Here is a 72,089-nt window from a genome sequence, read left to right on the forward strand (position 1 = left end):
GCATGCAAGTGGCCCCCTCCCTTTCAGAGCAGGGATGTGCAGTGCAGGGGTGGCAGGTGCGGTACAACTGTCCCATCCATGGGTGGGTGGGTGGGTGGGTGAACACTGTAGTTGCCTGCATTGTCCATTGCACCCATTGTCCATGGGTCCATTACACCCATTGTCCATGGTGAACACTGTAGTTGCCTGCCTGCTTACACCAAAGGAAGCTCTCCTTACACCCAAGAAAGCATGTAAGGAGGCGAGGCAGCTGTGGTGGTTTTCCACAGACAACAATGGGGCAGTTCTGTCTCAGCGGCCACCCCCACACTTTATATCCCTGCTTTGAAGGGGAGGGGGCTGCTTGCATGCCTTTGGTGAGGCTCTGTGCAACATGTAATGCAGCCATTTTCAACCACTGTGCAGTGGCACACTGGTGTGGCACGAATGGTCCCCAGGTGTGCTGTGGGAATTTGGGAGAGTGTCATTTATCAATAGGGCCATTGGGGATGTGAGCCCCCATTGACAGCACAGTGTGCCTGGTCAATTGTCAAAAAGCTGATGGTGTGCTTTGACCAGTTTAGTGCCTTGCCAGTGTGCTGCAAGATGAAAATGGTTGAAAATCACTGATGTAATGTTATGCAAGCTGAGGTGAGGCTCCCTACAAAACTTAGTGCTTTGCACCCTCCTCTGGCTATGCTGCTGGAGCCCACAGGAGCCATGTGGTTGAAAGTGTGATCGCTGTGAACCACCTCCTGCTTGATACAAAAGCCAAACGTTAACCCTTCCCTATCTCCTGGCTGGAACTTCCCTGCTGCTTGCCTGGTCTGAATGATGGCTCCAAGAGGTCTTTCACTCCACAAAAAAAGTAAGCAAGCACACTCAGACAAAGTCCAGTGCACATGCATTGAAATCATTGTGAAGTCAAGTGGCCTCAGACTCGAATCAGTGCCCAAGACATTGGCACAGGTGACACGAGTCTCCACGAGTTAGCAAAAAACACTGATTTTGGTTATTCGAACTCAAGTCACCTGATTCAAGTTCCCATCCCTGGTTATCCAGAACAAATAGCTTTAAATTCCTTCTGAGGTATGCTTTATAAGAAATAGTGGCTGCTATAAACCTTGCTTCACAGGGCATGTTTTCTCATTAAAAACAATGAAATAAAATTTAAATGCACAGATGTTGACATGGCTTCATTTTTAATCTATGCAGAGTTGGACAACCAGCATTTCTGATTAAGGGAAGAATCTCTCCTGGGGTATAGCATTTATCACTGCAGGCAAATGTCGCAAGGGGGGTTTAGATTGGGACTTTGGAGGTGAAATCAGTGCATGATGGGGCTTACTAGTGTGCTCCCCAACGAATTACATGTTAATTATCCAGATGATAATGTCTGCATAGAGCTTTTTATTTATTTATTTTTTTACACTGACACTTTCAAGCTCAATTAGAAATAAAGTGTGCAGTTAGAATGTATGAGGATGTTGGGTAAAAACTGACTTTTACCTGATGTCTGCACTTTTCTAGACATCTGGAATAGTAGTGCTCTTCCATTATGCCTCTGAATTAAGTTTAATGAAGAACTTACTGCCAACAAGTGCAACATGTTTTCTGTTATACACATCTAAAATAAATTCCAGATTGGGCAGATTATGTTAGACTGATACTGAAAAAGTGGTGATTTGAAAAGCTTTCAGCATCAGGCTAAATGGACCTAGAAGTGACTTTGTTTTTCCTTTTTTGGGGGGGACTAGATGAAAAAAATTTCAGGTGCTGCTGTAGTTCCTATGAATAATCTTGTGCCAATGGCTCCATCTAGTGCTCATGGAATTGCAACATGGGTTTCTGCAGCTGTTTGCACAGGAGCTTCACAGCTCAACAAGGATCTGTTGTTGAGAGAGACATTGCTTCAAAAATCTTGGGGAAGATTTGAACGTTCTGCTTTTTATGTGCTAATATTCAGTGCTTAACTGACACATCATGTTCCATAAAATACCCTGCTTAGAGTGTAGCCCCTTTGCTGAGAAGGGCGGCAAAATTGCTAGTACAGATCCAAGGAGACCCATTGCAGAGTGGAAGGCTTACAGAGGTGTAAGGGGATTTAACTCCACTTTCCCTGCTAAAGCCTCCTGATCTGTCCCCTCACCTGCTGGATACAGGGGGCCCATTTTTGGCGCAGCTGCACCAGAGGTGGGGAGGGGGAGGATAGGATTGGGCTTGAAAAATCCCTCACAGATTACAAACCATTATGACTATTTGTAATCTCTGGGTTTTAGAGGTAGCCAACCTCTGAATGCCAGATGAAAGGGGATGGCAACATGATACCTGTGTCTTGTTGTGAGTCTTGTTGTCTTGAGTATTCCCTGAGGCATGAGGTGGGCCACTGTGAGATAGAGAGAGCTGGGCTAGATGGGCCCTTGGCCAGATCCAGTAGGGATCTTCTTATGTTCTAATGTGGTTAAAATCTTTTTTTTTCCCCAAAGCTGATTCAAAGCAATTTCAAACACACAAAAGAACTGTCAGAGAGTACAGAGGCAATGGAACAAGGAGAGCTTTTGAGGGAGGAAGTTCCACAAGCTGGGTACTGTTTACACAGCAGAACTTCTCCTCTTGTCAGATTAATATCAGAGAGCAGCAGGACTTATAGGAGAGGCTCATGACTTAATCATAAAGGATGGGCAGACCATATTGAATGAATCCTTTCAACATTTAGATCACAAGCCATTTATGACTTTAAAGGTGATAATAACCAATTTGAACAGATCATGATGCAGATTCTAACCAGTACAACAAATGAGACACAGGCTGCAATCCTAAAGACACTTTCCTGGGAATAAGTCCCACTGAACACAATGGGGCTTACTTCTAAGTCGACATATATAGGATTATGCTGACAGTGGATGAACCCTGGTCATTCACCCAACTCAATTATCACCCAAACCAGCTCCATAAATCAGTATGCATGGCCTTGGCCCCTCTTCATTTGGGAGAATGTGTGGCTTTTCCTATAAGCAAAAAGGGGTAAGAGGTGGTGGTGTCCAAACCCGCCCTCTATGAGTGATACTAAGGGCACAATCCTAACCAGGTCTATTCAGATGCAAGTCCTATTTTGTTCAATGGGGCTTACTCTCAAGAAAGTGTGGTTAGGATTGTAGTCTAAACCTACTTTAAAGGTTACATTGAGCCCAATCCTATGCATGTTTACTCAGAAGTATGTCCCATTATTATTGATGGGGCTTACTCCCAGGTAAATATGGCTAGGACTGCAGGCAGTTAACTTTAAGCCATTTCTGCCCAACGTTGCATATACGCAAAAGGAACCAAATGTGTACACCTGTTGGCCAGGCAAAAATGGGTTAAAGTATGCTAACCCACCCCCACCCCTTGGTTTTGCTGTTCATATCCTTTCCAGTCTCTTTAGAGTAATAACTGTTCAATGGCAGGATTTCAAACTCCATCTAGTGGGAGAAAAGTAGAGAATGCTGACAAACTTATCTTCCTATTTCCTGCTTTCTCATACATACCAGCATGCATGCTGGGCTCCCAACTTTCCCTTAAACTTTCATGTCTCAATAGATCTGAGGTTTAGGATACAGGTTTTATTTGCATATGTTTGGAAGGCATCCCACTGAATTCCTTTGTTTTGCTGTTATGTTTCTTGAACTAAGCTCTTTAGTCTTTGGTAAATGGATCTTGAATAGGAAACAAAGGCTTTCATTTTCACAATCAAATACCTTTGCTTGGTTAATTTTAGGTATGCATTTAGCCCTTCTTGCCTAGTGAATGTGGCATGATCAAGCAGTAGAACACGTGTAATTCAAGGATCAAATAAACTTGCTTACTGGAGTTTTTATTTCTTCTTGATCCTGGCCTGCTCCTCTGCCTCTATTTCCAGTCTCTATTCAGGCTGGAAATGCAGAGATTGGCAGGTGAAACTTCTCATAATGTGGAGTTAAACATTGTCACCCAGCCCCCCTCTGCATCCTATAATCTGACACTGGAAAACCAGGACAATGCTTTGAACTTTGAACCCAGTAAAGGACTAGATGAAATGCAAAATAATGTATTTTAATATTTGGAAAAAATTTTCTTCCAGAAATAATGTCTTTGCATAATATTATAATACCCTGGAGCTTTTCCTGCCAGCAATAAATTCACTTTACAAACTGTGCCAGATATTTAATAGGCCAGGATAGTGCTGAAGGGAAGTCTTGGAATAATATTTTTCTTTAGTGAACTAGAGTAGTTCTGCCAAGTCAAGATTTTAAGTTCCCCCCCCCACTTTTTTCTATGTTCTTAAAAATTGTATCTATTTACTGCAGTGCAGTTATGCAGATACCGTAACTAGATAGCTATTTGTTAATTTAAAAAAAAGTATTTATGGAACTCAAGAGGAAAAAAAAAAATTAAGACTTCAGTGCCTGCAGAAGATGTAACAATAATTGCAATGTTTGGATGTGCTGAGTAGATGTAGCAGTAACTGCAGCCATTATACGGAAGAGCTACATAATTGTGTATAGTGGTGGTTCCCAAACTACACCAGGGAGCCTCTTATGGCACTGCCATCTTGGACTGCATGACTTTTACAACATCTCATACGATCTAAGATGGTGGTGCTACTGCGATAGGGCACTGTGGAGGAATGACATTTTGACCACAGTAAGTTTGGAGACTGCTGGTGTGTGTAGTAGCTAAGAATGTGGGCTGGGAAGTCCCCGATTCAAATCATACTTCTGCTATGAATTCATGAAGCAAGTCACTATTTCTTAGCCTAACCCTTGTCTGAAATATGGCAGTAATAAAATGTAACTGACCAACCTTACAAGCTTGTTATAAAGGTTATTGAGAAAAGATATGTCATAAACTTTAAATGTTCAGAGGAATTAGGGTAAAGCTATTACTGTGTATCTATGAAGCTGGTACTATGGTTTTGTGTCTGCATGTGTAAAGCCATATATAACTGGCAATTCCTAAGAGTGTCTTATATGAAAAGGTGTTTGAAAATGGCATTATTTATTTTACTCAGAAGTAACCCCTTGTGTTCAGTAAGACTTAGGCTATCATCCTATGCACACTTCCCTGGAAGTAGGCCCCATTAAACCCAATGAGACTTACTTCTGAGTAGACCTGCATAGGATTGGGCTGCCAATTCTATGCTTGGGGTCATTAGAAAAGGTATTGAGAACAAAACAGCTAATATTATAATGTCGTTGTACAAATCGATGGTAAGGCCACACCTGGAGTATTGTGTCCAGTTCTGGTCGCCACATCTCAAAAAGGACATAGTGGAAATGGAAAAGGTGCAAAAGAGAGCGACTAAGATGATTACTGGGCTGGGGCACCTTCCTTATGAGGAAAGGCTACAGCGTTTGGGCCTCTTCAGCCTAGAAAAGAGACGCCTGAGGGGGGACATGATTGAGACATACAAAATTATGCAGGGGATGGACAGAGTGGATAGAGAGATGCTCTTTACACTCTCACATAACACCAGAACCAGGGGACAGCCACTAAAATTGAGTGTTGGGAGGGTTAGGACAGACAAAAGAAAATATTTCTTTACTCAGTGTGTGGTCGGTCTGTGGAACTCCTTGCCGCAGCATGTGGTGGCGGCATCTGGCCTGGATGCTTTTAAAAGGGGATTGGACAAGTTTCTGGAGGAAAAATCCATTATGGATTACAAGCCATGATGTGTATGTGCAACCTCCTGATTTTAGAAATAGGCTATGTCAGAATGCCAATGCAAGGGAGGGCACTAGGATGCAAGTCACTTGTTATCTGGTGTGCTCCCTGGGGCATTTGGTGGGCCGCTGTGAGATACAGGAAGCTGAACTAGATGGGCCTATGGCCTGATCCAGTGGGGCTGTTCTTATGTTCTTAAGTGCTAGATAGCTCTTAAAGGGAATGGAACACCAAACACTTGATGTCACTGTTGCTCTATGAAAATAAATCTCAAACATTTATGTGACACTGGGAAAAAACCAAAACCATTTGCCAGGATGAAGAAGAGAGACTTCCACTGTACCTCTTCATTGTGAGCCCTTTTTCATCTGGGACTCCATCATAGCTTGAGGAGATACACTGGGTTGCAGTTTATCACAGTCACTTGTTGATCCATCATCTCTGTAGCAATAACAAATGTGTCCCCCATGAACTGTGCAGAAGAGCACATCTGGTTTTGCCTATGTGTTATTTATGACAGCTCAGATGTTGACTCAGTGCAACAGCCGAGGGAGGTAGATGTGCCACATGGCGAGTAATATACTGCAGGTTCTGTCAGTGGATACGCCTTTAAAAGCCATTTCTTTTGAATGATCACAGGTAGCCTGTCTCCTTGAATGATGGCCATGAGAGTCAGCCTGAGTTCTTTGCCATATACCACTAGTACAGTGACGACATCAATAGTTACTTAGGTTTTCTAGGCTCTGCTCATCACAGGTAGTATCCTTGATGACTTTGGAGAGTACTTTGCAATTATTTCTTCTCTTTCCTTCCTCACGACAAAAAGAGATGTTAAGCATATACATTTTTCATGTTTCCCTTTGGGTTTCGTTCTGGATTTGCAAAAGTCCCCAGCAGCATTTGTAGAAAGCAGAGAAAAATAGGAAGGATTGCATGGCAGGATATTAATGAATACACTACCGGGACTTTCCTTAGCCACTAAGGTTTCAGCAAGGTTAGGGTAGCTGAAGTGCCAAGGATTAGAGAACACCATTCTTGGCTGGATCTTCAGAACTATTAATTCTGGGGGTGGCAGTGGTTTTTTTTTTTTTTTTACTTACAGGAGGACACAACAGGCTCCAGGAGGTGTGGGAAGCCCTGTGGAGCCCTCTGCAGGGCTCCCCAAGTCTTAGAATACTAAAAATAAGCACTTGGAAACCACTTCTGGTTAGCGATCACAAAACCAGAAGCGGTTTCTGATAGCTTATTTTTACTAAGACTTGGGGAGCCCTGTGGAGGGCTCTGCAGGGCTCCCTGCACCTCCTGGAGCCTGCTGAGTCCCCCTGTAAGTAAAAAAAAAAAAAAAACAACTCTTGGACCCCAGCAGTAGCATGATCTTGGGGATCGAATTGCTGCCTTTGCTCCCTCCCTGCCAAGACTTACCTCGGGAGTAAGTTTGAGAATCCCTGAATTACAACTTAAGTCTTACTAAACACAATGAGCTTACTTCTGAGTAAGGCAAACAATACAATTTTCAAACAACTTTGGCAATTACTGTGGCTGCATCTGCTGACACTGTACCACCTATATCACCTACCTAGTACACTTTTAAAGCAATTATAAATTTATAATGCAAATTTTGAATAAAAACACATAACACCACTTTCTGCACTTCTAGCTTTGGAAAACACAGAACTCCGCAAAACAGTAAAACCAATTTCTCCTACCTCTAGGTATGAGTACTTAAGGTAGCAAACAGCTGGAGAAGATGCAGGAGACTGCAGCGATAGTACTGGGGCATGAGAGACATAGAAGTATTGGGGATGGAAAAGGGGATGTAGCAGAGTAATCAGTGGAAGACTTTCTGCCATGGTGAAAGATAATCTCCCAGCACCTAAGGCTAGCTGCTGTCAATAAAGTGAACACATAAGGAGCAGAGGCTTGGTTTAGGTTTCAAAAACAAAAAACTTCATTTATGGTTCGTAGTAGGTTACATGCATCTTCTGATTAGGATCAGAGGCTTTACTAAACTTGCGGAACAGGGAACCCTAAAAACTGGTCCCTTTGTGTGCAAGTGTAGGGACCCATAAGTGAAGAGCTCCAGGGAAGTATGCCTACTCCCCTTGGAGTCTAGAGAGTATGAGACAGCACATGGAGAAAGGGCAGGAAGGTAACAGAGTAAGGGGCCACACCCTGGCAAGAAAGTAGAGAAGACAGGTAGGTAGTCTCAGGTGACCAAACAGCACGCTGCCGCACAGAATCCTGCAGCAATGTTGCACCAAAACTTCCAGCAGGAAGAAGCAAAGAGCAAATCAAGTTCTTTAGGTAAGAGGCAGGAATGGACTGTCAGTTTTGTTTCATTGACTTTTCAACTTTTTTCCTTTGCCTAATGGCAAACGGATATGCACAACCTTTGCGGGTGACACTTCTTCTAGCATAAAGAAATAGGAAAAACTTCACTTGCTTAATTTCTGCATCATACTCCACTGTTAAAGTTGCAGGAGCAAAGCCAGCAAAAAAAGTTGGAAACACCAGGTTTGCTAGGGTTTGTTGCCATTTTGTCGGTAACAGGGTTCCTGCGCTTTAAAAACTGCCCTTTTCTTCTATAGGAACAAATGAACACAGTAAAGGGCAATAAAATAGAACAAATTGCTCTTCCTAAAAGGGTCATTTGCCAGAAGCTCATGAGAATTTAATTCAAAACTAGTCCAATGATTTTGTAACATTTCCTTATGGGAACCCACCAGTAGAATTTTGCTTCTTCTTTGAACCGCATCACAATTTTCATCCCCTCTCCTGCAAATCTCCTGCACGTCCCTCAGCCTTTGTGGTAACCTTCCTCTGGAGGACATCATGAGAGTGAATGTTTCATTCTGGTTATGTGATACATTTTGGAATAATCACTCTCTCCAGGCTTCTGGGACAGGCACTGAATGGGGCTGCTTGAAATGGCAAAAAATGCACGTGCTGGCAATCCATCAAGCTCCCACTGCTAATTAACATAGCAGGGACACAATTAAGGACCAGAACCCACACATTTCCCTTGGTTTGGATTACCCTACTTTTCTGACAACATCTCCATTGAAGCTACAAAAAGACATCATGAAGAACCCTTTGGAGAGAACACCAAAGAAGACTCTGAACTATTTTTACCACTATTAATTGTTGCATTTCTTTTCCCTAAAGGATGGAATATGCAAGCAGGGGGCCACCAGAAATAACACCCTCAATTGCATGGTTGCCAGGTTGCCTGAATTTAGCCACCATCTCTAATGGACACATAAAACATGGTCATCCAAGCCATCGTAAAACTGCAAAGGAAGCAGAAAGGCCATCTCATCCAAGCTCCCTGCCGCAAAGCAGGATCACTGACCCTACCACCTGTCATCGCCTCATTCATCCAGATCACAGTGTGTCCCAAGAAGAGATGGCAGAAAGAGGCCTTTCAAAGAATCTGCTCTGGTTCATCCATCGCAGACTTGCCAACTCTCTCCCTTCTCAAGAAAGGATCCTCAGTTTGCCCTGAATACATCCAACCAGGCCAGGCCAAAGCCTGAGGCAGCACCCAACCTTGCTGTTCTCCCATGCGCCGCCACCACCACACACGTCTGGCAGTCCTTGTTTTTCTTTTCCCCTTCTTCCAACACTGCTTGTCAGTGTGCCATAAGATGAAAAAAGTTCAAAATCGCTGGGCTAGATGGTTATAAACTGAACCAGCACTGGAGGAATGGGCAAAAGAAAAGAGAAAAGCTTTCACTGCTGTGGCCTCCTCATTCACCAAGACGGGCAAGGCAGGGAGAGGTGATCTGTAGTTCACCTCACCCGCTACCTTGAGCTCCAACACCATTTTGTTTTTCCATGCCAACCTGTTTGAAATAAACAGCATGAATGCTAGTCATAGCTCCCAACATGCTTCACTGATTGAAACAGGAGGGTGCAGAGGAAGGAGGTGGCAGCAAAGCTCAAGGTAAGGGGTTGGGGAGGGAGTCTAGATTGCTGTGCTCCACCTCTCCTTGCTCACCTGCCTGCTTACTCAAACAAGTAGGTGTGTGTGGAGGCAGCAGCAGCAGCAGCAGCAGCAGCTTTTGGGGGGTCTTGCTCCCTCCAGAACTGCTGCTGCCCTGATCCTTTCCTTTCAAATGCCTTCAGTGAGCAGGAAGAGGATTGAAGAGCCAACTGAAGTGAGTGTTAGGCTGGAGGGGAGCAGAGGAGGCAGGTGCTGGCTGTAGGGCACCCCTTAGCTTATCAGTTGGCGTCACGGTGTGCCAGCCCTGCTTACAGCAGAGAGAAACTCTGCCTGCGTTCATCTGGAGATCTACGAAGATTATCCGTGTAGGTCCTGTTTCATTTTTCTTTGTTTTATGAACAGCTCAAGTGAGGAAGAGACATCGCTCTGTGGTTGTGGAATGTCTTTCCGGAAGAAGGTGGCCCTCCTGTTTTGTAAAGAATTTAGCAGTAGGGACAGGTTGGTTTTTAAGACTTTTGACTTAATTGTAGATCCAACCAAGTCACAACTCCCTTCCCCCGCTCCCTGGAGCAGCTCTGCATATGAGATTAATTTAACCTGACTTTATATGAGTAACCTTTGGGCTGGGGAGGAGGGGCTTGGCTGTGTTTCTATGGGATGCATTCTCAGGCCTCATGGTGGAAATTATGACCTTTACCATGTACCCACTCCCAAAGACTTGCCTGGGGAGGGTGGGGAAGGAAAACTGGCTCCACAGAACCCTGTGTTGATCCCCTCCCAGCCAGGCAGTGCCATTCCTGGAGGGATGGAGATGACTGGGCTAGTTAATTTATTAGCATTTTTGCTGCTGACATGTTTCTGAAGACCTAAAATGGTATGACCTGAGAGATTGGTGTTTAATAGATTGATTAAATTTAAAGTTTTAATTTAAAAGCAGACATGATTTGGATCAGACCAGAAGCACTGCAGAGGGGAGGTTAGCTTTTTCTCTCAAGCCAATGCCCTGATTAAAATTGCTCCCCTTAAAGCTGCTATTAACCTAACAGTGGGAAACATAAAAGTACCAAAAACAGATACGGGTATGCACCACATAACAACATGTTAGTCAATGACTGTCAGTGTATACAATGGTGATCCTACAGTGGAGCAGTGGTTCCAAAACTGTGGGCTGCAACCTGCCAGTGGGTCACAACCTGATTTTTGGTGGGTTACAGCAGGTACCAGCTGTGGCTCTGCAAGGCATTCTGGGGTTGCTACCCAGCCACTGTGGATGAAGGTCACACAGTGACAAAATTGCTTAACAAGGCATTTTGGAGAACATGTCCTATCATTACGCAGTACATAAGTTTATATACAGGGATGGATGAATGAGTAGGTGTGTTTGATTAGTTTTGTGATTTGAACTGTAGTAAGCTACTTCTAGCACAAGGAAAGGTGGGATACAATTGTTTTGAATGAATGAATGAATGTTGTACTCTTAAATAGCTCCCATTCATTTTTTTGAGACTAGTACAGAAGAACTTGGTGAATTCCTCCTTACATGTTCTATGTAAGGACTTTGCAATCTTTTTCTCATTCATCCTGAGTTCTAAGGTGGTCACATGTTGAGCAAACTCAGCAGAGTCTCTACAAATATGCTCCACAGAGTTCCTTTTAAAAGCCATATGCTGAAAGTGGCTTTGCAAAAATTTATTGCATCAGAGACTTGCCAAGTTACTTAAAACAGTTGTGGCGATTATGGGGAACTACATTTATTGTTGACTTGACATATTGCTCAGTTCACTGAGCGGATACTGGAGTTTTGATACTCACAATGAGAGGTGACTGGCCTTCGTGAGAGGCTGGCAAAGAATCGGCTGACAGTAAATGGGAGGAAATGAGAAATCACTTTTGTTGATGAAACAATGGAATGGCAACAACAGTAACTATTGGAACAAAGCTATACAACAAGGAGAATTGTGTATTGCAGTTCTTGCAGGACTATGGCTGTGGCTGGAGAGATTGTATGTCTGAATGCTTCTCTATATTTAAAAAAATCCTCCAAACATACAGAAGTAGTAAGTCAGTCAGAAGGCTAGGCTAGACCCCTTCTGCACATGCTCCTTTCCTATATTCAGGGAAGTGTCAAGTTTATAATACAGAGAAGAATTCACACTTGAGACTTCCCCAGTTGGGGTGTGCAGTATAGTAAGAGCTGGGCCATGGGTCCATATAGCTGAGCTTTTAGTGTTCCCATTGGTATCCTAATTTAATCTGGAAAGCCCTGTACTATATCACTGGCAACTTTTTTAGATTCCCTGATCACAAAACAACAGAAATATCTGTGCAAATTTAAAGACACCACAGTGCCCACCATAGCTGCATGGTTGTTTTAGATCTATTTTTTTTCTGATTAGTAAAGTACTTACCTTCCTCATGCTCATGACAATGCTATGCTATGTACTACTATTTTTGCTCCCATTTTACAGACGAGGTACTGAGGCTAAGATACTGACCAGTTTGAACAGGGCTATGAGCTTAGGCTTTCCATGTCCAAATCCTACCAGGTCATGCATATGGTTCTATTTAGTATTTGTAGGCCAGGAGAACATTGCTCTGATCATTACTCTGGCACCACTTCCCACTACTTCTCAGGCCATGTCTGTGAGTTACAGTGCACATGTTCATCTGTGATGTTCACATGAGTTACAATTGCTATTTTCACACTGCATGGTTGAGTCCCTGGTTATCCTAAAAACATTGCATTCAACTTGGTCTTAACTGATTGCGATGTGCATTTAAATTGGAAACACTTATGGTCAGGATATACTATTAGCATATGACCATGTGCAGGGGGCCAGGCACTTGCCCCTCAAAAAGCACAGTCTGGAGTTTATAGAGGAGGCAATCTAGACAGGTTTCTCCTGACAGGCATTCTTTACATTAACTTGAGCCAGTCAGGGCTATTATTCAGATAATTAATGTTAACATGAAACTGCAGGAAGAAGTAATTGGGGGGGGGTTGTCATCCACACTGATACGCAGATGATACCCAGCTTTGTAGCTCCATTCTGTCTAGCACTGGGCAGGTTGTGGCTGTCCTGAATCATTTTCTGGAGTCAGCAGTGGGCTGGATGAGGGTGAATAGGATGAAATGTAATCTGGACAAGACAGAGGTGCTATTAGTGAGGAGACCCACAGCCAGGGGATGGGTTGTCAACCAGTTCTGGGTTGTGGGGGCATTTTGGGGTGGGGGGGAGGAGTGGGCAAAACTGGGTGGGAGAGGGTAGGGAGGAAGGCAGTGCAGGCCCTGGAGGGGGGCCGGGATGGTGAAGAGGCCTCTGCTGGATCCTAACCCACCTCCTGGACTGAGCTCAGTTCCTGGTTGTTTGGGATATTTCTCTGCACTAACGTGGAGATGAGTTCCGAGTTTCACTGTGCAGAGCAAACAGGTGGGTGGCATGCTTTCTCCTGTTCCTGCATTTGCAAAGCTTGTGTGGGCACTATTCTTTGGTCCCACTAATCATACCCTTGCTATAGCAGGCGTAGTCATCCATCAACTGATTTATTTATTAAGTACCTAATTTTACTTGACACTGTACAGTAAATTAATGGCCATTCTGCTCATCCATGCTTTGCAGGCTGACAGTGCTTGTTTTCCTCCACTGTTAGAAACCTAGCAAGCAGCTGCTGCCCTGTGACATATTTCAAATCTAGCGTGCCTTGCTGGACAGCTTGGGAGAACAGACAACATCCACCTTACAAAGGGGAATCAGGGGAGGCCATCTTTGTAGTTTTGATGGACTGGAGAACTGCTAATGGTTCCTATGTATTTGGCACAAGGAAAAGGCCTTGGTGAAGTGACTATCGAAAAGAAGCCCATAAAGAGGGCAGAGAGAGAGAGAGAGAGAGAGAGATGTTGAAAGACATCTTGGCTGTGAGGAACTGGGACAAGTTTGTTTCAGTTTAATGGATAACATCTCTGCCAAAACAAGTGGCAGGCGGGGGGGGGGAACTCCAGCGTTTGGCAATGTCATCTGCTTCCCACCGCGAGAAGAGAGGATGGGATCAAAGCATTCTTCCTCTGGAAATTGCACCCGGGGTTGCCGTTTAGTTAACCTTACTCATAAATTTTCCAGGAAAATGAGGGGGAAGGGAAGGCAGGCCGAAGAAGGGGACAGCAGCAGCAGCTCCTGCACCTGCAGCTCTGCCAGCCTTGCCACATGTTAAATCAATGTGGAGCAGGTCACCTCTCCACCACTCTTTGCAGGTCTCGGCAAGGACATTCCAGGGTCACGGATTTCAAAGCGGAGTTTTCCCACTGGACCTTTTAAAAGGGATGCCGCTCTTTTATCTTTGAAGGATCTCTCGGCTCATCCCTTTCCCAAACAAAGTGCATTGCTACAAACAGAAAACTATAACCGTTTGCTGCTTCTTTGTGTTGAATCCCTTGTGCTTCTTCTACCTCTTCTACAGCAGCCACCAGCATAGGAGTGAAGAGCGGTGGGGATAAGTCCGAGGAGAGTCAGGGGATGTATCAGGCCAGGAAAAGGAGAGTCAGGGGATATATCAGGCTCAGTGTGTTCCTCTGCCGCTGAGATCCTCCCTCATTGGCCGCCAAACTGCCACTGGCCCAGCCAGGTCTCCACCCCTGCACTACCCATGATCCTCCCCTGAACCATTCCTGCTACCAATCTACCTACTCTGGCATGGGTTTGGCAGCCCATCTCTGAGAGCATAGGGCTTCCCTGCTCCCATGCTGTTGTTATTGAGCTGACCACTATTGGACCAACTCATATGATGGTGGCTGAGACCTTACATTGCTGGACTGCGAAATCTCTTAGCGTAAGGCCAGAATAGGCTTGGGCCCTAAGCCTACTAAGTGATACAGGGCGATCCACCCCCTATTTTGCTCCTACTGCCTTAGGTCCATAATGTTACTGTTAAGAATGGAGAAGGGGGGATCTGAGGCCGAGGGCTGGTATAGCATCATTGCTTGCATAACTGAACCAAGTGAGCCCTGGCTGAGGTCACCAAGTGAAATGAGACAGGCCCAAGTAAAGACCTGAAGACAGAGATGCACCAACTTTGCCGAAGCTAAGGAGGTCCCACAGGGCTGGTCAGTGGGAAATATTCTGTGTACATTTCCTAGAGGCAGGGTGCCACTGTCCCACATCCAGGCATTTCACTGGGTCCTGTAGGTAGTCCTTGCTCTGCTTTCCCCTTCTCAGGGGCCATCCATGACTTTCTCCCTCTTTAATTCTTTGCCAGGAGCTGGAGGGAGCGTAACTGAGCTGCAGAACCTGACCACCAATGACAGGGAAGGAGGGGAAGCAAATTATCCCAACAGGCTTTCCTATCGGGCCAGCTTCTTGCTGCTCCCTCCTGATGAGAAAGTAAACAGGGGACACAGTGAGAGAGTGTTTGGTAATTGACTCTGGGGACAGGCCCAAGCCTCTGTGTAATTTGGTGTCGGTTTACCAGGCTGGGGGACTTGTGTTTCCTAAACTAACAGTTCCCCTGACCCTTTTAAGAGGTGGTGGAGGAGGAGGATTGCAAGGGGGGAAAAGTGAAATTCCTGGACTCTTTGAGGCTTTTTAGTCATGCTTAGAAGTCAAACGGTAGCCAAAGTGCTCCTTGGGAGGGTGACTAATATCAGACAGCCTTGGAAAAGCTCCCTCCCCCTCTCCAAAACACTCTTAGTGGATGCAGGGTCAGAGAGGACAAACAGGCCCTGGAGAGCAGGTTTCCTTTGATCTGGTTGCAGGGTGGGGGAGGAGACAGTGGCACCTTCTAGGCTGATGGGCCCAAACTTTGGAGAGCTGAAAAATCCCCCCCCCCAAAATAATATTACAATAAAAGGCAGACTTTGACATCCCAAAGAGTTTCACAGCTCAATCCTACTGGCCTTTAACGCCGGTGGAGTGCAGAGTTGACTGCCTTGTGGCAGATGCAAAAAACACACTGATAGCATGCAGTGGCAAAGTGCTGGTGGAAAGCCCGCAGCCTTGCTGTACAGGACCCACCAAGGCAGGGAAGTTGGTGGGAGAGGCAGGATGTGACAGGGGAGTGAAGAATGAGGCAGTGATGGGGTGGTGGCATGGCGGAATGGGGAAGCAATGGGGCAGGGATGTGTAGATTGGCTATGGGAAGTGGTGGGTTCAGTGGAAGTGGTAGCTGCCAAATCCTAACTTCCTTCCTGGACCTGATCTTGTGCCTTGGGTCCATGTGGACCTGTGCCAACAATTTAACTAGTGTAGGTCCAAGTAGACCCCACAATGCTGTGGGGAGGCTTACCCCCAGCTAAGGAAACAAATGATCCCTTACTCAGAGGAGACCTCTGCAACTGCCCCTTTGCAGGTTGCAATGGTTGCCACTTTGGCATTGCTGGATTGGCGGGGGAGGGAGGGGTAGAAGAACTATAGGATTGGGTTGTCAGTTGCAGAATAAAAGTATGAATTGCCTACCCATGGAGGATCTTCCAGCCTATGTTCCATTTTCTGGGAATGCTCTTGACTGGAAGAAGGACATCCCAGGACAAAGACTCAAGACATGAGATGAGCCGCCTCTTCTGAGAGTCAGTAGTAATGTGGCTCTTCTTGATTAAGAGTGGGTGAATGTTTTGCCACACAGATGCATCTTCCACCCAATAGAGCTAGGGTTCCCAACCTGTGGGCCACGGACCACTGGTGGTCTGCAGCGCCCCCCCCCAAGGTGGTCCATGATGTCTCTGGTGAAAAAAGAAAAAAAATGCCCTTCCAGGAAGAAAAAAAGCCTCTGCAGCTTCAGAGCATAGCCTCTCTGTCTTCTGCCTCCCCCCTCCACCTCCCTTTCCCTCCTTGTCTGTGAGTGCCCAGACAAGCAAAAAAGTGGAACACAGGCGCCTTATAAGGCGCGCACGCTTTTGTGAACCCTGGCAGTCTGGTTTCTCAGGAGTCAGATCAGGACTCCAGCCAGCCTGGGAAGTCCCTTTTTCCAGCGGGCGGGCAGGGGGGGGGGCTGAGGGGGGCCTGAAGGGGGAGGAGGAGGTGGAGAGAGGCCTGAGAAGGGGGAGGAATGGGAGTAATGAGGAGGAGGAGAAGAAGGAGCAGGCTCCCAAAGGCATCCCTGGCTGGCTGGCTGGCTGGGGGGGTTTCCCTGGGAGTGGGTTTCTCTGGATGTGATTTCCCTGGGAGTGCAGACTCCAGCTGGCCAGGGAACACAGAGGAAGGGAGTTGGAGGCAGTGTGGCAGCAGGAGAGGGGAGAAACAATATGCTCAACCCCCAGCCCTGGTACCCCCTCCCCAGTTGGCAGGATTGGGCCCCCTGGATGTGCTCTTCTAATGCCCAGGGGTGGAGCAAGGGATCCAGGCAACCAGGTTTTTCCACCCCTTTTGGAGAGGGAAACAGGCAGCACCTCTGCTGTCTTACTGCAAGCGGCGCACCTGGGGAGAAGCAATTCCAGAAGTTGCAGAACAGGCACCACCGTAGCCAAGTACAACCCCTGACTTTTCCTCCTCAGAGAGCAGCTGCAGCTTTGTCCATGGGGAGCCCTCCTCCACCCCACACTTGGCCAGTTCCCCTATCTCCTCAGATTGCAATCCTATGCATGCTTACCTTGGAGTAAGCCCCATTGACTACAAGGGACTTACTTCTGAGTAGACATGCCTAGAATGGGGCTGTTAGTCACACTGTTGGCTGTGATGGACTTCTCCAGAAATTTCTCCAATCCCCTTTTAAAGGCATCTAGTCTAGACACCATCATCACATCCTGGAGCAAGGAGTTCCACAGACTAATGGCAGAGTAGGCAGCTGTTGTTTTGTGGCTGCAGCCTAACTATATGCTTGCTCACACTCTCATAGCTCCAACCAAAGTAGTCCACAGCTAGAGCATGACAGCAATTAGAACAGGAAGTGAAGAGAGGCTTCCCCCCCCCAAAGACCTTGCAGTGCACACTGTTCTGCCAAATATCTCAACTCCCTTCTAATGCCCACTTTTTGGCTAATTAACACCCCCCTTTTCCAAGAAGCACAGCTGTGGTGTGCAAAGGAATAAACACAGAACTTCTTATCTATAGCAATTAACAAGAATTTATTGCTACAAATACATACACTCCCTGCAAGTCCTCTTGTCCAGAAACTTTCCCTCCCCAAAACTCCACTTAACTTGGTAGGTAGAGGTCTGAAGCCTCCAGTTGAAGTCCAATCCAGTCTCCAAAGCACAGTCCAGTCTTCCCTGTCCAGTATTCCCAGTCCAATCTTCTGCAGTAGAGTTCCTCCTCTCTAGCAGTGTTCTCTCCAGCAGAGTGTCTTCCCAGAGCCCTTCCCAGAGCTGTCAAACAGCTGTCAAAACAGAGAATCATGTCAACACCACATCATCCACCTGATGATCTTCTGATCTTCCATTACACACACCAAAAGGACTTTTCTTCCTGAGACATGCAGCAGACATTCTGAGATGTCTCTGAGCTGGTGCTTCTCCTTCAGGACCAACCTGCCTATTTTGTGCAGAACACTTTCCTAAGAACTCTGGACTCAAAAGTGGGGGGAGCAGGGCCAGGGCTGTGTAAAAAGGAACTGTGGAGGGATGTGTGTGCTTTTTGTGGGTTCATTTAACTACCTTGTATGACTTGTCTATCATCCCCTTGTGCTTACCTTCTCCCTTTTTGAGGTGTTTTTCCACACTTAAAAGAGGCAAGGGCTCTGCGTAATGTGGTCTGGTGTGGGGGAAAAGAGACTGGATTGATTTGGGTGGATATGAAAACCTCTGAGTTGGGGGGGAATTATTTTGTGTTCCATGTATTCCATGTAAACCCAAGACTTTCATAGCTAGTGAAGCAAATGCAAGCACAACCATCACATTAATTCTTAAATAATCTTATGTATTACAAATTTAATTGTATTTTTTGTGTGCGAGGGTGGGGGGGGGTTGCATGTGGTCCCTGTCGTCTCCAAATTTTACCTTAGTGGTCCCTGAGCTCCTAAAGGTTGGGAACTACTGCAATAGAGACTAATTGGATGGAGGCAAGGCCAGACCAGTGAATTCTGCAGAGAAGCAACAGACCACCTGTGATGATCTAAGCACAGGGGAGAGTTCAAGAGAACTGGATGGGTGATGACACAGAGTGAACAAAAGCTGTAGTAGTCTTTAACTTTAAATTTGCTTTTTGTTGATATGATCGTTGGTTACTGTAGTGGTTCTGACGTAGAGAAAAATGGGATATGTGTTTTAAATAAATAATTGTATTTTATTTAACCCCCGTCCCCAAAGCAAGCCAAGAATTTTGTGGAAAGGCCACCTTATTTTATAAGTGATTGTACTATCAAAGTGTTTCTAATAATTCCTGTTTCAGAAGTTACTTTATATAAAAAACAAAACAAAAAAGCAACGCAAAACTTGGTTTAAAAAAAATAAAGCTCTTTTAGCAGCTGTCTTGGATTTGGGATATTTGAGACACCTTTTGGCCCTCTATTCAACAGGCAGAGCCATACGTAAACTTAGCTAATGTGTACAAGCCTGGAAGGCATTTGCAAGTGGAAAGTCCTTCTTGAGGTTCCACTGGGCCTTTGCAGAAAACAAAGCAAAACATGTGCGTGCACACATTTGCACATGTGCTCCCACAGAAAACACCCCACTGCTTATATTTAGAGCTTGATTTGAATTTGAGGCCTCTACCATTATTCAGAGAGCTACATTTAAGAACTTTGCAGGTCATTTCTCACACATGCTGATTCCATAATATCTGAGCTGCCATAGAATCAGAGTGTGGCACTACTGTGAGACTGCGAAGGAGACCTTGAGGATGAGGTGTACAGCTGGAAGGCATCCAACTGTGCTTTGCCCCCCCCCCATACAAGTCCCAACGTATTCTGTCCTTCAATCTCTTCCTCTGAATTCAGTTTAGATGATGGAAGATCTGAGGCAAGGTGGAAACTAAGGCTGCAATCCTAGGTACACTTTCCTGGGAGCAAGCCCCATTGAATTCAGTGGGACTTCTGAGTAGACATGCATAGGATTCTGCTGTCAATATCCTGAGCAGTCACATGTTTGTTGCATTGCACAGTAGCACTGTCTGTCTGTTCATTTGTCTGTGGCTCCTAACTAGTACCCTAAATCTAAATAAATTGGCAGTCTAATCCTAATCATGTTCAATCTGCAGTAAATCTAATTGATTTCAATAGGATTGGCTTCCAAGCAAGCAAGGCCCTACCAAATTCAATGGGGCTTTCTCCTTCCACATGCATAGGTTGCAGCCTTGGGCTTCCTGTACATGGATGTGTTTCTCTTTGAATAATGGGGCTGACTTCAAAGAATGATTGCATTAATTGTATTCACAGGAAGGAAGCCCAATGGTAGGACGTCCGGAAAAACCTGTAAAAACCTGTATGTATAGGTTAGGGCTGCAATTGTTTTTAGGATGGGAGTGAGCATTATGATTTGAATGGATGGATGGATTGAATGGATTTGTGGTGGTGTCCACACACATGAATAATCTGCCTATCATGCCCCCCTGATACACACAAAGTAGCAAGTCTTTTCTTGGCTTGTTCCACTTCATGTTCACATGCTCTCATGCTCCCTGACAGATAAATCTCCTCCCACATGGAAAAAGAGAATTTTAACTCCCTTCCCCTAACACCCTAGTTTTCTGCATGGAGGGAATGATGGTTGGGGAGGTATTGCATTTCACTACAAAAACTTTACCTCTTCATTCATCTGGCCTCCTCATTCTGACTGGAGGGAACACTGCTTGTCTGTTTCAAATGGTACCAAAATTATTAAAATAAACGAGTCTATTCCCCTCCCCCTCCGTCTTAAAGGTGAGGTTTTGGATACGATTTTTAATAGCTTTGGGGCCCAATCAGTGGCGTCACTAGGGTTCGTGACACCCGGTGTGGGAGGCCAGTGCGTCACCCCCCTGCAGTGGGCGGGGCAACACTCTAGGTGGTGGGTATGGTGATCTACCATCGCCCCACCCCCACTGGTTTTTTGACTGTACCTTTTGATAGAATAAAGATATTTCAGCATAGTTTGTTTCATCACATTCTGTATGAAATTACACATTGATTGATATAAACATGATGGTATTATTCCTCCAAACTCTGGTTTTAGTGATTTTGGTCACTAGTGGTGTCACCTCCCCCCAGGGTGTCAACTTACTAACACTTTATTGGAGCAGTTCTCAAACTTTTAGCACTTGGACCCACTTCTTACAATGACAATCTGTCCAGGGGCCATCATAAAGCAAATTAAAATAAATAATTATAAATAAATTAAAGTAAAATCAATAAATAAGGGAAAGCCAGCCCTGTTCCACCAAGCGAATTTTCTCTGTAGCCTGTCTGCAGTAACATCCCCCCCAAAAGAATCAGTAAGATTTTCACCCCTACCCAGTACCCAGTTCAATTTAAGTTCTTATATTTCAAGCATATCACTCTCAGGACCCACCTGGCTTTGCAAGTCTGAGAGCCCAATCCTATGCCTGTCTACTCAAAAGTAAGTCCCATTATAGTCAGTGGGGCTTACTTCCAGGAAAGTGTGGCTAGGACTGCAGCCTAAAACAGAAAAAAATTTCATCTTACCCTGTTTCATTCTTTTTATTGGGGGGGGGGGCTGCTTCTGGAGCATTTGTTGAGCTCCGTGACCATGTGGCTTAGTTTTGCTTTCCTTAGGGCTCAATACATTCGCCAGCTTGGAGGGAGGGACCTCCTTTTCGGGTGTTTTTTGGGGGCTATATTCATTGGATCAGGACCATTCTGGTGTTGTTGGATTCCTCTCAACCTGCCTTTCAGATGGACTAAGGCATGTTCACCTACCCGCGAGTAAACGCGCGATACCCCTTGGTTTCTCTTTCCATTGGGCTTCATGCATTTTTGTTTTCCGGTTTTTTGCCAATAACTTTTGATAGAAAGGAGATATTTCACTCCCGTTTTTTTGCATTGCATTCAGCTCGAAATTCCGCATCCAACGGTGTATAACATGATGGTATTACTCCTAACCACCACGATTTTAGCGCGTCACCCTCCCGGTGCGCATCACCCCCCTCTTGCGCGTCACCCGGTGAGGCCCGCACCCCCCTAGCGACGCCACTTGGCCCAATCCTATCCAAGTTTCCAATGCTGGTACAACCATGCCAATGAGGCACGTGTTGCATCCTGTGGTGGGGAGGCAGTCACAGAAGCCTCCTCAAGGTGTGGAGACATTTGTTCCCTTACCTGGGGGCTGCATTGGGGCTGCATCAGTGCTTGAAAGTTGGAGAGGTTAGGGTCCCCAGAAGCAGCGCTGCTGCCCTAAACTTCAAACCCGAATTTTCCTGCTTTTCAATCTCCTGGCGATTCAAATTCCATCCGGAAAGGAAACCGATTAGTCAGAGGAAGGGATTCGTTTATCGGCTGCAAATCGACACTGTGCTTGCGAGCCTCACGCCACTTGCTCCCGCGTAAGAGCGCTGCAAAGGTGTCAAGCAGCTATCTCCAACCCCACTCGCAGTTCAGAGACTTGGGTCCAGGCTGCTCTCCTGGGAGAGTAAGAGCCTGATACTATTCATGTCTGCTCAGAAGTAAGTCCCATTATAGTCAATGGGGCTTACTCCCAGGAAAGCGTGGATAGGATTGTAACCAGAGGCTGCAACCCCATGCACACTTACCTGGGAGGAAGCCCCATGGACTATAAAGGGACTTAATTCTGAGTAGACATGCCTAGGCTTGGGCTTAAGCCGGGCTGACTTCACTGGGACTTCCTTTCGAGGAGACAAACACTCAGGGGATCGAGATCCCTTTTTTTTGTAGCCCAAAGGAAGAATTAAGGCAGAACCTGAGCAGCTCGGACTGAGGCAATGCAATGGGCAGACCTGACGCGCGAGTCCCGCCCTGCGGAGTTCAGTGGTGCTCACCCCCTAGTCATCAGGGTAGGGTGGCACTTGGAACGTTGAAGAGATTTGGAGCAGCGCCTGCTTCCCTTCTTCCGAGGAGCAGTAAGGAATCAGCTGAGAGAAAAAAGACTTCGCAAGGAGGAAAGCCACTTCAGGTCTCGTTTGAAACCAGAACGAAACCCCCCCTCTCTTTGGGCACGGGGGTGGCTTCAGAATGGTCGGTGTTCTCCAGCATTTGACTTTCCCAGCTGACCCTCACCCCCTCCGCACTTATGGTATAGGGTTCATCAGAACGCAGGGTATGTATGATCTGTCATACAGGGTATATATGTACCCTGTACATACAAGGTATGTATGACCCTGTGGAGACTGGACACTGCAGCGCTAGGCGTGCTTACTCGGAAGAAAGTTCCAGTCTAGGCACTGGGGGCAGGCTGACCAGATGTCATGACCACAAAAGAGGACCAGGCCCCCCAAAATGTAGGGCACCCGAGGAAAATGTCGAACAGGACAAAATACTTGTATATTGTATACTTGTCAGCAGCATATTACTTGTTATTAAATTTAAAATTGTATTGCATATAATTTATTACAGAGAGTTCCAAGAAGGCTCTGCGCTGCCTGCTCACAGGGCAAAGGAGGACATTTCCGTTCTTTTCCAGGACACGAGGCTAAAAAAGAGGACATGTTCTGGGAAAAGAGGACGTCTGGTCACCCCATCGTACCCAACCGTCCACCTCCGATGCAGCCGGGAGGAAGGGGAACACACGTTCTCTTGACGGTCTTTCCATGCAGGTGGAGCGCACACCCCCTTGGCACAGCCACGTGTTGGACAGTTGGACAGGATTGGGCCCCTGGTCCGTGCAGGCAGGAAATTCGCCGCGTCCCATCACTTGGAAGCGCCCAGGTGTGAAGCCTTGGCGGAGCGGGGCGCCCGGGCAGGCTGCAGCCGGCGAGGGAGCGCACGGGGCTGCTCGGGTGGATCTGGCCGGACGGGGCGTTTATAGTACACACAGGCGCCCGCCCGCCGCCCCCGGGAACTGTTTGCACTCCAGATAAACGCCGTCGAAAGTGGCTTTTTACGGCCCGGCGCGTGTGTTTATGGCACAAGCCCGTTGTGGTTTCTCGCCCCCCATCTGGTCTTGCAAGCTCCTTTGGGGCGCCGCAGGATTGGTGCCCCCTGCCCTCTGTTGGTCCCTTGAGTGGTGTACAAAACCAGGGATATGGGAGTGCAATGGGTCTTTTGCGGGGGGGGGGGGGAATGGAGAGGAAAGCCCCATCACATCACAAGCCCCCCCCCACCTTTCCTCTCCTCTTCGCACGCGTGTGGGTTGTCCCAGCCGGGAAGGACTGAGAAGGGCTCTTGAGCCTGCACCCTTCAAGGGCGCTCAGTCCTACACGCCTTGAGTGTAGAGCCCACTGCAATCCATGGTCCTTCCAAGCGAGGAGGTTGAGGCACTCAGTGAAGGGGGAAATCCAGCGACCACACTCCCTCTAGGAGAACTGCACAGTTCCCACAACGAGGCATGGCTAAAAATCTTCCGTTGTGCCGGAAAAGGCAAACGATCTGTATTATGGGCACCTTTTCTATCTAGAGAAAGAATCAAGGGGAAGGGAATTGGGGTCACCCACACCCTGGGGGTTATGACATCATTCCCAACGTCAAGTGCCTTCACTGCGACGTTCCACGTAACACAGTCATCAAAGGGAGGGCACCAGGGCGCAGGTCTCTGGTGTCTTGTGTTTTCCCGGAGGCATCTGGTGGGCCACTGTGAGATACAGGAAACTGAACCAGGCGGGTCCTTGGGCCTGATCCAGCAGGGCTCTTCTTATGTTCTTATGAACATCCATCCACATCTGCCCAGCAGCTCTGCGTTTGTTGTTGTTGTGTGTGAAAAATCCTACAATCCGTTCTTTTCACGGTTGCACGCTTCTCTCTCAACATATCTGGCCGTTTTGTATCCGCAGTGCCCTGCTGTCTTGTCTTTGTTAGCCCTCCCGAAAAGATGCCACTCTTAAAGCCACGAAACGAAAGGCCAAGTTGATCAGGTGTAGATGATAAGGGCATCTTTTTTGGTTAATTGGCTGCTACTCTGCTTGCCTTCCATGGCGGCAGTATCTGAAGATTTCACGCAGCAAAGGTGACTTGGGTGTATTTTGGAGCGAGCACGTGTAGGATCACCGCTACCTCGGTGACCCTTTTCACACGAAACTTCTCTCGCGCCCTTTCGAAGACGACCAAAGCCAGAGAACAAGCGAAAGGGAACTGGAAAAAGGAATGTCGACGGCGGTTTAAATGTGCACGATTTCTGCCCGCCCACCCTCTCCTTATTCACACGCACTTGTGTCTGAATATGTATCGTGTTAGGTTATCTGGAGTTGGGTTATAAGTTTTTCGCCCGGGCCTGTTCTGTGAATGCCAAGATCAGCCATCCCCCCCCCCCTCCCGCTCCGACCCCTAGGAATTGCAGGTTGGTGGAAGAACTCTGCCGGAAGGGCCAAGGCAGTCCCCACGGAAAACAGGGGATTTCTGGTGCTCTTCAGGTTTTTCCAAGACCGGTTTTCGTCGGCCTGGTATTACCATATCCAGAGAGCGGATGGTGACAAAAGAATATAGGCACAGTTTCCGTTGGGGGGGGGGGGGAGGAAACACTCCCAGAGACCTTGCCTTTCTGTTGACAGTGTGCACAAAAGAAGTTTGAAAAAGCTCCATGCAGAGCCCCACGCGGGGATAAGCGGCACCATAAAATCACGATTGATTGGAGAGTCTTTGTTCCGCAAGTCAAACAGGCGCGATCAAGCGGTGGTGATGAGGCGGAATGTTCCTGGCGCGTGTTTATGTGTATATATATATATGTATATTAAAGATATAGATAAAGCGGTGCAAACAGGCTGCGGGTGTTGTGGGTACAAAGCCGTCTCCGCAAAGAGGCCATCGCCTGCTGATAGGAAACAATCGCTCTATTTCGTTATAACATTTTTGTATATACTGTAGAACTGGATAAGGTGACTGAGTGCTTCTGGCAAGGAGGATTGCAGTTCCCTGTCATCTTTCTTTCTTTCTTTCTTTCTTTCTTGCTTGCTTGCTTGCTTGCTTGCTTGCTTGCTTGCTTCCTGCCTGCCTGCCTGCCTGCCTGCTAGGGAAATGCCTTCCTGGATAATCCGAATCCATAGATCGCCTTTTCTTTGGTACCCTTTCCATGCCATTGGCAACCTTCAGTCCCGAAAGACTATGGTATCACGCTCTGAATGGTGGTTCTGAAACAGTGTCTAGTGTGGCTGAAAAGGCCAATTCCGGAGTGACAATCCCTTCCACACTGGGAGCAAGTGCAGTCTGCTCCTGGTCTGTCTCCCTGGCTATGGGCCTTCCTTCTTCGCCTCTTTGCCTCAGTCTGTTGGCCAAGTGTCTCTTCAAACTGGGAAAGGCCATGCTACACAGCCTGCCTCCAAGCGGGCCGCTCAGAGGCCAGGGTTTCCCACTTGTTGAGGTCCACTCCTAAGGCCTTCAGATCCCTCTTGCAGATGTCCTTGTATCGCAGCTGTGGTCTACCTGTAGGGTGCTTTCCTTGCACGAGTTCTCCATAGAGGAGATCCTTTGGGATCCGGCCCTTTCCATAGATAGAAGTGAATTAGGGCCCAATCCTATCTAACTTGCCGGCGCCAATACGGTCATGCCAATGTGGCAATGCGCTGTTTCCTGTGGTGTTGGTGGTGGGGACAGTCACGGAGGCCTCCTCCAGGTCAAGGAACATTTGTTCTCTTATCTTGAGACTGCATTGAGACTGCATCGCACTGGAAAGTTAGATAGGATTGGGCCCTTACACTCTTTGAAAGTCTAGCTAACGGAAGGGAAACCCCAAACGATTCAGCGTGTCTTGTTTTAAAGGAGACTAGAAAGGAACCAATCAAGCTGGCTCTATTTTTTCATCGCGTCAAATCTTTCAAAATTAAATTACCTTCACGTTTAGGGACATCGCAAATGGGTGGAGCAGCGCCTAAGGCTACAATCCTATCCACACTTTCCTGGGAGTAAGCCCCATTGCCAATAATGGGACTCACTTTTGAGTAGACATGCCTAGGTAGGATCGGGCTCTCATTCTTTGTGTTGACGCTCCATTTTGCATGGCAAAAGTGCTGGGAGCTTTTCCCGTGGAAATCCACGCTCGCTACCCAGATCGGAAACTGGTTTCGATTTCATTGGATTTCTTTTCATCTTTGTGACGTCAGGACAGTTTTAAGGCGGGTTTGATTCGTGTCTCCTGTGGATTTCAGGGCGACTGAGAATAGCGCTTTCTTTCTTTTTTGGGTAGCCCAAGGCTGCAATCCTATCCACATTTACCTGGGAGTAAGCGCCTTTACTTCCAGGTAAGTGTGCGTGGGATTGCAGCCTCACAGCCCAATCCTATGCATGGCTACTTAGAAGTAAGTCCCATTATAGTCATTATAGTACAGGACTTACTTCTGAATAGACGTGACTGGCTGGGATTGGGCCCCAAGACAAGAACGCTCCTCACCGTGCCCCTGTTTCCCAGAAGGCAGGCTTCTTCCGTCACCTCTTGGAACTCTCTTGTTCCAGGCCGGAGTGGCAAACAAGGCCTTTCACACAGAGCCCATTTGCAGCTGATGCTGGTAAATAAAAGGTGACCCTGTAGAACAGCTGCCTGCAAGCTGGCAGAGGGGCGGGGATGGGCGAGGACGGGCCATGGGGGGGGGGGGCTCCCGAGAGCCAATCATGAAGCCCAGGGCCTGACAACTCGCCAGTGGGTTGGCCCTGCGTCCTCGACCTGGGACTGGTAATATAGGGGAAGGCGGCCGGACGGTGCGCAGCCAGCGAACAGGCTCTCCATCACCTTCCTCCTCCTGCGGCTGTTGGCCAGCGCCTCCCCGAGCTCTCCCTCCTTCCAGGCCTCGCCCATTCCCCCACTCCAGCTCCGCGACTCTTCTGCAGCCAAGCGCGGCATGGTTGGTGGCGGCGATCCGGCCGGGCCTGTGCCGCGTCTTTCCACCTGGCGACTTCTTTGACCGGTGGGATTGGATGCCGTGGCCGAGCGCCTTTGCCACCAGCAGGGGACCCATCGCTTTGGTGAGTGTGCAGCCCGGGGAGAGGGGTGATGGGGAGCCAGGGGAAGGAACGAAGACGCGTGTCTGGTGAGTGAGCATGGAGCGGGGTGCGTGTGAGATGCGGGGTTTCAGGGCACTGCAGGTTGAGACACTGCCCACCTGGTTTGGACACTGACCAGGTGACGCCCTTTTCCCTCCTGATCTCTGCTTATTCACTTGCACTGAGCAGGGTTATGACATCTCCAGGCGCGCGTTTGGAAAGGGGGAACATAGAAAACGCTGCTGAGGACTGTTGCTGCCCAAACCTATGCGTGTCTACTCAGGAGTCAGTCCTGTTAGAGTCAATGGAGCTGCACTGCAGGGCTTCTGGGAAGGAAGGCACTCGGCGTTCAGTGGGACTGACTCACTGGCAAGCGGGAGAGGGACCGCAGTCTCCGTGGCCCCACGCCCCAAAGTGCAGGTGCTGCACATACTGACCCCAAGGAGGAGTTTGTCCCAGGCGATGCCTGCCTGCCTGTCGCCTTCCTTCCTTCCTTCCTTCCTTCCTTCCTTCCCAGGGTGACCAGATGCAATGGAGGACAGAGTACCTGTACCTTCAAGCACTGTTTCGAAGAGGGAATTTGGGTAGGTGCAGCTCAACATGGAAGAAGCTGCACCTACCAAAATCGCCTCTCCTACACAAAGGCTAAAGGTAGAGGCGTGTCCTCCGTTGCATCTGGTCACCCTGTTCCTTCCTTCCTTCCTTCCGGGCCCAGGCGTTTCCATTCGCAGTGCAGGCAGCAGATGAGGCCCCTTTTGGGAGATTCAGCAGTTATTGAGGTATTCAGCAGCACCCGGACATTTCCACCCCCCACCTGAGCAGCACTCTGCGGGCAGCAGCAATGGAGGCTACAGTCCTATGCACACTTTCCTGGGAGCAAGCCCCATTGAACATTATGGGATTTACTTTTGAGTTGACCCGCTTAGGGTTGGGCTGGGTGTCACTGGATCCTCTATGCGGGATCAGAGAGGGACTGGTTCCAGGAATGGGGACGATCTTAAACGATCCCCAGCCAACCCGCAGGGATTCAAGCCACCGAAGAGGACCGCAAAGCCCACTTTCAGGGCGCAGGTTCTTGGCTTAAAGGGGTGTGTGTGTGTGACTGAGGAACTAGCCAGAGAACTGTAATTCTGGTTACGGTCCAAAGTCCTTGACCATGGAGAGCATCCCGCGTAGCTGGCAATGCAGCGGGTCTCCAAGCCTCCAAACACGGGTTGGAGCAGCAGCAGCGCCCGTGCTGGGGAGGAGACGTCAGTGGGCGCTGGGCATGAACGGGCTGGTCTGCTGCCCCGTGGCTGCAGCGGAGCCCAGGCTTCCTTCTCCCCGCTCTTCCAAAGCGAGCTCTCCAGCACGGGGCAGCAGCGAGTCCAGCACAGCCGGGAGGAAGGCGGCCGCAGAGGCCCCGCTCAAAGGGCGTCGCTCCAATGCAGCTCCCTGCTCCCTGAGCGTGCCCTCCTGCGCGCCGAAGGGGCTGAGCAAGGGAGCCCTCCAGCCTTTGCGCAGCGTCCCGCCTGCGTCCTCTTTGCAGGGCCTTTCGGGACCAGCGCCCATCGAGGAAAGTGACCGGCCGGGCTTGGCCTCCTGCACCAGCTCGCGAAGGGCTGTTCTGGAAAGGGCAGCCAAGCCAGACGCCGTGCGCAGCAGGCAGAGCTTCTCCAGCGCGGACACTGCCGCCGGGCACCCGAAGGCGGCCAACAGCCCAAGCCTACGCATGTCTGCTCAGAAATGTCCCGTTATAGTCCATGGGGCTTAGGAAAGTGTGGCTAGGATAGCAGCCTCTGGGCTTTGGGAGAGGGGGCTGGGGCCGGCTGCTGGGTTGCGTAACTAGGGTGCAGCCTGAGGGGCACCTGCCCCAGGCACTAAGCTGGGGGGGGGGCGCAACGTGCAAGGCAGTCACTTCTGGGTTCTCCCCCAGGAGGGGGGGCTGGTGGTTTCGCACCCCCCTTCCTTCTCCTGTGGAGGCGCCCTCCACAGCACCTCCTCCTCAGGGGAGAACCCAGAAGTGGCTGCCTTGCTCGTTGCGCCCCCCAGCTTAGTGCTTGGGGCAGGTGCCCCTCAGGCTGCACCCGAGTTACACCTCTGGCTATGGGGGTGTCATGGGCCTGCTGAGGTGGAGCCCTGCGCGGCGACGGTGTGTGTGGACGGCTGTCACCTCCCTTTGCCCTTGCAAAGGGTGTGTGTGTGTGTGTGTGTGTGTGTGTGTGTGTGAGAGAGAGAGAGAGAGAGAGAGCGCACGAGAGAGCGAGCGAGTGTGTGTATGTATGTGTGAGAGTGTCTGTGTGTGAGAGAGACAGTGTGTGTGTGTGTGGGGGGTAGTTGTTTGTTTGTTCTGACACCTGAGAGATCTCCTGTGCACGAGGATTCTGGAGAGTTTCCACCCCCAGGGCCCCGTTCACTCATGCAGCAGCAGAACCCAGAGTGGGTCGCAGTACTGCCCCTCGGAACGCTCTCCTGGGTGGAAAAGAAGGCAAAGCGGCCACCTGTTGCAAATGGAATGAAAACACCACACAAGCCACCAGCCAGGCACGCGAAGGGAGTCCAGTCCAGCCCCCTCCAGCCTGGCCCAGTTTTGCCCTTGCAGGGAAAACAATACTTTAAAAAAACCCCAACGAATCCATGCGCGCGTTCAGCGCACAAGCCTATGCGTGGCTCCTCCGTTGCATCGCGCTCAGTGAGACTTACTCCCAGGAAAGCGTGTGCAGGATTGCAGCCTCAGTCCTCCTGCTGCAGTCTCCTTCTGACCTCCTGACTCGCCTCTACCCCCTCGGCAGCGCGTGCAGAGCAGCCGGGCAGGGGCAGGAGGCAGAACGAGCGGAGCTTGGGAAGCCAGGCTGGCTGGAGGGAGGGAGCCCTTCGGCCCGGCCCCAAAAGGGGTTTCCATCGAGGCGCATCCGGGGAGTACCGGTGGCGAAGGGAGCGCCCGCTCAGGCAGAAAGAGAACGGAGGCGGGCATCGGGGCGCCCGCGTGGAGGCGGCACTTGCGGGGGACTCCTTGTCCGGGCACAGCGGGCGACCTCTCCCCCTTCCCTTGCTGGTGCGGGGACGGGAGGCGACTGTTCGGCTTGCAGAGGCGCTGAAACTCCGCACTCTGTGAGCGCTGCGTGGGCGAGTTCGCAGGCTGGGGAGCTGGCAGTCCTGCCTTGTGCGCTCGGGCAGCCAGCCAGCCAGCCGGCCTTCTTTCTGCAGGGCTGCTGCAGCCTCTGGCGACTGAGGACACAATCCTGTGCTCACTGCCCGGGGAGCAAGCCCCATTGACTATGATGGGACTTACCCCTGAGTAGACATGCCTTGGAGTGTGCTCTGAGTGAGGCTGCAATCCTATGCACGCTTTCCTGGGAGTAAGCCCCGCTGAACACAATGGGACACGCACAGGATTGTGTCGTGAGAGCGCCGTCCTCTGCATAGGTCTACTCAGCAGTGAGCCCCACTGCGCCAAACGGGACCCACTTCCAGGAAAGTGTCTGCAGGCGCTGCCTGCCGTCCAGAGCGCGGCGCGCGAGGCGAGCGACTCTCGCTGGAGCGCCTATGCGAGGCGCCTCGTTAACCGAGGGCGGCTCGCGCTGTCCCCCCCTTTCCCTGTGCCTTGCAGTGAGCGCGGTGGAGGAGAAGGAGCCATGGCTGAAGGGCAGCAGCAGGTAGCCCGCGCTGGAGACCTCTGGGAGATCGACGTGGAGAGCCTGGAGGAGCTGGACGGGGCGCAGCAGCAGCAGCCCAGCAAGGAGGCTGCAGAGGACGACGAAGAGGAAGAGGAGGAGGAGGAAGAAGATGGGGAGGAAGACGGAGACTGCGAGGAGGACGTGCTGGCTGGCAGCGGGGCTCTCCAGGCGGGACGGCGGCAGCAGCAGCAGCAGCCTCCGCCCTCCCCCCAGTCCCTGGAGCCGCAGACCCGCAAGCTGAGCCGCACCCCCAAGTGCGCGCGCTGCCGCAACCACGGGGTGGTGTCCTGCCTGAAGGGCCACAAGCGCTTCTGCCGCTGGCGGGACTGCCAGTGCGCCAACTGCCTGCTGGTGGTGGAGAGGCAGCGCGTCATGGCCGCCCAGGTGGCGCTCCGCAGGCAGCAGGCCACCGAGGTGAGCGCCAGCGCCGGGCCCCTTCTCCCCCCTCCCCCTTGCAGCCCGAGGTGGGCTTGCAAGCAGCAGCGCCGCCAAGACGCCTTCCCTTCCCGGCTAAGGATGCTCTCCCCCCAGCACAGTCAGGTCTGCCCACACCCCGGCAGCAGTGACTCAGTCCCAGTTCTCTTCCTGAATCTTTCCACCAAGGGCTTCACCCCCTCAAAAGCTCTGGAGGGTAAATGAGGCTTAGATCCTCCTCGACAGAGTCCAGGACAGTGATTTTCAACTACAGTGCTGTGGCCTGTTGGTGTGCAGCGAATGGTCCGCAGGTGTGCTGCAAGAGTTTGGGGAGAGTCAGGGCCCAATTCTATCCAACTCTCCTGCAGCCTTGGGGTGTAAGGGAACAAACATTCCCATATCTTGAGGAGACCTCTTTGACTGTTACCCCTCCACAGGATGCAGCACATGCCCCACTGGCGTGGCTTCAGTGGCACTGGAAAATTGGATAGGGCCCTCATTTATTAATCGGGCCATTGGGGGATGTGAGCCCCCCACCAGCAGTGTGCTGTGCCTTGTCAGTTGTCCAAAAGCTGATGTTGTGCGTTGACCATCTCAGCGCCTTGTCAGTGTGCCATGAGATGAAAAAGTCTGAAAATCACTGGTATAGGAGCACATCACTAGCAATGATCCACTCTTAGGAGTTGGGTTTTGGCAGCTGCTGGAATATTTCCATGTAAGCTGCGGCTGTTTTCCAGTAATGTGGCTGGACTGAGATAGCAGTGGATGGTTTCCAAAGGGCTGGTTTGGCTTCAGTCCAAGTATTACGACTTGGGACTTTGGGAGGTGTCTGGAGTGGGGGACTTAACCGTCAGAATGCTTCAGGGACAGGTAGAATGCTTTCCAGTGGTTCCAGAGGGCATCCTGAAAGCCAGGAGAAACAAAATAAACCTTTGCTCCTTACATGCTTTCATTTGTGGGTCAGTTGCGAAATCAATTCAGACTGAAACAAATGCTCTGGTTTCAGCAATCGTTTTCCTAGAACCCCATAGTATAGGTATGAGAATCTTCTTCTGTTTTGATGACATCGATTCTATCCCAGCATGTCATGTATGCATGCTATAGCCTATCCTAAAATATATACACATTTTAAACTATGATCGAGGGATGAGAAAGTTAAACGCATGGTCAAAGGAAAAGTGATAACATGTGCTTACATGTGCTTAATTTTTGCTGGAACTATCCTTGCATTATTTGGAAATTAAGCCCTTTCTATGTGTTTGACACATGGATGTGCCAAACACATTTCATTTACTAAAAGGGAGTTCCCAGAAAGGTTTGATCTGAGACTGTCCATAAAGACCAGGACAAATTCTTATTTTCATAAAAGCTTTTAATTTAAGAACTAAGAAAAGTATTGCCTCATTATTTGCATATTGCAATTTTGAAAATAGCAGATCAGGACATAATTTGTTTGGGACAGAAATGACCTGTGAATCTTTCTCTGACTTTTTTTTTAAAAAATTTGATTTTCTTTGCTAGGATAAGAAGGGGCTTACAGGGAAACAAGCTAACTTTGAGCGGAAGACAGTGTACCAGAGGCATGTTCGGACACCCAGTTTGCTGGCTAAAAGCATTTTAGAAGGTAATCACTTTGGTGCTTTGAACTTTTAAACCTCTAGGTATTTTGCAGTGGTAGCTGTTGTTGCATAGTGAAATGCTCATTGCTGCCACTTCTCTGTAATACTTTGGTAACAGATTGCAGAATGCTGGATAAACAAATCTAATTGTAAATGGGCCTTGATCAAACAGAGTTGTGCCTTTTGCTTTCAGAGGCTTTAAACGCATCTTAACTCTGTGCTGGATTGTGGTTATGCCTGTTATCTCTGCTTGGTAAGGTGCTTGCATGGACATTGGTTGGTGTTGGCCAAAGTGTGTAATTGCTTTATGGCTAGGTGCTGTATTGGAATCCACTAGGAATCTACAAAGTTTAAGATGTTTTGTTACACACTTAAGAAATGTATTATATTCTAACAGAAAGGAGCATGGAGTTTACTTATATAAGGACCGAAAACATGGTTAATATCAACATGAAAATGCAGAAAATATTGAACTGCATACAGTTCTACTTCAGGGTAATGATTAGAATAAAATAGGAAAAAAGATTTAGAGGAAATCAATATCGGGAACTAACAACACCATAGAAGTTGGAGTTAGCCTAAGAAAGAATGAAGACTCCATTAGCAAAACCCTCAAAAGTCACTCTCTGGCAATGAATGCAATAAAGTACATTTTATTTTTTATTCGTAAAATAGGTAATTCTGCTTTGATTTTATGAGATTAAAATCTCATTAACCGATTAACATTACATCTTCTCAATATGGCTGCAATCCTATACTCATTTTCCTGGGAGTAAGTCCTATAACACACAATGGGACTTACTTCTGAGTAGAAATGCATAGGCTTGCACCCACAGGTAATAGTTTGAGGATGTTAAATAAAAATAGTATTCTCTTGACAAAGATCAGAAACAAAGAATGCATTCTATCAGAGAAATAAATATACTGTCTGGATCAACAGCCATACAAGCAGTTTGAAACAATTCCATGTGTACAGTATCTCTTTTATTTGACATAGTCTTGATTGAAATCTGGAATTAATTATACTTTTAGATCTAATTTTCTGATTGGTATGTTAAAAATTAGAGGCACAAACTGCCAACAACCAGATAGTGGTTTGGAGGATAGTTTAATTTTAATTGCCTTCAATTACACCAGAAAACAGATACACAAACAATCCTGTGCCTTTACATCAGAATGGATATTAATGTTTACAACAGAGCGGTAAAATAAGGACACTACTATGCTCTTTGAAATATACTCTAATGTTTTCCAAGTCACTGCCAGTTACTGAAAATGGTTGGAAGGGCTCATTGTAATTTCTCCAGTGTTGGAATCTCATTTTTTCTGAATAACTACTGGGGTTAGTTACAAAACCTTTAGATGAAGGAGTGTAGGATAAAATGATCAAGACCAGGACTGTAAGGCTGATGGTGTAAACATATTTCCGTGAGAGTGAATTCTATTGAACTCTGTGAAACTTACTTCTGAGTAGATGTGGATAGGATTGTGTTGTAAATTTCTGCACACTAGGTGGAGAGTAGATGATGTTGACCTTACCTGAAAATAAAGCTCTTATTAAGAGTTGTTTTGGATTGTCGTCTAACTGTACAAAATTCTCTCTCATGTTGATTCATTTTTTTTTTGGGTCCAATATTTATACTCTTTCTTAGGCTACCATCATCATCTATAATTTATTCTGAAAAGATTATTTTTTCCTCTTTCACCTTCCTTTCCTTGATTTAACTTAACTTTCTTTCTCTTTCCTCCTAGTACTCCTTGGATTTTTCCCCCAAATCTCTGTACATAGTGCTTCATCTTTAGAGATATAATGCATCAGTTATAGGTATATCTTTGGCAATGATATTTTAAGTACCTCAACAAAGAAAGAGAATCAAAAGAGTAAAAGGGGAATGTTTTAATCCTGTTTTATGGGGTTGTTGTGAGGTTAGTTGTGCTTTGTCTAGTTGTGCTAGACATTGCAAAAAGTCGTAGGGTGGAAACAGGAAGCATGCATGACTTGCGTTATGACTTCCTTTGTAATGTCAGGAGGACAACTTGCACATCTCCTCCAATGGCATGGCGTATGAATCTTCATGCTGAGATGGCTCATGAATCTGAAGGGAGACGTACAGGCTCCTTTGAATATTACTTGGGAAGAGTGGCAAGTACTAAAAGTCACTCATGCTGACTCTAGCCACAATTTTTCATAATGTTTGAAACCACCAATTGATCATAAAGCATGTTGAATGCTTCAAAGTGCTGTGCGAATAAAAATAAAGATGGGAATTGAGAGCACCCATGATCATGCAGCAGATATTAAATTCTATGCACTTGAAGCTATTTTAGCATTTTCCTTTCTGCTTTTACTATAAGACAATCCAGATGTTTGTGTTCTAATCATCAATTTTTTTTTTTAGGTTATCGTCCCATTCCAACAGATCCCTACCTTGGGGGGAATTCTTCTTTGCCACCTCCTGTGAGTGACAGGATGAGAAAAAGACGGGCCTTTGCTGACAAAGAGTTGGAGAACATCATGCTTGAGAGAGAGTATAAAGAAAGAGAAATGATGGAGGCCACCCAAGCCACTGCCTTTTTCCTGCCCAACCGCATGGTGCATGGGAATGAATATAATTCCTACAAAACTACCTTCAGCCCTAATCAAGTTGAGCCTTCAAATAAAGAGTTTTGCAGCTTCTTGCCAACCTGCCTGGATCTAACTATGCAGTATTCAGGTTCAGGGAACATGGAACTGATCTCCTCAAATGTGAGCGTAGCCACAACCTACAGGCAGTACCCTTTGCCTTCCAGGTTCCTGGTGTGGCCAAAGTGTGGCCCCCTTAATGATGCTCTTCTCTACCAGCAGTGTCTTCTCAATGCTACTGCTGTCCAGTCCCTCAAGCCCGGGGTAGTCTGGGATTCCAAGGCTTCACAAGGGCAGGAGTGTTCTCATGTTGAACATGACACAGTGCCATCAAAGACTGAAAACTCATTCCTGCTTCCTCATGTTCGAGAAATTCAACCACCTCTAAATGAACTCCAGCACATTCCTCAGGAGGCTCGTGAGAGGTCAGCCTTCTCACCTCCTAAAAGGACTTTCTCACAGATCTCCCACAAGGATTCTCTGGCTCCTCAAGAAACCTCCCTCTGCAAGATCAGCAAAGAAAACACCAAGCAGCATCTCCCGCCATCGCTCAGCTACAGTCCATTCCATTCATTATTCCAACAGACACTACACAACAAATCGGGGACAGAGTTAAAAACAACTTTTGATGAGGCATCCAAGAAGTACAAAGAGTGTACCATCAAAGAGAACCAAAAATACAAATTCACCATAGACAAATATGCAAAAGACTTTTTGGGGGCTAAACAAGTTGTAACAAAATTGTCGGCAAGTGAGCCCCTATCATTTTCTGTTGAATCTATTCTTAAACGACCTTCGTCAATGGTCAGCAATGTGTCTCAATAAGTATCACGACCTTTGAACGACTTATGCTAGTGTATTTGCACTAAAGGTTGCAATCCTAAAGATGTTTACTAGGAAGTAACAGCCCAATCCTGTGCTTTCCGGTACCCACTAGAGCAGCAGTGCCAAAGCGGCACTTCTTTGTCCCCTTCCCCCAAGGAAAGCCCCAGGCCTGGCAATGGGTCTCCTCGTGGCGCAGATGCGAGAGCCTCCATGTCAGACCTTCTGGTCTGACACAGAGTTCAGGATCCGGTGGAACTGGGCTCTGCTGGTCTCACCCCTCTCCTGCCCTGGTTTCACTAACCCCTGAGTTAGGTTTATAACTTCTGTTCCACTGACATCAGCTGACCTCAACAGGGCTAATGCAGTTTAAGTGCAGATATCCTTTCTTAAATGACTGGTGGCTTGGGTGTTCCTACAGTCTTCCATGTAAAGATGATAGCCATGCTTTCTGCAAACTTGATGTGCCTTGCCTTATCTCACCAGAGTTTTGTATATATGGATTTGGGGTGTAAATTTTGATTTTAAAGTGTACATAAATATGCATGTTTTTCTTATGGAAATAAATATATTTAATTGTTTTTCAACTAAAGCTGAGTTGTCATCTGTAATGTGCTCTACTTTAAAACAGTGCATCATTATGAAGGCTAAACCTCTTAACAAATTTATCTGTTAACCATACCAAGAGCAGTGTTTTGCCTAACTTCCATTTTCCTTCCAAGCATCTCAACTATTTATGAGCGCTATTTTTTGCTTTGTTTTTTGAGCAGCAAAGACTGACCACAATTCAACATAGAGTTAAGTCCATTGAAATGCTGTAAATTCTGTTGGATTGCTTCTATATGCAGTTTCACACATTTGATGTTACTGTTCAGCCTACACAAATTTTTTCTCAGTGTAAAGCAAATAGATTTGTAGTCTTTGTGTCTTTGTCTGTCTCTTCAATGTATTGTTTCCCCTAGATGTCTTGTTGGCAGTTTAGAAAAGCTCAAATTAGACTCAAAGGTTTTATGAACACTATTTTTTGCTTTGTTCTTTAAAGCTTATGCTATATTACATGGTAGTCTTTAAGGTACTACACAATTTCTTGTTATTTTAGCCTGAAGCAACTTACAACTTTTGTCTACTATAAAAGCCCTGTTCAGATGCTTAACTTCCACTAGAGATAAATGAGTGAGGACCACGTGGAAGTGTGTGAATGATGAGTGTATATTGTACATGCATTTGCCCCCCTCCCATTCTCCCCAGGATCAACATACATTTGCAGCATCAAATACTGAACATAGGGGGAGACATTCCCCATCCAGGAGATATACCATTGCAATTCAGGTAGCAATCATCTGGAGCAGTGGTTCTCACACATTCAGCACCAGGACCCACTTTTTAGAATGAGAATCTGTCAGGACCCACCTGAAGTGATGTCATGACTGGAAGTGACATCATCAAGCAAGAAAATTTGTAACAATTCTAGGCAGCAATCCTACCCACACTTACCTAGGAGTAAGACCTATTTACTGTCATTGTTAAAAGACTATACAGAGTAGCTTATTAAAAGTACAGGTCTGTAACATCTCCCAAATGCAGTCACATACCATGGTAGCATCAAGTCTAATGTATTAAAAATAAAATATTGAAATGAATGGGGACCCACCTGAAATTGGCTCGTGACCCACCTAGTGGGTCCTGACACACAGTTTGAGAAACACTGATCTGGAGGATCTCTCTCTGTGTTCAGTGATTGTTTCTGCAGACAAACACTGATCATGCGAAGGGAGGGGAGCTGTTGATGGAGCTAAGTGTACAAGTGATTGGTGTGCTCCCAGAAAGCCCCCCCTCTCCAAAAGGAGACAAACACCTGAATAGGACTATGGCAGGGGTCGGTAACCTTAGACAGGAAAAGAGCCATTTGGACCCATTTTCCAGAAAAAAGCAAACCTCGGGAGCCACAAAACCCTTTTGACATCTAAAATGAAGATAACACTGCATATATAGTTTGTGCTCCCCTCTTATAGGTCCCAGTTATATAATACACTCCCCTCTTAGAGGTCCCACTAAAAATCAGGTCCAGACCCACAGTTGGAGAACAACAGTTTTAGATTGTGCACAGGTGAACTGCTTGTGAAGGATACTGTCATTCTTTACTGTCATTTACTTCTGTACTTCTGTAAATGCCTTTCCACACAATACTACCTCTGAACAAGACCACTTAGTACTACTTAACACTGTTCACAAAAGTGCTCCTGAACAAACAAGCTAAGAGTTCAAAACTGCATAAAATAAAAGGCATACTAACAGTGATTACTTCACAACCATGAAATATGCTTTGGTGCTACATATACAGTATGTTACACATACAGTATACAAACATATACAGCAGGGGTGCTCACCCTATTTTGGCTCGAGAGCTACTTTGAAACCCAGCAAGGCCCAGAGATCTACCAGAGTTTTTTTTTTACAATGTTCGCGCCATCATAACATATAACATTTATGTGTACAATGTATGTTAGTGGGGCTCAAGGTACACCGAGTATAACAGGACTTACTCCAGAGTAGACATGCCTAGGATTAGGCTGTGAGGCTGCAATCCTAGCCACACTTACCTGGGAGTAAGCCCCATTGAGTACAATGGCCTTACTCCTGGCATTTCCTCCCAGAGGCACCTGAAGGGGGGGGGGTCGGCACTCCGCAATCTACTCATTTTGCCTCGCGATCTACCGGTAGATCGCGATCCACCTATTGAGCACTCCTGATATACAGAATACCATCTGGTGCAGGGGTCTCCAAACCCCTTTCAAGTTTCCAAGTGAAGGAAATGGAGCAGTGAGAGTGTGAGTGAGTGACGGGGTGCTGAGTGGGGAGTTTGAAGGCTGTAATCCTGTGCACACTTTCCTGGGAGCAAGCACAATGGGACTTACTTCTGAGGAGACACGCACAGGATTGTGCTCTGAGCTTGGAGGAGGAGAGAGCAGCTGCATTCAATTGCTTGCTTTTGCCTTGGATCCCTGGGGTCAGGGCTGCTTTTGGGAAGGCGGGATCATCAAGGTGTTCAATGGGACTTACATCTGAGGAGACATGCACAGGATTGTGCTCTGAGCTTGGAAGGAGGAGACAGCAGCTGCATTCAACTGCTTGCTTTTGCCTTGGCTCCCTGGGGTCAGGGCTGCTTGTGGGAAGGGGTGTTCAATCATCAGGGTGTTCAATGGGACTTACATCTGAGGAGACATGCACAGGCTCGGGCTGTGGCTCCGGCAGGAGGGAACGTGCAGCGGCGGGGGCGGGGGCTCGCTCCGCCAGTCATTTGCGCCCTCTCCAATGGGGTGCAGCTGCAGCCCGTGTGCTCGGGCTGTGGCTCGGGAACGTGCGGCGGTGGGGGCTCACTCTCGGCAGAGGAGCGCAGCCGTAGCCCGTATGCTCAGACTGGTGAGCGGCGGCTGCATCGCAGGAGGGGCGAGCCCCTCCCCCGTTATGGGTTGGCCCCACACAGAGCCGCAGCCGAAGGCTCAAAGAGCCGCTTGCGGCTCCAGAATGGCAGGTTGCCGACCCCAGGACTATGGGAAGAGACCGATCTACCACTTCATATCAGGTTTCTCAAACTTTTTCATAGTGACTATATCAAGACATAGTTTTAAAATGCTGGCCATAGTCAATGGATGATAAATAGGTGGATAGTCTCCTTCAGCCAGGTAGTTCCTTCCTTTTGCATCGAATTCTGGAAATGTTATAAGCCTTCCATCCTCGTATAGTTCCAGTACAGACTTGAAATGACAGGCATCCTTTGTTGCTTGTCAACCTGCAGTTTACATTCCCCCTCCCCCAAAGCCTGTAGACACAGCTTGTTCTACAGAAGGTTCTGTTCAAGAAAGATCTTGTGCCTCTTCTAAAAACTGCAGTCCCTTTTTGAATATAATGTTTATATCCTGTCACGAAAAAAGTGACTGCATTTTCATGGGTGTGCGTGAACACTCTGGTATTACTAGGGCTGATTCAAGATCTTCCAGCACTTGAGGTGGTGAGCCAAATGCTGCTCTCCCCCCCCACCACCTAGATGTGTGCCAGTCTCTGTTCTTCCTGGTCTCTGAGACAGAAAACAGAGATGGAGCAGAAGAGAGAGTGTGGAGCAGAGGAGAATGGTGAACTAGAGTGTCAATGGTCTAGCCTAGTAGTTTCCAAACTGTGAGCGATGGCTCCCCGGGAAGCTGCGGAAACCAACCAGGAGAGTTGTGGAATCCTTGCAAAAAACCTACCACTCTATACAATGTATAGGATTGTAGCCTTAATAAGAAGCTGCAGCCAATGGCCCAGCAGAAAAAGTTGGGGAACCATTGGTCTAGTCAACCACACGCTTCCATGCTTCCTCTTCCACTCTGTCCACCCTTTTCCAACCCAGGGTGTAGTAGTAGCCAGAGAAAAAGGAGCAGTGAAAGTGAGTGGGCAGAAGGAGGTAGGAACCACTCCCACCAACCTACTGCCTAAGGTACTCACCTCAGCTGGTCTCATGTATTGACCACATGGCCCTGGATATTTGACTGTAGTGTGTGTGTACAAGGAGGGTGTTACAGTGCACAAACAATCCTATTTGTGCCAAGAAAATCCAAGTGCTGCAGCAAAATATGCTACAAACATCATTATACCAATAACTGAAAGTCATACCAATTGCACGACCTGCACTTAGATAATATTTGACTCTGTCAAAGCAGCAGCAGTAGTGAAAAGGATGTGTAGAGGATAAGAGGATTTGAAAGTGCTCCTGCTGGGAGCTTGGAAGGCATATCCAGATGTGATGACCACTCTGTGAAGGATTCCATCTGGAAGAAAAGGGTTCTGCAAGCTTCCCGCAGAACAATTATTGTAAAAACTCATTTCTACTCCACTATGGAGCTTTGTAAGCCTCCTTGTGCATTTGCTTCAGCTTGGGAAAGGTGGGATATAAATTTCTCAAATAAAATAAGTGTTAAAGGGAAACACTGCACTTGGAATGGAAGACCACTGAAGTGAACATTACAGGGAATAAATATTTTAAGCAAACAAGGCCAAGAGCAGGATGTGCAAAACGGTGCGTTCTGCATGTGGGTTTTCCAGTTATGCACCCACGTTCAAAGAGTAAGGATCTGGCCAAGTGAGAATTGGCTAACCAGCTTCTGGAGTGCCATTGAATGGGCCTGTCAGCAATAAAGTACACGTGTGTCGAGTCATTTTAAAATGACATTTGCACTCAGTTTACAACATGGGCCTTAAGCTGTGTGCGTATAAAAAGTAATACCGGATCCTCCAGGGATCTACGGGGCATGTTAACATTCCACAGGGGATGACTTTCTCCAGAAATACTAACTTACTAAAGCAAATGAAAATTCTGAAGCAATTCCTGAATCACTTTTCAGGTTGTCCCATCTCCTACCCTAAGAGAGTGGCAACTGAAAGCTGAATATTTCTGATTGGTAGCCAGCGCGGTAATCCCAGAGAAAGAGATGTACTGGGGCTTAGTCAGATTAATACATAAAGGATTCCAATGGAGTTGAGACTTGGCCTTCTGGCTTTTATTGTCTTGCTAATTTATTGCTCCAGGCTTTATGGATATATTGTCTTGATACACACATACCATGGGTGTTCAACACTTGTATGCAAAACATATGTTACATACTTTGTCCAGGGTGCACTTAATCCAATAATAGTTTTCTCCAGGACCCATACAAAGTACTTCTTGCGTCTTTGATACATTCATTTTCCAAATGGAGGGAGATGTTCGGCAATGGGATGCAAATAAACTCGTACATCATTTCTACAAGGATAGGTGCAGGGGCCCTGGGTGAAGCCTGACTGAAAGGTATGGGCCTCGGACCTAGGCACTTGTTCATTTATTCAAGATGAATGGTTGAAACCTTTTCGGTTAACCAATAGAATAGAGCAACCAGTTCTTCAAGAAGTAGGAGACTGTTTTATCACCTTGGTCTCAGTGCCATTTCTCTTCTTCTTCTGGTTCCATTTGCACAGAAACGTATCTCACTTCCATTTTAGATTTAGTGCCATACTGTAAATTTAGGGGAGGTCTCCCTTGTAGAAGGTATGATGTGGTGTAGGACAGCTCCCCAGTGATGTTGCATTTTGCATATAGCAGGATGTGCTACTACCCAGGCCTGTTGGGGACCACCTGACGTTGAAGACCCAAGCACATGTAACCTGAGTGGGTTGCCATAATGTGGTGTAGGATAGCTTCCCACTTCCAATGTTTCCCAGATGCAGCAAAACTGTGTCCCCCTATAGCCTTCTAATTGCTACTGGGAGGAGGTGCAAATCGTTAGGGCCAGGTAGGCTTTTGGTTGCATTGGATAGGAAGAGAGAAAGCTGGAGGAAAAATGACACGTGGCTGAGTGCCATGCCTAGTCTGAACCCAAGAAGGAATTATTCAGGCATTTTGTGCCGTCAGGTAGACTCATAGATGCCTTTTAATTCCAGAGGAATTTAATAAGGAAATAGCCATCTCATTTAAGCAATTTACAATGCGATTTTATGCATGTCTACTCAGAAATAAGACCCATTGTGCTCATGGGGCGTACTCCCAGGAAAGTCTGTATAGGATTCCAGCCTCAGGGCCCAGTCCTATCCCCTGTCAGCTCATAGCACACCTTCCTACTCGCATAGCTACAGTGAATAGCTACCACAGTTTGAGCTGGGACTCCGGCATGGCTTTTGCGCCATCGGTCCAGGCCCTACATATGGTGGCAGACTGTGAGATCTGCCACCTGTAAGTCCTGGATAAGATTGGGCTGTTAGTCTTTGGATGTAATTAAAGCTGAAATAAAACTTTTGGGGGGCATAATGATGGTATTTGTTTTCATCATATTATATATAACAGAGGAATTCATTTCTCAGCACATACCTTGCTGGGAAAAAAAATGGTCAAATGCCACTGGTGCCGTGCCTCTCCTCCCACCCCTTGTGGTCCCCCAGATTCCAGTGAAACTGTTTTAAGCCACTTTCATGTGACTTCAAAATTCCCAACTCCTAATTCCGTTCTTTTCTTAAAGCAGTTTGCGAGTCCATTTATTGCTCATGAAAAGGAAGATTAATAGCGTGAGTCAGGCATAATGCAGGAAAACACCAGATAGGTTTCCTCAGGCAACTCAGCTTGACCTGCTACATCCCCTCCAATTTCAGCGCTGGGCCTCTTTGCGAGAAGGAGCTGCCAATGGCATCCTACTGTGTGATCGTTTGGACATGTGAACTCCTGGAGAAGAAAGAGGAAGCGCTGCCAACCTCGTGCATTGAAAAGTCATGACTCAGACCAACCCCCTACCTCTATGAAATGGGCCTGTTAACGATCATGGGGTTTTAAACAAACCCATACTTCCCACAATTGCTTTCTTCTGCTTGTCTAGTTGCAGCCTCTCAATTTTCTTTATGTTTCAGAAAATTCTTGGTCCCAAATACCTCCCTGCTCTCTTGCACTGTGTAAACTTGCTTAAGAACCCAGAAGAATGCAATTTACCTATCTAGCAATGACATGTCTGTCATTATGATGGACAAGATGTGTTTGAAGAGCAAGGGCCTATATTGTGCATGCCACACCCTCCCCAAAGGGACCCTGTCAATGGAGGGCAGACCATTCACTGGCAAGCACACTGGGCGACTCTTGTTCCCAAGTCTTGCCATATGAATGAATGGCAGCCAGAATGCAACAAGGCAAAGAGCATGCTCGTTACTGGAATGGAAAACTAAATTTGCTCTCCCTTTGGGTGATCTGAGATGAGGGTCAGGTTACACTCCCCCCACTCCACTCCATCCAAGTTGTAGTGTGCTTATTATATCCAATAGTACTGAATAATAATTAAAGACCGATTAATAATAACAACAACAACAACAACAACAACAACAACAACAATAATAATTCAAGACAATTAAAATAATTAAAAATTAAATTAATTAAAAATAATTAATAATTAAAGATTGATTAGCCCTAATCTGCATAGTTCCCCCTTTCATCTCTATCCTCAGTTCAATGCTTTGATGCCACAACACATGTTTGATGGAACTTGTCTTTCAAACATATTGATGTATAAAACCTGACATGCTGTTCACATAGACAGCTTGGTTCTGCTATTTGACAGGACAGAAATGAGTTCAAGAATCAGTACTTGCTTCTTTATAGAGAGGCAAAATAAAATATAGTGCATTATGAAACTGCCTCCTGGTGTATGTAGTCGACAGATGCCGCAGTTTGTTTTTTAAAGGGTTTGAAATTGCAGTTTTTATTATTATTATTATTATTATTATTATTATTATTATTATTATTATTATTATTATTTATATACCGCTTTTCAACTAAAAGTTCCCAAAGCGGTTTACAGAGAAAAATCAAATAACTAAATGGCTCCCTGTCCCAAAAGGGCTCACAATCGAAAAAGATGCAAAAGAATACCAGCAGACAGCCACTAGAACAGACAGAACTGGGGTGAGGTGGGCCAGTTACTCTCCCCCTGCTAAAAAAGGAGCGCCCACTTGAAAAAGTGCCTCTTACCCAATTAGCAGGGTTTTTAAAATACAGTGGTGCCTCGCAAGACGAAATTAATTCCTTCTGCAAGTCGTTTCGTATTGCGAAAATTTCGTCTTGCGAAGCGCGGTTTCCCATAGGAATGCATTGAAATTTAATTAATGCGTTCCTATGGGCAAAAAAAGTCAGAACAAAGTCAAATTTGGTTTACAAAGTGTTTATTAAGTGCTCTTTAAAGGCATACATACTGTACAGAGGATTTCAAAAATTTCAAGCACAAAACTTCAACTTTTTAATTTTAAAAATTCGTCTTGCGAAGCACGGCATAGAAAAATTCGTCTTGCGAGTCACCAGAAAAAATCGCAAAAATGCTTTCGTCTTGCAAGTTTTTCGGTGTGCGAGGCATTCGTCTTGCGAGGCACCACTGTATGTTTAAATCAATGTATCTTTTTATGACTTGCTGCTTTATAGAGTCATATCTTCCATTAAGGCTGCTTTCTAAATATTACAGGATAAATAAGAACTAAATACTACGGGATAAACCTAACCAGATCCAAACACGCAACACATGTTCATAGGAAGAAAAAGAGGAAATGACCTGTATGTGTACTGCATGTTGGAAGGAACACAGAACAAGAAAGATAGGAGAGCAAAGGACAATGGCCAAGATTCACCTATCTGTATCTGCCGAGGTAAAATTCTGGAACATTGTTGCTAAAACCAGGAGATAAATGTTCAACAATATCTCTGAAGCAATTAGAAGAAATGAGAGGAAGTGGGATGAGGGTTCTGTGTTCAGAGGAGATCTCAGTTGGTGCTGGGCTTCAGCTTGTCCTGTCCTAGGAAGGAGGAGAGGGGGAAAACAAATAGAAAGAACAAGAAAAAAAGCTTATTACCTGTCCTAGGTGCCTGATAGCATATCTATTCCAAAATTGTAGAGGGGGCTGATGAGACGTTGTAGTACTAGCAGGTCACTTTCAAATGTACCAGAGATAGATGGAGAGAGAATCCACACTCTTAAGCTTTTTGGCCATACTCTTTTTTGGGATGTTTTGGGGCCATAGGATAGCATAAGAACTATTGTGGGATGGGATCATCCAGGACAACCCTTTTGTCCTAAAGGTGGTTCTTGATGGGTTCCTATTGTCTATCCCCAGTGGAGATAGTCTGTTTCCTATTGTGCCATAGCTTGAGAAGAGTGTGACTATGTACAATTTAATTATCCAGGAGACTTGGGTCTCCATTAGAGTAGGACTGTGACGGAATTGGCACTTCTTGCATGACCACAAATGGTTCTGTTTATTTTAAAGCCAGGACACACCCAGACCTTTAGCACTATGTAGGTCTGCGGTCTGAATATCGCAGGTTCCCAACTTACATAAATTTGTCTTTGCATTGGCTGTAAGTTTGCTTGGACATCAAGGCAAACCAAGCTACTTTACACCAAGCCACATCAGCCCGGCACAGGCCTTTGCCTCCTCCATAACTCTGCATAATTCATGTCATATTGAGAAGGCAAGAGGACAGATTACTGCACTCTGAGATTTAGCACCTGCGTGAATGAAGGAGTGAGAGAAGATAAGGAAGCCTGTTTGCCACTCCTCCCTCCTCAGTCTGTTGCCAATCCTGGCTGTGTTTCCAGGGATGAGGAGGATTCCAACTTACATAAAAACCAACTTCCATAAGGTTTTTCGGAATGGAACCCTTATGCAAATTGGGAATGTGCTATAGGATTGATGGGCGGAACGTGACCACTTATGGAAATTCTCAAGGAAGTTTCTTCAAGCCACTATAAGAACATAAGAACACAAGAACAGCCCCACTGGATCAGGCCATAGGCCCATCTAGTCCAGCTTCCTGTATCTCACAGCGGCCCAACAAATGCCCCAGGGAGCACACCAGATAACAAGAGACCTCATCCTGGTGCCCTCCCTTGCATCACACTATGTTTGTGTGTATGTGTGCTCCAGTGAATCAAAATTTGCTTTTTGCTCAAAGGCTTGTGGGCCTGATGCTTCCTGGGCACCAAAGCAATTTGTGTCTGGCCTGGGTCATGTTTGCCTAGTGTGTACCCAGCATCTTGTACACATGTGCACATAGGCAACAGTTGGCTCTGCATAACAGCCCAATCCTATGCATGTCTACTCAGAAGTTAGTCCCATTAAAGTTAATGGGGCTTACTCCCAGGAAAGTGTGGATAGGATTGGGCTGTCAATCTCTTATTGCAGTTCAGGGCTTCTTGTATCCAAATCAGATGCAGGGTTTCATCTTGAGATCTTATATGGGCTTTGAACCAATGTTTCTCTTTAATTGTCTTCTCTCTCCAAATGGACCACTGTTTATGATTTTCCTCACCCCAATGCATTTCTTCTACCCCATAATTCCTATTTATGGAATTAACAGTCCACAATCTTGCATCCAAATTATTTCTCTTTCATGATGGAAACTACTTTGGATTTTTCTATGATAGCGATTGTGTCTAGGAATGTGAAAGAGATGTGCTCCCATTCTTCTCCAGTTTTTTCAAACAAATCGACTAACATAAAACAGAAACAGGAGTGAAAATAGTGGTCCCCACCCAGTCCTGTTCATTTGAGGAGAACCTGACAGTAGCATCTGAAATAAACTGAATATATAAGAAAGGAAGTAGAAGTTCTTTCTTATGGCACTTATTATGACTATCATATGGTAGCAACTCAAACATTGGCAAGGTGAAACCAGGTTTCTGTTGAAATGTTCCGCTATTACTTTTTAATTCAGACAACAATCGACAGTAATGTGTCCGCAAGTCTCAAATTCTCTTGCTATCTTTGAAGTTACAGAGTAATTACTCAAACTGGAAAGCCTTTGAATTAGAAATGGGGGTGGGGGGGTGGGGTTTCTTTTTGTTTTTTTATGAAAGCTGTTTCCCTACAAACACAAACACACATCCTCCCTTCTGTTTTCTTCATCAGCCTCCTAATGTTTTAAAGCTGAGAGTTGTTGTTACTCTTTGTAGGTGTGATGAACATCAGCACTGTATGCTGGAATTTATCTGTCCTCTTCTCCTTGCTTTCCTTTCACTTGCTGAGTGATCCCAGCTGTCACTCAGCAAGCTTCTACCAGACTCATCAGCTAGGCTGGAAATGGCAAGGCTCCCATGGGTCACAGACTTGGCAGGAGTAATGAGCTCATCCATTTTCAGGGTAGGGAAAAAGGAATGCCCCCAAATACCGAAAGGATCGAACACCAATATCTAGCACAGCAATTTTCAACCAGTTTGCTGTGGCCCATTGGTGTGCTGCGAGTGGTTCACAGGTGTGCCTTGGGTATTTGAGGGATGATCACTTATTAGAAGGGCCAGTGGGTGATGTGAGTCCTCACCAGCAGCATGGTGTGCCTTGCCAATTGTAAACGGTGTGCCTTGACAATTTTAGCACCTTGTCAGTATGCCTTGAGATGAAAAAGATTGAAAATTATTGATTTAGCAAGTCTGGACCAGTGTGGTTAAGGTAGCAGGAATCCATTATGGGCATCCTTTGCAACATCCTTTGCCGCAAATGAGAGCAAAGAAGCTCCAAAGCTTGTCATTTCACCCATGTGTGATACATTCAGTGACTAACGGCCTGCTGCGCCAGGCATGCTGTGCCACCGGAATTTGTGTTCAGGTGGTGCGGTGTGATTTACATGATTTACATGCAGCATGACATTTCTCACAGTTGGGCTGCCACTGCAAGTGATGAGCAGCTGCGGCCACATGCCAGGGGCTTTCCAATGAGCCCTGGTGCTGGTATGTCAGTGAGGAAGGCAGACTAGAGGCGGCGTTGGGTGGAACAGGGAAGGGAGAGTGTTGAATGGAGTGGAGACTGGGACAGGAAGTGGGTGGATTGAGGCCTGGACTTTGTGGCCATCCCTCCAAGTCCAGGCATCGTTTACCAGCCTACTTGTTGTACTTCTCGCCATCCCCTCCCCCTGCCCGCCACGTTTCTTCCCCTGGGCTCAAAATGCCTTCATTCTGCCCCTTCTTGCCCTTCCAAACCTCCCACACTGACTACCCTTGGCCGGAGCAACCTTGCCTCTTTTGGGTGGCATGGACACTGGATGTAGCCTCTGTGGGTCGGCGCATGTCCTTGCACTGGCCCAGCCAACTGTGGAGGAGGTGCAAGCAGTACTGGGACAATGCAAACAGTACTGGGCTGACACAAGGGACTTGCGCTGGCCCAGAGAGCACTCAGGATTGTGCCCTAAAAGGATCAATTAATTAATTAATATATCCATGAAGAGAAAGTTGGGTTTTTATTTGATATGCAATTGAGGGATAATATAAGAAAGGTTCTAGGGTTACTTAGGTATTTGATATGAAGATTTAAAAGGTCTAACAATATTTCTGAAGATAGAAAAGGCCTTTGTTAGACTATAGTGGAGTTGTTTGAAACCGCAAAGATATTTAATTGTGGGGAAAGTGTCTTAATATGGATCAAAGCTACTTAGGATGCGATCCTAACCCCTTATGTCAGTGCTTTCCAGCACTGACATAAAGGCAGTGCAGTTCTGAGTTAAGGGAACAAACATTCCCTTACTTTGAGGAGGCCTCCGTGAGAGACACCCAACCGCAGGATGCAGCACATGTCCCATTGGCACCGCTATGTCAGTGCTGGAAAGCACTGACATAAGGGGTTAGGATTGTGCCTTTATAAGCATATAATTTGGCACATGGATTACAATAGAATGAAATAATTGTAGGTGAAGTAACTAGGTAAGAGTGTCTTCTGTCTGTTCTGAATTTCTTATTACACTGGAACCCATGTTAAACATAACAAAAGCAAGTGATGATTATTATGAGGCGAAAGGAGCCAGCATTTCAGACTAGTATTTATGCTGCCAATTATATAGTGATGTCAGTTACTAATCCATACGAGACAATGAAAAAAATAGATAAGAGGAGTATAAGTTTGGCAGGATTGAAAATCAACAAAAATACAACAGAGTTGTTGGGGATACAAGTCCAGCAGGAAACAAAATACGTCCCTGGAAAAGAACTAGAGTATAAATTATTGAAAAAGCCTATTACATACCGAGGCATTTATCTATACACTATGGAAATTCATTGATGAGGAAATTATGCAAGATTAGAAAAGGAAGTACAGTAATTGAACAATGACAAAGGTGGAATAACTTGGGGCTATTTTTTGTGGGACATATAGTGGTTTTTAAATTGTCAGTACTGCCACAATATACCTGTTGTTTCAAATGTTTCTACTTAAGTTGGAAGTAATACTGTAATGATGGCAAAGAATAATATCAAAATTTGTTTGGAAAAATAAGAACCATCAAGTTAAGGTTATGGTAACTAGGCATAAATGCAGCATTAAGGATGCTGAACCATCAACTATATTATTTTGCAAATCGTATATCATGGTTAGTGGAATGGGTCAATAATTATTTTAAAAAGCTGAGTAGAGTTTTACTGCAAGCACTGTTATGAAGCAACAAGAAAGTGCGGGTTTAATCAGGAGGTAGTTATCACATGGTAATACAGTTAGTAAGAATTTGAGAAGTATAAAAAGGGATTGAGGCCCCAATCCCATCCAACTGTCCAGTCGCAATGCAACCCTGAGGCCAGGGAACAAATGTTATCTTGCCTTGGAGGCTTCCATGACTACCCCTTTCCCCCCAGGATGTAGTATGTGCCCTTTTGGAACTGATGCATCGGTACTGGAAAGTTGGGTAGGATTGGGTCTTGAGGTTGCAATCCTATACACACTTACCTGGAAGTAGGTCCTATCGAACTCAATGGAACTTAATTCTTAGTAGACATGCATCCATTGGGCTGTGAATTCATTAGCGTTCACCTATTGCAGCAGTTATTTTTGATGTTTTACTTTTTAACAGGATTTTACTCCTGCTGGAAAACTGGGAGATTTTCTACAGTGGAGGTGGTGTGAAATATATAGATATATGGACTTTTTTCCCCTGAAAATGAGGACTGTCAGTTATATAAAGAAACATTGTAAATGAAGAATAATAAACCATTTTATTTATTTCATCTTACGGGTAATCATTGCAATGAATACTTCTGCCATCAGGAATTCCCTCCATGAATGGAAGGAGCGTTCTGATCACTCAAGGATTTCTACTATTCAGGCATGGACCACTTGCATGAACAGAACATTACTTTTGTTCATAGGAGGGAGGTCCTACTGGTGGAAGCACCATTGGGGATACTAGTCATGATGAATAAGTTATAACAACATGAGTTTTAATAAAAGGAGGTGACTGAAGTAATGAAGTAATGCACATTGGGGCAAAAAATCAAAACTCCACATATAGGCTAATGGGTTCTGAGCTGTCTGAGACAGATCAGGAGAGAGATCCTGGGGTGGTGGTGGACAGCTCAATGAGTGTGTTGACCCAATGTGCGGTGGCAGTGAAGAAGGTCAATTCTATGCTTGGGATCATTAGAAAAGGTATTGAGAACAAAACGGCTAATATTATAATGCCGTTGTACAAATCTATGGTAAGGCCACACCTGGAGTATTGTGTCCAGTTCTGGTCGCCACATCTCAAAAAGGATATAGTGGAAATGGAAAAGGTGCAAAAGAGAGCGACTAATTACTGGGGTGGGGCACCTTCCTTATGAGGAAAGGCTGCAGCGTTTGGGCCTCTTCAGCCTAGAAAAGAGGCACCTGAGGGGGGACCTGATTGAGACATACAAAATTATGCAGGGGATGGACAGAGTGGATAGAGAGACACTCTTTACACTCTCACATAACACCAGAACCAGGGGACATCCACTAAAATTGAGTGTTGGGAGGGTTAGGACAGACAAAAGAAAATATTTCTTTACTCAGCGTGTGGTCGGTCTGTGGAACTCCTTGCCGCAGGATGTGGTAATGGCATCTGGCCTAGATGCCTTTAAAAGGTGATTGGACAAGTTTCTGGAGAAAAAATCCATTACAGGTTACAAGCCATGATGTGTATGTGCAACCTCCTGATTTTAGAAATAGGCTATGTCAGAATGCCAGATGCAGGGATGGGCACCAGGATGAGGTCTCTTCTTATCTGGTGTGCTCCCTGGGCATTTGGTGGGCCGCTGTGAGATACAGGAAGTTGGACTAGGTGGGCCTTTGGTCTGATCCAGCAGGGCTCTTCTTATGACTGAGTTTGAATTGAAAGTAATACAAGAATGACAGAATGGCAGTAATGGCAAAAATATCTGATTTTAAGAACTAGGGGCGCAATTCTGAGTTTGCGTTTGAGTTTGTGACCCAGGAGGGTCGCAACATGCCATAAAGCACTTTTGCCTCTCCTGTAGAGTCAGCTGGGCTGGCACAGGGACGTGTGCTGGCCTGCGGAGGCTGAATCCAGCCTCTGTGTTGTCTCTGCTGGGGTGCCTTGTGTTGGCCAAGCTTGGCCAACACAAGGCTCTGGGCAGGGAGGAGGCAGGAGGGAGGCATTCTGGGGCAGGGGGAGAGCAGGTGGAGTGCGGACCTGGAGGCAGGCAGGGAGTGGGAGGAGGGACTGGGACCCGACTCTAATGTCGGATCCCAATCCCAGTTCCTGAGCAGTGCGGAGTGGCTGCAAGTCACTCCACTCTCCTCTGACTTATTCCACCTCTGGAGGTGGCGCAAGTCCAAGGAGACTCATTGGGGCTGCAGTGACTTACCAGGGGTAAGGGGAAGATTTCCCCTTATCTCTGGCTGAGCTATTTTGGGGTCCTATCTTGCACTGGATACAGCTCAGGCTTCCTGGCCTGTCTGTTCCAGCACAAGATAGGATTGGAACATTGGAAGGATGGCATGAATTTTACCATCAGCACAAACTTAGAAGAAAATAGTTTTAAAAAGAGTCACTGATACATTGCACTACAAGTGTTATTTAGGACAACTGGGACATCATTATGTTGCATGAAGTTCTAGGCATTCCTACTCAGAAGTAAGTCCCATTGTGTTCGATAGGCTTCTTCCCCAGGAAAATATGTTTAGGATTGCAGCCTTCGAAATAAAAGTTGGAAGTAGGAACTTTTTAACATTTTTAGTGGATTTTTTAACATGCAAAACAAAACTGGATGGAACTTAAAGATTGAATTTTTAGGATAACAGACTTTTGATGTGCAGCTAGATGCAGGATCCTTTTTATTGACTTATATGAAAATCATTGATGGTAATTTTAGAGAGATGGTCATTTTTGCCTGTGTTTCATTTGCAAAGTACTGCATGAGAAATTATTTACCTGTTGATGAATTGTCAGGAAAGTTGCATGAGAATGAAGTTCTGTCAGAATTAATGGCAGATGTGAAAACAAAGAAAGGAAGAACGGGAAAAAAACACTTTTAAGGAAAGATGGAATTTATTTATTAAGTACTGGACTGAGGGTGCAATTCAGAAGGCGTACTTGGCTGGTGCAAGTCCTTTGTGCCTACTGAAGAGTGTAGCTTCTGCAACGATTCTGGAGGAATACCAGATCCTAACTTGTGCCAGATCCTAACCCCAGTCCCGGGCAGCCTGGAGCAGCTCCGGGCTGCTCAGATCTGCGCCACCTCTTAAGGTAGTATAGATCTGAGCAGCCCCATTGCGTCTGCTGCGGCGTTTCCCAGGGTAAGGGGAAGGAATTCTTCTTGCCTCAGGTTGAGCTGCAGCTGGCCCCAACCCCACTCTGGATGGGGGCAGCCCAGCCAGCCTCCCCATGTCAGCATGGGTTAGAATTGGGGCTTGTTGGCCACTGAGTGACTTGTTGACCATTAATTTCCAGTCATTTGATTCCTGTTTTTGCTTTTCCTGGAGAGTCAGCTACTTCTGTGCTGGAGAAAACAAACTTCGCCAATTGGCATGGAAGAGATTTAAATCATGCGCATAGAAGGGACAGGCAGAAGTGGAGCTGGGGGTGGTGGTGCAGTAAGTACAGCTTGCTCCACAATGCGCCATTAAGCAGCCCCTCCTCCTTGGTGTTGGAGCCATTCAGAGCAGTAGTGGTATGTTGCTGTTGCTGCCCCGAATGGCTCCAACGTCAAGGGGGAGGGACTGCTTACATGGTGTGTCCTGTGGAGCATGCTATATTTACCATGCTGCCCCCCCCCCCAGCTCCACTTCTGGTGACAGGACCACTGTATCCTGGACAACTGCCTCCTGGTCAAATGTGTCTTGGTATTGGATATTTCTGTTAATTCTTTTTGCGTTCCGGACATTTGTACCCCAATATATGTATATTTATATCAGGGGTGCTCACACTTTTTTTGGCTCGAGAGCTACTTTGAAACCCAGCAAGGTCCGGAGATCTACCAGAGTTTTTTTTTACAATGTTTGCGCCATCATAACATATAACATTTATGTGTACAATGTATGTTGGTGTACCTTGAGCCCCACTGAGTATAACAGGACTTACTCCTGTCTAGACATGCCTAGGATTAGGCTGTGAGGCTGCAATCCTAGCCACACTTACCTGGGAGTAAGCCCCATTGAGTACAATGGGGCTTACTCCCGGCGTTTCCTCCCAGAGGCACCTGAAGGGGGGGTCAGCACTCCGCGATCTACTCATTTTGCCTCGCGATCTACCGGTAGATCGTGATCCACCTATTGAGCACCCCTGATTTATATTATATTTGCAATACTTTCTATTTTTTAAATGCAAAGTTAGGGTTAAGGCTAGGATCAGAGGCTTAGGATATATAGTATAACATAGGGTTTGTTGCCCAGTTATACTGGGATGCAAATGACCAACAACAAAAACAACAACCCGGACACAAATTTTCAGGGATATCAATGACCAGGATGCATTTGACCAGGATGCAAATACCTGGCACAACCTTCCATTTAAATCAGTGGTACTTAAATGTGCTTAAGTTTGATGGGATATTGTCCAATACCTTCCAAAGTCTTGCTCTGTACCCAAAAATTCTCTTTCTGAATATTTACTCTTTTCTATTCTGATATAACTGAATGGCTGGGATAAAACACAGAACAAAAACCCAAACCTGAGTGTGATCAGATCACTCCTGTGAAAACCTGCTGTATGATATCAAGAGGGGACTCCTTTCATAAATCTACACACTATGGTTTGAAATCCAGATCCTGAAGCAGTTGAATCGTACATCTGTTCTCCTGACTTTTTAACCATGGAGTGCTAGTTTATTGCTGAGCTTAAGGATAAAAGAAGTAAGAAATGAAAGTTGGGGGAGGGAAGTTTCCTTCTTTCTAAGTACATTCAGATGTTTGCCTCCTAAAGTTCTAAGCTGGGCTTTGTTCCTAGCTTATTTCGCTTTCCTGATGTGATTCAGGCTATCTTGTTAAACAAAAAAGGTAACTTATGAAGGCCAGAAGTAATGTCACAAAACAAAAAAAGCACAAGGAGGTCAAAGGCTACACATAACAATTAAAGGAACGCCCCTTGGAAAGACTTTTGGTGTCTTAATAGCTTTCTTATATACCATAACAGTACTTCATACACTACCCAATATAACTTCTATGGTGATTGCTTTATGGCATGTCAGGTCATATCATTGTTGGTGCTCCTGGGATTTTTAACTATGATTGTGCAGGGTGAGAGGATGCACATGTAGAGATGTTTAGGCTTTTTTTTTTTTTGACACTATATCTATGGTATGTCCTCTTCCCTGGTGATGAAGGTAAAGAGGGTATATAAGTACTAGTTAAAAATGTGTGGATGGTTTAGTGCACCCTTATCAACCCAGTTCCCTCTGTCCATAGAGCAGTAAGCATCTGCCAGACAGATTATTGACTCTGATACTAGTGGTCATTTGTTGTATGAGCAGGAAGGCCATGCTTGCCTGTATTGAATGTGGAGAAAAAGGTGAGCAATCTTTTGTGACACCCTGGATCAAGGCTGGCACTTTATATTCTTCTCCCATATCTCACAGCAGCCATGTGTGTGTGTGTGCATGTGTGTGCCTGCACACACAGAGGAGGAGATTATTAAAACACAGATGAGAGGTCTATTTTGGCAGTAGGCACAAAGAAACAATAGATCTTGCATCTGTTGAATAGGAAAAAGACTGTGTTCATCCTGGCACTAGTGGCAGAAGTGCAAAAGGGGCACTGCAATGGTTCAATTTTTCATTCATTCTGAAAAGAATGCACACCTCCACTCATGTACCTGGCATTGGTATCTGATCTGACCCTTGGAGGCAGAATGGAACATAATTAGTGCCACTTCCATTCAAAGCAAAGGTTTTCTTAGAACTCTTGAGTGAACCCCAATTCATAATTGATGCAAGGATGGGTGTGAAGCACATTGGACCTGGAAAAATTGAGTATACAAACGCTGTTAGCAAGAACTAATACCAAGAGTAGAATATGTGTGTATGTTGATGAGTGGGTTATTAGTGTAGAAGGACACAGTACCTCTTTGAAATATCAAAGTTGTGTGTCAAGGAAAGCATAGGCATTCTCTCCCCATCTCCATTTCTGTGTTTATTGGCTCTAATTGATCATATAAGCAGTGAAAAGAAAAGAAAAATAAAATTTAACTATCTGGAAAGAGATCACTAATGAACTAGTTAATCCCCCCCTCCTATTTTTGGAATAAAACTGAACATTCAGAGTTCATTTTTGTCCAGAAGGATGGTTATTATACTTGAGTCAGGGTTTACAGACTCAGGGCACAATCCTATGGCTGTCTACTCAGAACTAAGTCCTATTTTGTTCAATGGGGCTTACTTTCAGGAAAGTGTGGATAGGATTGCAGCCTGACAGCCCAATCCTATCCACATTTTCCTGGGAGTAAGCCCCATTGACTCTAATGGGACTTACTTCTGAATAGATGTGCATAGGCTTGGCCTATCAGTCCTGGGTTCACACATACATTTTACCTAAGTAATATTTGCATGTATGAATGGGCCATGAGAGCTCTCCCATCACAAAGCAAATGTTCCTATTGCCCCATGTCACCTTAGACAATGGCAAAAATTCACACATTGTGTGCCAGTCATGAAATGTATGTACAGTGTAGAAATCACTGATGGAAGACAATTGAAGAGAGAACAAATGATGTACATATAAACGTGAATTTCGTTACTGGGTGATTTTGTCCAAGTCACTGCACCTGTCTCCTCCCCATATAACAAAGGAGTAAAAGGAGATAGCACCAGCAGTGCAAGGGTGTTGTGAAGAAATGTGATAAGGAAATGTTGTTATAACTGCTGCACCTGCAGAATAAAGTATGTTATAATTATTTGCCAATAGAACTACCCCCAGTTAAGCAGTCTTTCAAGCGGTCATTATAATCAGCTGCCATTTGTAGGGATCCAAGGGTCAAGTTAGATGTTCACTCAGTTGTGGGCTTTAGAGGTTAGCTTTGGACTGGAAGTGCTTTCCTTTCATCAGAAACAGTTGTGGGATGTCCAGTCCTGACTGGGACTGCAGCATGCTGGGAGGAGGAAGATTCATCTTTCCCTCTTTCTTCTAGTGAAAAATATCTTCTGCAGCAGCTCTTTATCCCCAAAGTGACTCTTTGTAGAAAAGCATTTTAATAGTCAGAATGTGTGAGTATTAATTTAGGCCTCTTTGTATATGTGTGTATGTTCTTGCTTTTCCTCCATCAACCCAGCAGCACTGAGCCTGATAAATATAAAAATATATTTTAAGTTATTGAGGAGTACTGACATTTTCAATCTTAAATCAATAATCAACTCTTGCTAACTGGGCAAAGAGGCACCTTTCAAAGTGGTGTCCTCTTATGTTTAGCAGGGAAAGAGCAAATGTCCCTCATCACCCCAGCATGCCATCTTTTCCAGTGGTTGTTGCCGGTGTCTCTTCTGTATTTTTTTTTAGATTGTGAGCCCTTTGGGAACAGGGAACCATTGATTGAGTTGTGTAAACTGCTTTGTGAACTACTCCTGCGAAAAAGCCGCAGTAAAAATAATAATAAATTTTACAAAATAGTTACAATTGATTCAGCTACTGAAGTCATTCCAAATAACTTTAAGAAAAAGCTGCTACTGTCTTCAATGAAACATATGAAACCCACTAATTCTCCATGTGTAGCATTATGAAAAATAAGCCAATGGAAAATAACCAAAATGAGACATTTTTTAAAATCCATTTTGTACATATTTATTCAGGCAGCACTTCTATTGCTATCCATGAGTTTACACAAGATTCTATTGCTTGTTTACTTGGCTTGTTTACTTCTATTGCTTTTGAGTTTACACAAGATTCCACATCAGGATGAATGAAAAATTAGCTATAGCTCATGAAAGCAAAGCTGCTTAATGAGAAATGTGCATACAGATGTTGGCTTGTCCAGTCAAAGACATCTCCTTTCCCTTTTTAATCTCTGCATTTTGTCAAAGAATTACATGAAACTATTCTGTTCAACCCAGTTTATAATGTGAAAATATAGCAAAGGTTGGCTGAAGTTTTCAGCTGATCTCTGTGGAATATGACTGAACTGCCATACAGCTGTGAAGCTGGCCTGTATAGTTCTGCCCTCTTTAGTTCCTTGCAAAGGGTAATTATTTGCATCTGTGTACAGCTCTCAATGGTCAAGTTCACCAGTCTGCATACTGGTCTGAGTTGCACACAGTGCCCACTAGGGGGTGCCTGTGATTTTAGCAGTATCTTTTAGTTCTAAATAGTAAAGATTCTGTATATTCATTTCTCAGGTTTATATTTCAGTATAAGTTTCCTTCTTTTTCACAAATAGCAGAATACCTTGGTTTTAATCATACAGTAGAAACAATAAATACAAATATATGATTATATTGTAGCTGAAAATCAGGATGATATGATAGAAAGAACATAACCAGAACTTAGGATGATCAAAATTACATCTGACCAAGTAAATTATACATTAATTTGTGAAGACAATCAGATCCCCTATCCTGGTTTGTCCTCCTTAGCTGAAATGGCATAAACTAGCCTAATGCAGTGTTAATATAAACATTGCATAGATGTCAACAAGCTGCTATGGTACCTTTTAGAACAGGGGTGCTCACACTTTTTTGGCTCGAGAGCTACTTTGAAACTCAGCAAGGCCCGGAGATCTACCAGAGTTTTTTTTACAATGTTCACACCATCATAACATATAACATTTATGTGTACAATGTATGTTGGTGTACCTTGAGCCCCACTGAGTATAACAGGACTTACTCCTGTCTAGACATGCCTAGGATTAGGCTGTGAGGCTGCAATCCTAGCCACACTTACCTGGGAGTAAGCCCCATTGAGTACAATGGGCCTTACTCCCGGCGTTTCCTCCCAGAGGCACCTGAAGGGGGGGGTCGGCACTCTGCGATCTACTCATTTTGCCTCGCGATCTACCGGTAGATCGTGATCCACCTATTGAGCACCCCTGTTTTAGAAACTATGGCTGCAGTCTTCTGAATATTTACCTGGAAGTAAGCCCCTATGAACACAGCATTCAAGCTTGTGATGCCAATCAGTAAATACAGTATCTTGCCTTTAACCAATTAATTACATCATAGCACATCATAGTTACATACTGCACCTGTAATTGTAACACAATTATCAGGATGTCTGCTAACAGAACTTCCTTCCAATCTAAGTTAGCACACAAATACACACAAAATTGGGTACATCACACATACAACTTTATTATTTGGAAAATTACATTATTTTTACATGGCTGTGTCTTCTCACAGATAATTTCAACATGTTATTTGTAGTGTTAGAATGATGTAGTGCATGGGCTATTGGTAGGGGTATTTGATAATGATTCTTTTTCAGATTTTGTGATTTGATTTGATATGTGTTTTTTAATACCAAATTCTCACTGCTGTTAATTTTAAGCATTTTAAAAGTGTACTAAGGAGGGGTGATATGGGTGATATAGTGTCAACAAATGAAGCCACTGTATTTCTAACTGGAAAAGCATTCTATTTTAATTTCAGGAAAATATCTTAAACACCAAAATGCAGTTTTGTGATTTGTGTTTTTATTCTGTTGTTTTAAACACAAAATGCAGTGTTTTCTATTTTATGTGTTTTTAACAAAAAAACACATAAGAACATAAGAACAGCCCCACTGGATCAGGCCATAGGCCCATCTAGTCCAGCTTCCTGTATCTCACAGCGGCCCACCAAATGCCCCAGGGAGCACACCAGATAACAAGAGACCTCATCCTGGTGCCCTCCCTTGCATCTGGCATTCTGACATAACCCATTTCTAAAATCAGGAGGTTGCGCATACACATCATGGCTTGTACCCCATAATGGATTTTTCCTCCAGAAACTTGTCCAATCCCCTTTTAAAGGCGTCTAGGCTAGACGCCAGCACCACATCCTGTGGCAAGGAGTTCCACAGACCATGCGCTGAGTAAAGAAATATTTTCTTTTGTCTGTCCTAACCCGCCCAACACTCAATTTTAGTGGATGTCCCCTGGTTCTGGTATTATGTGAGAGTGTAAAGAGCATCTCCCTATCCACTCTGTCCATCCCCTGCATAATTTTGTATGTCTCAATCATGTCCCCCCTCAAGCGTCTCTTTTCTAGGCTGAAGAGGCCCAAACGCCATAGCCTTTCCTCATAAGGAAGGTGCCCCAGCCCCGTAATCATCTTAGTCGCTCTCTTTTGCGACTAAGATGCGACTAACACACACCTCTAACTATTGGTTTAAGTTTGTTTCAAATTTCTGTTTTGCTATGAAGCTTAGCCCAATCTACCTTGCAGGGTTGTGGTGAGGCTAAAATGAAGTGGGGGAGACATGTACTTGAGCTACCTGGAGAAAAGGAAGGGAATACACATTTATCACTGAAACCTATTCTCAAGGAGCCAGCTCTGGTTAAAAGTTATACCTGAAATCTGCAGTAATCACATTAGTGATGTGGAAAAATGAAGTGTTTTTTTTTGTTTTTTTGTTTTTTTTGCTGCATGGTGTCAGTTCAGCAAACTTTCAGGTTATAAAATGAACTTCAAAAATTGAAATGTAGGTCCTACTATTATTTAACTACATTAAAAAAAATCAAAATATTTATTTAGGAAGTATGCTAAATTGAGAAAAACATAGAATTTCAAAAATGAATCCTAAAAGATAATAAAGCCTTGCTTGGTAAATAGTATTACAAGTGAACAAGTTTGGAGCAATAACAAACAATACTGTATGAGGGGGAAAAAATGGAGCAGAGGTTGAGGTTATGGGACATCAAAGGTTAGTTGCATCCCCAAACTGAGTTTTTAACCATATGGCCAGGTGATGTGACACAAGACTGCTAACTCTCGACATATGGGTGGGTGGAGAGCTACTACTGAAATACTGACTGCACAATCCTATGTATGTTTACTCAGAAGTAAACTCCATTGAGTTCAATGTGACTTGCTTCCAGGTAAGATTGCAGTCGGTGGTGGTGCAGTCGAAGTGGTGATCCTAGCAGTGTGCTAGGATCATATCCGCTCTTTTCAAACCTTTTCACTCCTTCAACAGATTGGCAGGGGAACCCTTCTCTGTCCCCTCCACTTGCCAACACTGGGAGGAGCAGAGGCTGGTGATTCAGCTGATAAGGGCAGAGGGATCATTTGCTACACTGCCTCAGGAGTCAGGAGGTCTCCTGCCAGCCCTAGAAAGACATGTCTCTACCCCCAAGAGTTGGCAAGTCAGGTTCAGACAATGAGGCAGAGAACTGAGCAAAGGGAAGAAAAGGAGAGGCAGGGCCACCAGGGAATGAGTGTGAGCAGAAGTGATTATAATTGGTGAGATCTGGCTTTTTGTGCACATATATCCCTTTCTAGCTCCCAAGTATGTTGCTCTCAAGTATCCCCCATTCCCAAGTGGGGATAGTGTGCATGTGTGTTGGAGAGGGCCCTGCAAGTACTTATGTTCCTGCATGTCTGAATCAGGGTGAATATGCGCACATTGCATGTGAAGGTAGTCAAGCTACTTTCTGAAAAGGCCCTCAAGGGAAGACAGAGCAATTTGCAAGCAGCAAGAGTCTAATGTAATAAGAATTAGCGTAGCTTAAAAGTTTTCAAAAGTTAGCTATGGATGCCAATAAGAGGCTTTGTATACTTCAGTTGTGTCTGCTTCAGTGGGGGAAAAAGCCTAGGTTTGGAAAAAGTTGTTTAAAAGGTATTTCCTGTTTTCTTTCCAGTTTTCATCAGTTGAAATGTACCGTGAAATCTTGAACTATAGGCCAGTCAGTAAAATTTACGAAAACCCGCACACATTTTTCAGCATTATGAATAATATGAAAACAATTCTGTTTCAAGACGTGTGAAACAAAAATATCATTTATACTTTAGGAAAATTTGTTTTCCTTAAAAGAATGGGCTGGTTTGATGCGCATTACAAGCTCTGCCACTGGACAAATGGGACAATTGTTCTCCAAGTCTCCTGAGGCAAACAAGAGGCCCAGCTGTAGGGCGGAGATCAAATTCGGGGCCAGTTATGATGCATTATCTTTTATGATGGAAGTGTTTGGGATGACAGCCTGCAATTATGCACAATGGATGTCATTCTGTCATATCACTCAGCACCTGCAAGTTGTCCACATAGCCTTCCCTTGATTTTGATTGTTCAGCTTCCCTACAGAAGTCCATTTCTCTGCTTGGATAGAATGGCTCATAATCCATAAGCACAAGAAAATGACACTGTTTTCCATCTCAGCTGGGGTCACAATTGCTGTCAAGTTGTTGTGTTTAATGAATAGAATGTGGTTGGACCACTCTTGAATACTAGAGTGACAAGGCCAACAGGATGAGAGGATAAGGTTGTTAGGGAGATGCATTAATTTCAGAACAAATGAAAAATTGATCTCATTCAGACCCATTTCAGTATGAATTTACTGTAGAGAGATTTCCAAATGGAATGAATGGTATATATGGTCATTCATTCTATTTGGGACCTCCATTTGTTTTCAGAATGGAGAGACTTATCTTGTAATGTGGCAGAGTAGTGACTTCCCTCTAACCAATTAAAGCTGAAAAGAACTGTGAAATCTTGTTTTTTACCACCTCTGGTGGTAGTGGTTCTCTCCCCCCCCCCCCATCAGTTCATAGAGGCTGAGTTTCTACACCTGCCACTCCAGGGATGCACTCTATGGAGTGCCTGAGAACAAATGTTGCTTTGGACTTGAAACAAGCTGGGAAATGTTGCTGCACATGGTCTGACCACTTTATTGTCACAACATGACACATCTTAAAAAGTTTTGACTATGATTTTTATTGCTTCTTATAAGAAATGGGTGTGAGTGTGTTGGAAACACTCAAACAAAACCAGCCATTCCCTTAATGTGTTTGTTTTGTTTTAAATCTCATTCTCTAATTACCCTTTAACAGAATGTTCTTATTTATTTTGCTACACCAGGGTGCCCACATCCCTACATCTCATCAAGGGTTGCAATCATTCTTCCACTAGGGCTTCTTTAGTGAAAACATCCTGGCCAATACCTACTCAGTCTGTGGGCTTACTGAGTGCACAGTGAGCTGCATTCAGTGCATTTTCCATTTTGTGCCACATTTGGGCAACACAAATGTTCCAGACCTGACAATTGTTTCTTTGTGACACTCAAAGGAATCCCAGATTTTGGAAAGATGCCAGTCCTCAGACCCGACTAGAAACTGTGCTATCTCACCTCAGAGTCCTGCATTCTTCTATCAGAAGTGTTGGTGTTTGACTGTGGGCTCTCAATAGTGAAGAAAAGTCAGCTCATACACCCTCAGACGCCTTCTCTTCGGGAATATTTCAAATGTTCCAGAACTGAGGTAAGGTACCGTAAATAGGTTTAGGGCCCATTGCCACCAAACTTTCTAGCACAGATGCAGCTGCAATGAGCCCCGCAGTAGGGAAACAAATGTTCCCTTACTTTGAGGAGGCCTCTGTAACTGCTCCCCGCACTGCAGTATGTAGCACACACATCCCATTGGCACGGCTGCATTGGTGCTGGGAAGTTGGATAGGATTTGGCCCTCAGGGAATTGGCTCTGTGCACAAGCCCACACTGGATTTATTGCTAGGGTTGCCAGGTCAGAGGTGACAGACTCCAAACCTGAGTTTCAGAAGATGGGGTCTGGTGATGCCACATATTAAACTATTAAAAAAATAAATCCAGGGCCAGGTTGGAACCCTGCAGCAAAAGGATGGGAAAAAGGAAGCAGAATTTGTGGTAAAGTCTCTAATTTATTTATATTTATTTTTTATTTATACAGGTATTTATATACCACCTTTCTTTGGTCGTCAGATTTCTCCTCAGACTTTAATCCAAGGCGGTTTACATAGGCAGGCTGTTCTAAACCCCGTAGGGATTTTTACAATTGAATAGTTCTAGTCTTTCATAGAACTCCCAGTTCCAGCTGGATTCCTTCCCGGTCTGGCCTTCTCTCTGGCCCTTTGCCTCCCACGCTCCACTTGACGGCAACTCCTCTCTGCCACCGAGGGTCAGCTCATCAGTATATCAGCGTGTCCTCAGTTCTCGGGTACTTCCGGTTGTTTCGAACTGGCAGCCTCAGATCTTCAGGCATACAAGGCGCAGCTCTACCAACTGAGCCAGACCTCCTGCCCATTTATTTGAGAGGAATTTTTCTTGGTTTTTCCAATGGAAACTTGGAATGTTTTCATTTTCAAACTTGCAAGTGAAATACAGTATGTTTTAAAGCAGTGTTTTAAAAGAATATTGTTATAGTTAATTGCACTGTAATGGTAATCCCTAAGCTGCTACTATTACCACCCCCACCACCACCTTGCATGCCAGTTGGGGGAAGGTGAGGCAACTTGCCAGTAACACACACTGCATTTTGAATGGAAACCATGGGGAAAACAGTGAAGTGCCCCTTCCCCCAAATGGAAATCTCAGGCCCTCCAGAACCCACGATTTGGGAGTCTAGCTGGACAACCTGAGATAGCCCTCCAAAGTTTGAATCTCAGGCCACACACCTGAGATCTACATTTACAATTGGGCAATAAAATGTAGGGTGTGGCATGCTTTCCTTCTGCACCCAGTGCAGTCACATTTTCTCCAAAATTCAAAACATTCTTTCCAGTTCTGCAGTAAAAAGAAGTAGGAGAACATTGCTCTACAGCTCCCAAAATCAGTCATGCTCTTGGTTGGTCAGTATTCAGATTTCTGGTTGCAGTTGGATTTTAGCTGCATTGTTACTGGGAATGTTACTGATATGAAAGTCACAGTCTGCAGATGAACAAGAGGAAGGAGTGGAAGGCCACCAAAGCCTAGAAAGGCTATTAGAATCACCACTCTCACTACGCTCAGATAGTAGATGGACACAAGCAAGCTGTCAGCTTCTTGCATTTGTTGTTGAGCGTTCCTCATGCCGGCAACATATTGTGATTGTACAGATGAATTTTTACTGGCTCAGTAGAAATATTTGCTTGAATAAACGTGCTTAATAATCCCCAGTGTTACATGCTTACTGCTGAACAGGAAGTACAACCCATTTTTTAAAAATTTAAATTGTTCCATTATGGTAAATGGATGGAGTCACAATCAGGTGTAGGGCTAGGATCAGAGTTCGGCATTGTTGGGTAGCTGGTGAGGATCCAGGATCCTTGGAAGGGCCCACTGCGGATCCCTGAGACCTACAGTGTTCATGTCATGGTGGTGGAGCCACTCTTTCAGGGAGCTTCCAGGCAAGGCTGCCAGTCTTAGGGTTTTGACTGGAGAGAGGTTTTTGAGGGCTAGCTCAGGCTGTCCACCTAGGCACCCATATCTCAAGTTTTTAGTCCAAGACTCAGGCTTTGGAGGGCCACCTCACAGTTTTTCCTTCCCTTCTATACAAAATTTAGTGTGCACTGCTGGACTGCCATTTCCCTCCTCCCATTGGCCTGGAAGGAGAGGAGGTGAAATGGTGTGGCAACAGGGGTTCTGCTGCAGAATAACTGGCAGTACCAATATTATTTAAAACTGAACCTTAAACATATTCTGAAAAAGAAAATATTGCCATTTTCCCTTTGGAAGTTAGGGTTTTTAGTATATATAGGCTTGGACTTTGACTAGCACCCAGAAGCAGAGAAGCCTTTATATAGAGACCCAGAAAACACCAGTTAATTTAACTCTAAATTGACCCAAGGAGTGGCGGCAGGACCAGAGTGTCTAGCTGTGATGCTTGGTGGCTGTCATCTGAAAGGTACAATTTTTACATACCTTCTGACAAGAGGCTGTGCAAGAGGTGGGAAAGGCTGCACAAACCCTTTGACTAGACTCCTGCCATTATATATAAAATGGGAATTGTTCTGAGGGCATGTGTGTATGTGTGGAAAGAGTTATTTTTCGCACCTCATGGTACGGTAAGGTAACAAGTCATGCAGCCTCTTGCTGTAGTATCTAGAGCCATTCTTTGGCCCAATTCTCATGTAATGTTGGTGTAATGGGAGACATCACACCACTGCTCCTTTCCATGCCATTTGGGTCACATGAGAAGCCCTGGTCTCTCTCTCTCTTTCTGTGTGTGTGAGGCTACATTGTGGCTCCTTCCCACACTAGCTTGGCCCTTCCTGGAAATATTGCCAAAATAATATCAGAAGGCAGCTTTAGTAAGCTCATCTTATTTCAAAGAACCTTACTCATCAGGGAAAGTATAGCAGAATGAGGACCACAGTGTTTGGTTGTTGTACTGTCTGATGTACAACAGCTAAGTGTCTCTGCACACACTTATGAAGCCTGGTGACAAGCTCCAACATCCACCTTTGACAAGCATTTTGAAAGAGAGTCTCAAATGAGCCCAAATGTAAAATATGTATCATAAAACCAGCTGATGGATTAACTTTGGCCAAGAAAGATTTGAATTGTCATCCGTGCTAATAAACCATCAGTCAAGAAAGATTAGCTCAGCATTGTAAAGATTCTCATCCAAGGAAAGCATTCAGAAGCAAAAGTGTGCTGTCTAATTTCATATCAACACACCATGCCACAAAGCAGAGAGAGAGAGAGAGAGCGAGAGAGAGCGCACCCATATAAACAACCTAATTGTTGATGTGTGAGTTGAGATACAACAAAGGGAGGCTTTTAAGATGTCAATGCATTCGACTAAATCAACTTGTCTTTTGTCAACCTGTGTAAAATGCAAAGAAGCCTGCTGTACAACTTCCAAGAAAAATATGACATTCACTCAGTAGGAAGAGAAATTTCACCTTTTCACCAGCTTAATCCACATATGTTTTAGGGATATTTGATACTTTTACTCATGTGTTTCATACCTATTCCTTCACAAATGTTTTGTCAGTTAAGTGGTTAGACCCCTAAAGGTATTAGGCTTTGGCAGCTCGTGAAGTTCATGACTGAAGCTGGCTTCATCATAGGTCTAGCAAGCATGCACAGAAAAGCAGAGGACATCCCTCCCAAGATTCATTTTGCACAGCCTCAGTGAAATGAATAATAATAATAATAGCTAGAGACATTAGACCACAAGACCAGGAAAATAATGACTATCAAGCATGCTCTGCACTCTTGCAGTGATGCGGACAGACTGTATCTCCCTCGCAGTTCAGGTGGAAGACGAATGCTGCAAGTCCATAAAACGGTAGAAGAAGAAGAAAAAGCCTTGAAGAATATATAAAGAATGGTCAACAAGATGCACTTAAAATGGTTAACAATGGGAAATTATTAAATACCAATGAAACAAAGAAGGCTTATGAAAAAGAACAAATAAAGAACTGAGTGGAAAAGTGTGAAAATAAACCACTGCATGGACAATATTTGCGAGTCATTACTGGAAAAACAGACATCATGAAGACCTGGCAGTGGCTCCAAAAAGGCAACCTGAAGAAAGAAACAGAGGGTCTAATAGTGGCTGCACAAGAACAGGCATTAAGAACAAATGCAATAAAAGCAAAAGTAGAAAAAAAAAACAACACCCAGCAAGTGCCATCTCTGTAAAGAAAAAGATGAAACAGTGGACCACCTAATCAGCTGCTGTAAAAAGATCACACAAACAGACTACAAATAAAGGCATGATAAGGTAGCAACAATGATACACTGGAACATCTGAAAAAAAAAAATAACAAGCTACCTGCAGTCAGACACTGGTGGGAACACAAAATTGAAAAAGTAGTTGAAAATGAAGATGCCAAAATATTATGGGATTCCTGACTACAGGCAAAAACCTATTGCACAATACACGAGACATAAGAGTAGTCGAGAAGAAAGAAAAACAAGTTAAAATCATTGATACAGCAGTACCAGGGGATAGCAGAATGGAAGACAAAGAACTGGGAAAAATAACAAAATACAAAGATTTACAAATAGCAATTGAAAGGCTGTGGCAGAAGAAGACCAAAGTGATCCCAGTGGTGATTGGCACCCTCGGTGCTATTCCAAAACACCTTGAAGAGCATCTGAACAGCATCGGGGCCCACAGAAATTTCCATCAATCAACTGCAAAAAGCAACGTTACTGGGAACACCTTACATTTTGCGATGGTATTTCTAGGATAAAAACCAGTCATCCCAGGGAAGGACTCGATGTCTGAATAAAACAAACCAGCCAAAATACCTAACTGTGCGAAAATCTGATGATGATGATGAAAGCCAGGATGGTGTAGTAGTCTGGGATTTGGACTTAGACCTGGAACATTGAGGCTACAATTCTAACCACACTTTCCTGAGAGTAAGCCCCATTGAACAAAATAGGACTTACGCCTGAGTAGACCTGGTTAGGATTGTGCTCAGAGAGTCACATTCCCATTCAGCTATGAAGATTTTGAGAGACCTTGCGCCAATCACTGTGTCTCAGTCTCACCTACCTCACAGGTTGCACAAAAGAAGGGGTGCAACCATGTATCCCACCCTGAGCTTCTTGGAGGAGCTCCTTGAAAGGTGGTATATAAAAGTGGGAAATAAATAAATAAATAAATGTGCAGGTTGTTCCTCCTTATCCATTGGGGGTTCTGTTCCAAAACTCTCAGTGGATAGAAAAAAATCAGTGGATACCAAATCAGTGGAAAAATAGCTTTAAAGACCCACTTCCAGGTTTCTTGCTCTACCGTTGTTGCCCCAGAATGCATTGGTATAGTCGCTATATGGCATTCAGCCACTAGATAGGGTGAATAATGGAATCTAGTGGAATGAAATTATAAACACCTGATTATAATTAAATATAATCATCTGAAATGCAGATGTAGCCAACAATCCTTACAGACATATTAAGGAATTACAGAAAAATATGGTGTTGACAAAAAAGAAAAAAGGGCATGTTGTTATTATTCATCCAGTACATACATCTTGAGCAGAAAAAGAATGGAATTTCATTATGCTGCTGCTACATCCTTCTAAGTGTTCCTGTAGGAGATGATTGTTTGTCTAAAAACCTGTTCACATGTGAGATATTGAAGTAGGTACAAAGCAGTTTAGAGGAAGTTGATGGCCAATGTAATAACAGACTTGCCAATGTATGTCAATGTGGGTGGCCCAAACCTATTCTCACCCCCCCCCAAGTGATGCACTGGTGCCCACAGAGTGTGCACTGCATGCTATGGTGGAGAGGCAACTAGATGGCCTGGGAGAGGTAAGTAAAAATCTTTTTTTAACCTACATCCCCATAAGCTGCTTGGCTGCCTTGGTGCCAAGGTTGGCTGCTTGGCTGCCTTGGTGCCCCATAAGCTGCTTGGCTGCCTTGGCTGCTTGGCTGCCAGGGTATCCTTGGACCTTTGCCGGTATTTAGCTGGCAAGGCAAATCCAAGGAATCTCAGGGGGTGTACTGGGCTGGAGAAAGGGGGATGTGATCTCAGTGTGCACCACTGCTGCGGAGATTTGCCCCCTGCCTCTCCCCCCACCCATGTTCAGCTCACTCTCTGCCTCAATCAACCGCCAGCTAAACCATGCTGGTTGCCAGTCTGTGCTTTGCTACTGTTGGTGCGAGGCCTCCTGACCTTTGCACAAGTGTCAGCACTCTGTAGACCAGTGGAGCAATTGTCATGATAATAGGCCTTGTGGCATGCTGGCAGATCTCACAGTATACCCACTTTCTGCAAGCACAGGACTGGACCATTTGTCCTTTTCTTGTATTTATTCCATCTGTACTTCACCTTTCTTCTATCTTGGGTGCCATACATGCAATTCTTAGATAGCCCAGGCAATGAATGGTTCCAGACCTGCCTTATTCAGCAAGATTGCTACCTCCTGCCTCTTTAGGCCAGGGGTGTCAAACTCATTTCATACAGTGGGCCAAACAGCATTCATAGCACTTACTGGGGGTCGGAAGTGACGTAATTAAACGTGGAGTGATATCATTAAGTAGAGATTATGGCCAGAAATAAGCACTTTGTTCTTACATAGAAACTCAGCTGCAAATGATAGAAGAGGGGAAAAAAAAGTGCAAATCTTGATATACTTTCAGGATATGGGAGAGGCCAATGATCACACTGGGAGAGCCCACTTATCACACGGACCACCCTTTCAGCAGCACTGCTTCTGCCGCAGTGACACTGCACAGCAGCTGATAGATGGTCTGCAAAGAGATACCTCTGCGGAAGTGAAGATGCTGAAAGGGTGGTCCGTGTGATATTTGGGCTCTTCCAGCACCCCAGCAGAACCTCCCTCTCTCACACCTCTTGGTCTGCCCAGTACCCCATAGTGTTCCTTGTCTTCTGAACAGACGTTTCCTGTCTTACCATCTGTCTTTCCCTTCTAGAGTCTCAGCAGATGCTGTGCTGCTGAAAGGGCAGTGCTGGGAGAGCCCAATTATCACAGGGGCTGGATAAAGAGATTCCAAGGGCTGCATCTGGCACATGGGCCTTATACTTGACACCCCTGCTTTAGATCATTCCCTGTTGATCAGACCACCAGGGTGATTTGGATCCAAAAAACTAAGGACAGCATCATTTGGCTTCGTAGTGTTGTAATGCTGGGGGCTGCAGCCGGGAGGGGTAGTTGGCCGAAATCCAAGGAACCCCCCTTGGTAAGTAGAAGTGCACTTCTGTGTGCACTTTGGATCTACATCTATACAGTATTTGAACGTTCTCCTAAAATGTATGGCTTAAAAGAACTGCCACCTCACACATCACGGCCTGAGTGACTGAGCGCTAATGGGCTATGGAAAGTCACGCCAACTAACTGTGACCTTCATGCGACCCTTTTGGATCAGTGCTGTGGTTTGCTGAACGGAGCTGGTGTGGAGAGGTTTCCATTGCCACAGCCTATGAGCTATCCAGTCCACATGAGCAGAACATCAAATTCTGCTCCTGTCATCCTAGCACGCTATTCACCTTTCACCAGCACCGTATCCAGATTTTTAAGGACTTGTATATTAAATAACGCAGTACAGAAAGAAGGGTTGTTGTCATAATTCACAGCTCTTATTTTTGCACAGCTGCCTACATTCTTCTCAACCTTCCCCCCATTAACTCACCTGTGTAAACACCAGGGTACATTTTTCTTTGGAAAATACAGGTAAATTCTTGTGGTTTTGCTATGTGCATTGGAAGGCAGGCAACAGTCCAGCCTATCCCAGCATCAGGAAGGCAGCTACCTTTTCCTCTCAGTGCAAGAGTTAGTCCTTAGGACTGAGTTTTTTCACATTGCAGTTATAACTTTTGTAGCTATTAAAATGGAAGGATCTGTGTGCATCTGAGATGTCTGAAACTCTTCATTGTATGATAGACCCTGATATTCTCAGCTATCAAGGGTTTATGAAGAATATTGAATGGCACTGGATCCCATCATGATTTGGTGGTCCTCAGTTGCACCTAGGAAGACAGTATAGCTGAAGGAAATGATGGGAAAAAGTAGCAGATACTGGCCAAGTGCTGTCCCCTTTTCTAAAAAGATTGGAAACGGATAGCTAATAATTGTGATACATATTACAACAATTGAAGGAGATTATTTACTCACATTAACGTTGATCGAAGTATTTTTTGCCACAAACACATTGGTACATAGGTACAATGTTTAGGGTACAATGCCATAAAATTTATCATCATCATCCGTTTATATAATACTTCAAGTGTACTAAACACTGTGCAAAAATGGAAAACAAGAACAAAGCACTGCCAAGAAATGTAGAACCTAACAACTACTTGCTTTATTCCAAAGCCCTCTTCC

General features: G+C 45.4%; 1 protein-coding gene across 1 annotated transcript; it reads left to right on the forward strand.

The window, feature by feature from the left end:
• The first annotated feature begins 31,152 nt into the window (after positions 1 to 31,152).
• On the forward strand, positions 31,153 to 36,675 carry DMRT2 (doublesex and mab-3 related transcription factor 2). The gene is made up of 3 exons (XM_066617762.1): positions 31,153 to 31,608; positions 33,130 to 33,232; positions 35,627 to 36,675. The coding sequence occupies exons 1-3, from the start codon at positions 31,153 to 31,155 to the stop codon at positions 36,673 to 36,675; spliced, it is 1,608 nt and encodes a 535-aa protein (XP_066473859.1).
• Positions 36,676 to 72,089: the final 35,414 nt, after the last annotated feature.

The sequence above is a fragment of the Tiliqua scincoides genome, chromosome 2 (genome assembly GCF_035046505.1).
Source record: "Tiliqua scincoides isolate rTilSci1 chromosome 2, rTilSci1.hap2, whole genome shotgun sequence".
Taxonomy (NCBI): Eukaryota; Metazoa; Chordata; class Lepidosauria; order Squamata; family Scincidae; genus Tiliqua; species Tiliqua scincoides.

Bases quoted from the DNA above. Each gene is read 5' to 3' on its own strand.
- DMRT2 (XM_066617762.1), top strand. From the start codon at position 31,153: ATGGCTGAAGGGCAGCAGCAGGTAGCCCGCGCTGGAGACCTCTGGGAG. The intron at 31,609-33,129 runs GTGAGCGCCAGC...TTTCTTTGCTAG, and splicing joins GCAGGCAGCAGGCCACCGAG to GATAAGAAGGGGCTTACAGG. The intron at 33,233-35,626 runs GTAATCACTTTG...TTTTTTTTTTAG, and splicing joins GGCTAAAAGCATTTTAGAAG to GTTATCGTCCCATTCCAACA.